The sequence below is a fragment of the Pan paniscus genome, chromosome 10 (genome assembly GCF_029289425.2).
Source record: "Pan paniscus chromosome 10, NHGRI_mPanPan1-v2.0_pri, whole genome shotgun sequence".
Taxonomy (NCBI): Eukaryota; Metazoa; Chordata; class Mammalia; order Primates; family Hominidae; genus Pan; species Pan paniscus.
Window position 1 is genome coordinate 39303482 of NC_073259.2, and position 72089 is coordinate 39375570.

General features: G+C 38.4%; 1 protein-coding gene and 1 pseudogene across 2 annotated transcripts; one reads left to right on the forward strand and one right to left on the reverse strand.

The window, feature by feature from the left end:
• Positions 1-10807: 10807 nt before the first annotated feature.
• Positions 10808-44081, reverse strand: MUCL1 (mucin like 1). Of its 2 annotated transcripts, XM_055095570.2 has the most exons (5): positions 43659-44081; positions 18600-18778; positions 18083-18124; positions 16325-16471; positions 10808-15026 (listed from the first exon to the last, which is right to left on the reverse strand). In XM_055095570.2, exons 2-5 carry the CDS (start codon positions 18655-18657, stop codon positions 15013-15015), a joined length of 261 nt encoding a protein of 86 aa, XP_054951545.1. In that variant the 5' UTR covers positions 18658-18778; positions 43659-44081; the 3' UTR covers positions 10808-15012. The 2 variants fall into 2 exon arrangements, with proteins under 2 accessions (XP_054951545.1, XP_034791596.1); XM_034935705.2 differs by lacking the exon at positions 43659-44081 and having other exon boundaries at positions 18600-19029.
• A 26831-nt stretch (positions 44082-70912) lies between these two features.
• On the forward strand, positions 70913-71967 carry LOC100980221 (voltage-dependent anion-selective channel protein 1-like; annotated as a pseudogene).
• Positions 71968-72089: the final 122 nt, after the last annotated feature.

Sequence of the window (72089 nt, forward strand, 5' to 3'; positions counted from 1 at the left end):
TGCCTTTTCAGTGAGGAGATTAGATTAATTCATTTACATTTAAGGTAATAAATAAATTAGCCATGGTAGAAGCATTGTACCCTAGAAACCAAAAAATGCTATAAATAGAAGACTTTATGTTTTAAAAAATGTTTTAAAAATATTTATCAGCAAATTACTAGAAATTACTAGAAATATTTATATGTTTGTGTTCCTGATTGTATTTTAAGTTCTTAGAGTCACATTTTTTGTTCTTCTGACTTCTTACTCTTCTACTACCATCATCACCAGTATTTGTGAAAATCCTTAATGTAACAGACAAAACAGACAAAACCAATATTAATTTTATTAATAGTAATAATAAATTAACCCAATTAAATAAAGCAACCTTCCTCTTGGGGCTATTGACTATCCTTCAAGAAAATGGATCAGAATAGAGTAGGAAGTGAAAATGAGATGTAGGTTCCAGAACTCAAAGACTTACAAAGATAAAGACAAAACAAAGTTTACAGATGCATCAGAAAATATTTGTTCTCTATAAGTAAGTCAAGAATGTGGAATTTTAGGGACAGTGTAAAGTGTTTCATGCCCTCACAACTCCATGAGCACAAAGTTTCCTAAGACCAAGGAGAGCTTGAGCATTATGCACACATACACCTTGAGAACTCATATTGCCATTTCTTAACTTTTATGGAACTTTGAAGACAGCTGAATGCAATGGTATAGGACCAAAAAGAGTACAAGGTATCTGAATTTGATTTTTGTCTCCATGATAACTTGTGTCTTTCTCTCTGAATCTTTCAATTTTCAAAATAATCAAAAGATTTCCCAAATATATTTAAATCTAAAGTAAAAATAATATAACAGGATAAGTAGTTGGATTAAAACCAAGCTTTGATTCCTAGTAGCTGTTGCGATCTTGGCATGACATAACTTTATTGAGTCATAGTGTTCTTTTCTATAAAATAAGAATGATAATACTTGTAAGTCATACAGTCTGAGAGGAAAACAATGAGATAACCTATGGAAAGGATTTAGCATATGCCTATGATGTTATTAAATGTTACTATTGTTAGCATTATTAACAGTTTAAGAATTGCCCTCAATATCCCCTCTTTTATGCTTAAATTTCTTTAAATAATGCAATGATGTGTTTGTCCCACTCTATTCACTTTCAACGTCACTGCCACACTTTCAACAAACAGCATATGAGAAAGCAGAGCAAAGAGACCTGCATTTACAGATAGCCAAAACTCATACAACCTGAAATCTAGTGAGGGTCAAGGTGGATATTTCCAAGTAAATAATTATAAATTTATTTTAACATTCCTAATGTAATACACAGTTTCTGCATAACAAAATTAAATCATTTGCTTAAGATCATATAACAAAAGCTAAAATACAGGGTTTTCCATTTACTAACTGTGTAACTTTGTAAAATTTATTTAAGGATTAACCTTCTAGTTCCCCAGTTGTAAAATGGGAATATTAATAAAATAGCACATTTTAAATAATCTATTAAAGTTAGAGTCAATCCTCATTATTCATAGGTTGCATATCTGCACATCTGTCTACTTGCTAAAGCTTATTTCTAAGCCCAAAGTCAATACTCAGTGTACTTTCATGGTCATTTATGGACATGCAGAGCTGGTGAAAACTTTGTCACCAATGTGCATGTTTCCAGCTGAGGATGAACAAGGCAATGCTCTGCCTCCTTGTTTCAGTTCTCATACTGTAAAGTTTTGTTGTGTGTGATCTACTCAGTGCCATGTTTTCACATTTTTGTTAATTTTCTTGATGATTTCACTGTTTAAAATGTCTTGCAAGCATAGTACTGAAGTGCTGTCCAGTGTTCCAAAGTACAAAAACACTGTGATGTGCCATAGGGAAAAAATATGTGGGTTAGATAAGCGTCATTGAGACATGAATTATAACGCTGTTGGACATGAGTTCAATGTTAATAAATCAGAATATATATTAAATAGAATAACTTTAAAACAGAAACACACATTATTTTAATAAAGTTTTGCTTTGATCAGTTGACAAAAATGTGCCAGAGGCTTTCAGGAATATAACCCTTTACTATGCTAAGAACAATGGTTCATTATGCACAAATTCAGAGTTTGTGGAGACTTTTTAAAACATAACTCCTGCAAATATTGATAATTGACTATACATATAAAAAGAACCTAAAATATTTCTGGATCTCCATAACTAGTAGATGTCATCATCTTCTTGACCATCATTAACGTAATTAAATAAATTCAAGAGTTTGGCCTAAGGTTAGAAAGACTGGCTTAGAGATAAACAGAAGATATACTAAACTAGCATATAGTCAAGTATTCTAAAATGGAAAACTGTTCAGCTTGAGTCTAAGGGAATCATCAAAGGATGAGTCACAGGGCTATTGGGCCACCACCTGTTTGTAAAGGAAGCTTCATTGGAACATAGTCACACCCATCTGTTTACCTATTGTCTACAGCTGCACTACAATAGCGTTGTTGAGTAGTTCCGACAGAATATATGCCCCCATAAAGCCTGTCTGCTCATTTAAAGTTTGCTGACTCCTGGTCTACAGGGCAAAAAATTATCTTTATATACAAGGTAGAGCTTTAGAATTAGAAAAATCCTTAGCACTCTTTAAAATGCCAAAGTGTAGACAAAATATCTGCTGTTTTCCTCTCTTACTGGGATAAAATTCCAAAAACCAAGCACATCTATCTCAGGATGTGTGAATGTATGTTTGTATGTGTATGTGTCTTTCCCACAGACTATCATGTCCATAACAGAGATGGGGGAAAGAGGACAAAAGAAATAGTGGCTCCAAGTTGCAATCCACACTTTGAAAATGTAGGATACATACAGTATAACTTGATTATTTTTTATTGTCCTTCATACACAAATGACTGGTTACTTTTTGGCTCATATCAATAAGGCACTGCTTAATTTCCTGAGCAGCCTGATGTTGAGTGGCATGCTGGATCAAACTTCACATGAGCACTCTTCTGTTCAAATATTTATCCTGCTGCTTTCAGGAGTTTCTATATCAGTGTTTCAGTGTTCCACAAACTGTGAGACTACAAATTCTCTGATTCAAGTCAACTCCATTAAGGTTATTGGGACAGAAATTGTTAAGGAGGATGAACTGACATTCACTCTCACTTCACCCACCAGATAATAAAACTTCCAAGACTTCTTCAATCCTTATTATAATTATTGACTGAATATTGTCAACTTAGCACATCCACACTCCTTCACCGCTGTGAAAGGTTTATTATAAATGGAAAAAGAATAAATGATTTGGTAGATAGATAAGGTGAAATGTAGAGAAAATAATTATTTTAAGAATGGAAAAATATGAGAATACTTATATGCTCAGTGAATGGTGCAAGCGAAAGGTGTCAAAGGGCTTAATTAGTATAACAAGCTTACAAAGACATGTGAGGAGAAAGAACTCAGTGGAAAAAAAGATCAAGCTCAAGTAATTTCTCCACTAGAAGTCATATCCTCAAAAAAAGGTTTAATATGACTGCTGTCACACAAATATTTTAGTTGAAGGAGTCACAGCTTGGTAGTGACTAGCCACCGAAGTTGAAGTCTGACCAGCAGGTGACAAAAAGTAGGGCTCACCGCAAATCCAAACACCTGTGTTCTAGCCTTCAGCTCTCAGGTTGAGTTGTTGGTTCTTCAAATGGCTGTTTCTCTGAAAACAATTCTTATTGGGTTGAACCATCCTATTGCACATGAGAGCTAAAGTTTCTTCCTAGTACCTGTATTTCTCTACTGTTAACAAATCTGTGAGCTGGGCCTGGAACCCAGTTTCTATCCTCTTCCTCAGCAGTAGAGCTGTCCTGCCACACTTTATCATGAAGTCCTTGCCATTCCTGATATCAATGGGCATGACAATCTCCTAGTAAATAGCCATATGTCCAAATAGTACCCCAAAATTGAATTTTAAAATTTTTAATCAAGCATATTTGAAGGAGACTTAATTAATTGAAGGAGGGTGGATTGATGTTAATTATGTCTTTCAGTTACTGGTCTCATTATTCTCTCTAACCATATACTTTGTGTTGTGCCCACCCTCAAGCCAAAGACAGATTTACAATTTAGATCCAAGTTTAGCCTTCTTATATTGAGTCTAAATGGAGAAGGATTGTTAGCCATCCAAATAATGTTCCTTTGTGAGGACTGAATTTAACTGGGCATTTGAATCCTTCCTGATGGCATAGGAAGGAAAGTATAGGTCAGACACTTGTCTACAGAGCTAGAGCAGATTAGATTGAGAGAAATAAAGTCTACACATCAGTCAGTCTGATATTAAGTCCTTTATTTCTCCATATGACTCTGCATACTGGGTAGCACAGATTCCATTGTACTCAATCTCAACATACCTTGTAAGGAAGGGAAGTAGTCATTCTTTTCTTTTTTTTTTTTTTTGTCATTATTTTCTTGATGTGAGTAAAACGCCTGTAACATTAAACATTTTAAGAACCAAAGTTTGGGTTGAGGTAAACCTACTCTTGCTCCACAACTACTGATACAAGTTATTTTTCAGCGAGGGGCTATTCATTGGGGAAGAGACCATATACTCCTAATGTTTCCCTCACTGTTTCCCAAATATGTTACACCGTAAAACTATAAATTTCTTCTTTTCTTCTTTAGAGGACCATCCTATCATCACCTCCAAAAAAGACATAAATCTGGTAAGTCTTGAATCTTCCCAACTTGAAGGATTTTAGGAAGTCCTAGCCAGAACAATCAAGCAAATGAAAAAAAAAGAAGGCATCTAAATAGGAAGAGAGGCAGTCAAACTATCTCTGCAGATGATATGATTCTATACCTAGAAAATCCAAATGTCTCTTCCCAAAGGCTCCTAGATCTGATAAACAACTCTAACAAAATTTCAGGATACAAAATCAATTTTTAAAAGCTGGTAACATTTCTATACACTAACAACATCCAAGCTGAGAGCCAAATCAAGAACACAATTCCATTCATAAAAGCCACCAAAGGAATGTTGAACAAAAATACCCAGGAACACAGGTAGCCAGGGAAGTGAAGATCTCCACAGTGAGAATTACAAAACACTGCTGAAAGAAAACAGAGATAACACAAACAAATAGAAAAACATTCCATGCTCATGAATAGGAATAATCAACATTGGCAAAATGGCCATACTACCCAAAGCAATGTACAGATTCAAGGCTATTTCTATGGAACTAATGACATTTTTCATAGAATTAGAAAAAAGCTTTTCTAAAATTAATATGAAAACCAAAAAGGAGCCCAAATAGCCAAAGTAATCATAAGCAAAAAGAACAAAACTGGATGCATCACGCTACCTGACTTCAAATTATACTACAAGGCTACAGTAACCAAATGGCATAGAACAATACAAAAAAGAGACATATAGACCTATGGAACAGGGTAGAGAAATAATGCCGCACACCTCCAACCATCTGATCTTTGACAAAGCCAACAAAATAAGCAATGGAGAAGGGATTCCCTATTCAATAAATGGTGCTGAGATAACATGCTAGCCATATGCAGAAGATTGAAACTGGACCCTTTCCTTTCACCATATACAAAAATCAACTCAAGATGAATTAGAAACTTAAATGTAAAACCTAAAACTATAAAAACCCTAGAAGAAAACCTAGGAAATACCATTCTGGACATCAGCCCTGGCAAAGATTTCATTATGAAGACTCCAAAAGCAATTGCAACAAAAACAAAAAATTAACAAGTGAGACCTAATTAAACAAAAGAGCATCTCCTCACAGTAAAAGAAACTATCAACTGAGTAAACAGACAACCTGCAGATTGAGAGAAGATATTTGCAAACTATGCATCTGACAAAGGTCCAATGTCCAAAATCTATAAGGAACTTGAACAAATCAACAAGCAGAAAACAAACAACCCCATTTAAAAAATGGACAAAGAACATGAACAGACATTTCTTAGAAGACATACATACAGCCAACAAATTTACAAAAATATACTCAGCATCTCTAATCATTAGAGCAATGCAAATCAAAACCACAATGAGATACCATCTCACAACAGTCAAAATGGCTATTATTAAAAAGTCAGGAAAATAACAGATGCTGGTAAGGTTACAGAGAAAAGAGAACACTTATACAATGTTGGCAGGAGTGTAAATTAATTCAGCCACTGCGGAAAGCAGTTTGGCAATTTCTCGAAGAACTTAAAACAGAGCTACCAGTCAACCCAGCAATCCCATTACTGCATATTTACCCAAATGAATATAAACTGTTCACCATGAAGACACATGCACGTGTATGTTCATCCCAGCACTATTAACAATAATAGCAAAGACATGGAATCAACCTAGATGCCTATCAATTGTGGACTGGATTAAGAAAATGTGGTATATATACACCATGGAATACCATGCAGCCCTAAAAAAATAAAATAAAATCATGTCGTTTGCCGCAACATGGATGGAGCTGGCGGCCATTATCCTAAATGGATTAATACAAGAACAGAAAACCAAATACCACATGTTTTCACTTATAAATGGAAGCTAAACATTTAGTACACATGGACACAAAGAATGGAACAATGGACACTGGGACCTACTCGAGGGTTGAGGGTGAGGATGAGAATCAAAAAACTACCTATCAGAAGGCAAAGGAGTCCAGGCATGGTGGCTCACACCTGTAATCTCAGCCCTTTGGGAGGCTGAGGAGAGTGGATCACTTGAGGTCAGGAGTTCAAAACCAGCCTGTCCAACATGGCAAAACCCTGTCTCTACTAAAAATACAAAAATTAGCCAGGCGTGGTGCTGCATGCCTGTAATCCCAGCTATTCAGGAAGCTAAGGCACGAGAATCGCTTGAACCCCAAGGGCGGAGGTTGCAGTGAGCTGAGATTGTGCCACTGCACTCCAGCCTGGGTGACAGAGCAAGACTTCTTCTCAAAAATAAAATAAAATAAAAAAGAAGGCAAAGGAGGAGCAAAGTCACATCTTACATGGTGGCAGGCGAGAGAGCTTGTGCAGGGGAACTCCCATTTTTATAACCATCGGATCTCATGCGACTTATTCACTACCATGAGAACAGTGTGGGTGAAACTGCTCCTGTGATTCAATTATCTTCACCTGGCCCTGCCCTTGACACATGGGAATTATTACAATTCAGTGTGGGATTTGGGTGGGAACACAGCCAAACCATATCAAATGAGGAGGGACATCTTGAGTTTAGGGCCCAATGCTCCCCTCTCTGCATCCCTAAACCCACTGTTTTTTTCCATCACAATCACCACATTCCAACCTACAAACATTGGGTTGGGTATAAACTACTGTGTTTTGCAACCTGAGATCATTTCAGGGGATGAACACTATTTATGAGGTTTCCCCAGCCATGTGGAACTGTGAGTCAGTTAAACCTCTTTCTTTTATAAACTACCCAGCCTTGGGTATGTCTTTATTAGCAGTGTGAGAACAGACTAATACACCACTCTAGCTGCCTTCCTGATTGCTGGAGATCCATTCAAAGAATAAAACAAGAAGCTTTATCCTAATTATCATGTAAGTCTTCCCCCTAAAATATCAAGAACTAAGTGGAAAATCCTTCAAATACATCTTCAAATTAAAGCATCTAAAAGTCTAAATTAAAGCGTCTAAAAGCATCATGTCAAGGCTTAAATGGAATGACATAATTGCAATTTATTGGGTTTTCTTCTTTCAGTCAAAATTCAAGGTTAATTTTAGCAGTGCTTCAGATCATTTTTGACATCTTTTATTAGCAACAAGTCAGAACTTTTAATTATGAATAAATTTGGTGCCACAAAGAAAATGATAGGACTCTTCCAGAAAGGTTTTCATTAGTTAGAGACAAAATTAATTTGAATACTTGTTTTTTTTTTTCCACGGAGGAAATACTTTTATTTAAAGATTGTTTTTGTTTGTTTCTCTGCTTGTTTTATATTTGGTAAATTCCCAGAAAACCCCTATTACTGGTATAATAATGTATATAATTGAACCAAGTAATAAAGCATGCAAATAATTGTTTGAAACAAAAAGAAAGAAAAACTACCTATTGGATACTAGGCTCATTACCTGGGTGACAAAATGATCTGTACACCAAACATCTGCAACACACAATTTACCCATGTAACAAACCTGCACATGTATCCTCAAAGCTAAAATAAAAGTCAGAAGAAAAAAAAGAAGGTTTTTATTCTCACAAGTCAATATTTTCTTATCCCTAGCCTTTGACAATCTGAGTCTTTCTAGCATTTCTAAGAAACAATCTGAACATAGCAATTTGATACAAGAAGATTACACTCGAATTTATTTCATTCCTTCACCTGCTTATTGGAACAAACAATAATTCTTACTCCTTTATGAGACTTGAAGAAAATTACTTCCCAGAAGTTTAAGGGGACTTTTCTTCTATTCATTAAATTCAGGGCTGTGGAGAAAGCAGCTTCTTAATAAATGCTGTTTAACCATGAAGTCTCTGAAAACTAGATCTTACAAAATTTGCAAATATCTATATTTTATTTCCAGTAGAAAATGGGAAATAAGAATGTGGTGTGACAAGACATCAGGGAGCACTGAATGTAAAGTAAGAATTTCCTACCTGTAGCAGAATTATTATTATTGTCTTAATGTCTTTGCACATTAGCAATGTAAATGGCTGAGTTAGCAATTCAATTAGCATATGGAAAAAGACAAGACAAAGTCACTGCAACCCAGGTTTTGGAGAGTAAAGGCAAGATGTGTGTACAATCCTAGCAGCTCATCAATAAATAAGTGCATTAAAATGAGTGGTTTTATGAAGAATGTGGTTTCATTAAGAAAATCCCCATATGTTAATTTTCTGGAGAAACTCAAAAGTTAATTTAAACAGACTCTGTCTCTCCCACTCATAAACAGCATAGGTCTCCAAGGAAGATCGTTCAACCACAACCAGTAATTGTAACTGTACGTTTATTTTGGACTTTCTTAATTACTGCTAATGCTTTTAAATATTTTATTTTCCTAGTAATGAATTATGTATGCAAATGAGGAAAACCATATTACTGTAGTCTCTGTATTTCCACTGAGTTTATTTGAAAATGACTCATATAAAGAGTTTGATTTTTAAAATATGTAAGAAAGTTAGCTGGAGATGCAGCTTCTCAGCTGTTGACAATGTTTTTGTACCTGAATTTAAATGTATGTGGTTTTTCTCACTGGGAAAAAAAAATTGCTAAGGAGTAAGTGTGATTCTGAAAGGTACTAGGAACTGTTAGTGCTTGAAAGACAGGGGCATTGGAGTTGAGAGGGGAAGAGAAGATCGCTATAAGGCATCTCTCAGACCTTGAACTTTGAAATCCTAAGGTAGAATTCTAAGATAGGAGAAAAGGACAGATCCAATATCAACTGCTTTTGAGAAATGTCTATTGAGGTCTTTTTCTCATTTTAAAATTGGGTTACTTGGTTTTCTTTGCTGTTAAGTTCCTTATATGTTCTGGATCTTAACCCCTTGTCAGATGCATAGTTTGCAAATATTTTTTCTCATTCTATGAGTTGTCTCTGTTAATTTTTTCTTCTGCTTTGCAAATATTTTTTAATGTAATCCCATTTATTTATTCCTGCTTTGTTGCCTGTGTTTTTGAGTTCTTGTTTAAAACATACTTGCCCAGCTCAGTTTTGAGGGACTTCTCTTCTGTTTTCATTTAGTATTTTTATAGTTTCAGGTTTTATATTTCAGTCTTTAAGCCATTTTTAGCTTACTTCTGTATATGGTGAGAAGTAGGGGTCTAGTCTCATTCATCTACATGTGGCCATACAATTTTCTCAGTATCACTTATTGAAGAGACTGTCTTTTCCCCAAGGTGCTGTTCTTGGCACCTTTGTTGAAAATCAGTTGGCTGTAGGTGTGAGAATAACTTGTATCTAATTCTACAGAGGACACTCTCTGGAAATTCATGGTGCACATACCTTAAAATATTCTCCCTAAAGACCACTCCTATTCTCATGTCATACCAGATACTACCATGTTTTCTGGTGAATGTCCAAACTTTGTCCTGCCATGGTCTGATTTCCTACGATTTTCTTAACTTACCACTGAAATTATAGACAGCTTGAAATGGGAACTCAGGCAATGGTCAATCCCTTACTTTTTAGGAGGGTCTCCTTGACTTCTTGTATGATCACATAAACCTTGATAGGAGTATTATGCCTAGATCAAACGGAGACAGAACTAAAGAGCCTAGTAAGCTTTTTTTCTTCTTCTTTCTACTTTTCTCCACCATACAATACCTCAGTGGAATTTCTTTGAACTGAGAAATGTCTAACTGAATCTTTCTACAGCCTATGAAAAGGTATTCCATGGCCTGAGCTTCATCCACCAACTTGGATACAGCATACAGAATTCTCTGGATTCCTTTAGCTCTGAGAAACACTAGCACAATGAGCTCAGTGTTCCCACATACTACATCCACTGTTGCCTACACCTCAAAAATGGCCAACAAATATGTTTTTTAAATGTTCAACATCACTAATCATCAGGGAAATGCAAATCAAAATCACAAGATATTATCTCACACCAACTACAATGGCTAGTATCAAAAAGACAAAAGAAAACAAGTGTTCGCAAGGATGTGAAGAAAAGGGAACTCTTGCACACTGTTGGTGAGATTGCAAATTAGCACAACCATTGTGTAAAAACAGTGTGGTGTTTCCTCAAAAAGTTAAAAATAGAACTACCATGTAATCTAGCAATCTCACTACTGAGTATGTAGCCAAAGGAAATGAAGTCAGTATGTCAAAGAAATACGTGAACTCCCATGTTTATTGTAGTAGTATTCACAGTAGCCAAGATATGGAATCAACCTAAGTGTCCAACAATGGATGAATGGATTTCAAAATTTGTGGTATATATACACAATGGAATAGTATTTATCCATAAAAAAGAATGAAATCCTGTCATCTGCAAAACATGGATGAACATGGATGACATTATGTTAAGTGAAATAAGCCAGTCACAGGAAGACAAATACCACATGAGCTCAGTCATCTGTGGAATCCAATTTTCTTAAGTTGATATCCTAGAAGTTACTAGAACAGTGGTTACTAGACTGAGGAGAGGAGGGGGAAGTACAATGAGGGAAGGGGTTGGTAAATGACTACAAAGTTGCAATTAGATAAGAATAAGTTCTGGTGTTCTATTGCTCAGAAGAGTAACTATGGTTAACAGTTAGATATTGTATATTGCAAAATAGCAGGAAGAGAGGCTTTTCAATGTTATCACCTGGGAGAAAAAATAAAGGCATGAGGTGACGAATGCACAAATTGTCCTGATTTGATCATTAGACAACATGTATATATGTATCAAAACATCAAATTGTGCCCCATAAAGATATACTATTATAATGCATTAAGAAATAAAACAGCAATTTCTTCAGGTTCATCCTAATACAATCTTTGTGGTAAGTAATTTGACAACACATATGATTATTTAAAATCTATCTATACTTTAGCAATTCTATTCCTAGGATTTTATCCTACAGCTTTATTTGTTCATGTGTAAAATCACTCTTGTACAAGAATATTCATCATATCACTGTTTATAATGGGAAATATTGGCAACTATTTACATCTATACACACAAAAAGTTTAAATAAATTGCAATACATTTCTAGTCTAAAAAAGAAATTATTAATGAATGTGTATTACCTAACTTAGCATAGCTCTTAGGTTGCTAGTCACTTAAGTTTTGAAACTCTTTTTAGGCAGACATACTGTAACACCAAATAAAACTAGTCATCATTCACAAATTAGTATCTGTTAAATTATTTTTACAACACATACATGTTAAGCATGCATTACAAAAGCAAAAACCTAAAAAGCTAAGTACATGGGATTTGTTTTCTCTTTACTACTGTCCTTGATATATTAAGTGATAGATATCAAGAACAGTTGGCCCTGGAACAACACAGGTTTGAACTGTGAAGGTCCACTTACACACAGATGTTTTTCAACCAAAGTCGGATTGAAAATACAGTATTCGCAGGTGGCGAGTGGATGGGAAGTGTCTTGGAGCCAATCCCTTGCACACACCATGAGATAATCGTATTTCATTTTTACTGCATCTTTGCTTGTACATTTGTCCTTAGATTGAATTTGTAAATGTTATAATCTTAAACATCGAGTATATATAATATTAGTTTGACTAGTAAGCTCAAGAAGAATAAAAATGTATGTTCATATACTTAATGCTAATCAGTCAGAAAATGTAGCTGTTTTTATTGAACCAACAATATTAAAATAATCTTATTTACCAAAAATGCACCTAAGTCACCTGAACTTGAAAGATATTTGAGTTAGTCCTTATATATCTGGGAGTTTGGGGAATATTTAATATATATAAGCACTGACCAATCTCTAAGCCAATTGAATACAAGTTCTTTAAGAGAGTTTCTACATTAATTTGGTAATCCAGCAATAGAAAAATGTCACATATACATAACATACATACATAAACATACATAAATATGCATAAACATGCATGCTTACTGATGAAAACAGATATTCTATAGCTTTCATTTTAAAGATTAGTTATGAGTCAGTAGTATAAAACACTGCTTTGTATAAAACAGTTGAATCTCATCTTTTTACCATTTTAAATGTTTATCCTAATTGCTTTTCTAGCAAAAATGGAACATGGTAAATTTGCCTGTTCAACATAAGGCTAAAGTTCTTACCATTATTTGTTGAAATAAGTATTATTTGTTGAAACATCTTTAAGATTTTCATTGCTCTGATGGACAATTTAATGGAGGCTGGGACTAGATTCTAGTCCAGGGACTAAGGAGACATCAAGCATCTGTTTGGAGAGCTTCAATACCCGTCTAAATGGATAATAAAATATCCAGTGCGTTTCCAATTAGCCTTTTACGTCTTAAGCCTCAGGTAGTTGCTACTGGGGGAAGCTGAGTCCCTTAAAAGCCCCCAATGGTAGCAGAAGGTTTAGAGTTCAAGTGATTATAAGAAGCTGAGGGATTGAAGTATGAAGCAAAAAGTCCAGCAGAAGAGAACAGAGGAGTAGAAACGGTAGGGTTTAAAGGGAGACATATCAAAGGATTCAAAGGTGCTGAAGGGAAGATTCAAGGTGGTAAGAAGAAGGAAGAGAGGAACTGATGGAAAAGGAGAAGTCTTAGAGAAGCCAGTTTGGGGAGATCATAAGTTTCCCAAAGAGGTCAATGAAGTTCTAAATTAACCTCAGCAAAATCATGCCAACTGAAAGGAGGTAGACAGATTCAGAGAAGCATGAAGTCTGCAGGAGTTCAAGGAGGGGATTTTAGTCAACTAAAAAGTTCCCATGAGAGAGACAGGATCAAATAGAGAAAACAAAGAGACCTCACAAAGAACCGGGGAAAAAAAATGTTCAGCCCAGGAGTCACGGAGTGCATCCTCCCTTGAAACAAATGAGCTAAGAAGAATTTTCCAGCCCATGGCCAGGGTCAGAGCCAGGAGTCAGGAAAAGAATCATCCTTACTCCAAACAAAGAAGCAGTAAGAAAGACCTCCAGCCCCACAGGTATTTGAAACAATGAAACCTGATCCTCTGACATAACTTCTGCTTTCCTGGGACTCTAACCTAGCTTCTTACAAACAGAAAGCACAGAATCCTAACGCTGCCTCCATCTGCGACTCTAACCCAGCTTCTAGAATACACACAGAATCTTAATAACAATCTGTCCTTACTGATTATCAACATCATCCAGAGTAATGCTTCAAGAGTCTGACCCACCAATGGATCCATGATCAATCAGTCAGGATTGAAGACGAAGCCTTCAAAGGTACACAATTAGAGTCCTAAGTGAGATGTCCAAGGTTCCAGTGATGAATCTGATCATAACCAAGTCAGTGAAAAAAACCAATATACCATGTCTTATTCATATACAATAGTCATCCCAATTATGCATTCAGGTGTCAAAGTCCTCTAGCCAGTGACAACCAGGAGCACATCTGGATTGAAAAAGTTGGATTTCTTACTTGTTTCAATGGGAGACAGCACACACCATGGGGAACTGAGAGAGGTGTCTTATTGTCAGGGTGTTAGAAAAGAGTATTTTAGGATTTGGGCTTGAGTCAGGAGATTTGAGGGAGTGATCAGGGAAGTGAGGCTAACCTCTGGATTGGATGCTGTCAGCAAACACAAATAATGCTAAGATTAGGTGTGTTGATAAACAGTATCTAAAAGGAGGGCAGACTACAGTGAAGCTTAACCTATAATTCATAATGAAGCAGGAACCACTGAATGAGAGAGAGGAATGTTTAGTATTCTATGGTTTGCACACTAACTCCGGTTTTGTCTGTGCTTAAAAAAATATGCATTGGTTTTTCTTTTTACTCTCAATTCATCAGTCACTGAATGGCCTTGTCTGATGCTGGTATTTTGTGAGATTGTGTCCAACAGGAAAACACCATTGCCTAACTGTGAGCATCCAGTCACCTTCTAACAACTCTGAAACTTGGCTGTGTCAAACCAGTACCCAGATGCCAGGAGTTCCTTTCTTCTTTCTTACCACACATGCTAAGTCATTACAGGTAAGAAAAAAATTCTGTCAGTTGATAGGAGAGTTTGGCAGAATCAAACTGAACATTTGTACCTAGTAAGTATTGATTAGTCTATCCATATTAGAGAAATCTCTAGTCTTTAGTATTATGCCCAAAACTAGTGTCTTATTTAAAAAAGAAACTGAAATAAATAGGAAGTCTAGTTATTAGTAGGAGCACAAGGAAGTATTAGGTAAAATCTGAAGTGTCTGTCACTTGGATTGTCTAAACACTGGACAACCATCCCATAGCCCCTAAGAAATACCATTTTTATGTTGCTCATAGTTATTTTTTATTTGAAAGAAAATAAACTGATTAGAGATAAAGGGGATATCGTAGGCAAGGTAAGTAGTTGGATGAAATCACAGGAAGCATGAATAGTTGTGACCAATTGCAGAAGACTCAAGCTGATTCCATCTCAGGGACACACTCTACCATTCAGGAGATCCCCAACCTATTTGGGTAAAACTGCAAGAGAAAAAAATATTGTCAAGGGGCTTCGACAAAGGATGAAGGATGTGGCTTTATTCTTCAGAATCTGAGGGAACTAACAAGTGTCAAATGTCAACTAAACTCAGGGGATTCGAAAGGAACATGGGATTGTAATTACGGGAAGATAAACAACCAATTTCTGTCCTTAAAGATTTTGGAAATATAGCCCTAGACGGAAGCCCAGGTAGGTTGGAACTTTAGAGAGAACTAGAAGAAAGTCAATACGTATGAGTTTTCCTATAATATGGCACAGAGATCCAGCCTTCTTCTGGTAAGAGAGAAAAGCCATTTTCTCACTCACAGTCTACTTTACAGATTATTGACAGAGTTCCAAGCACTGATTCAGACATGAAAAAGTATAAAGCAATATCTGAAGAAAATTTCTTAGGGACTTTGATTGCATGGGTGTAATTTGAATCCTTTTTCTTTCTGCCTGTGTGCTCAAAGAAAAGTTTCTCATTGTAACTCTCCATTTGTTTGAGTGCAATTTCCTTTTTCTTTCTGCCTGTGTGCTCAAAGGAAAGTTTCTCATTGCAACTCTTCCATTTCCTCATCTTTAAAATGTTTACTTCATAGAATGACTGTGATATTTAAATTATAATACATATGTAAATTTTATGACACAGTTCCTGGCATATGTTCCGATTGAATAAATGTTGTAATCAATACTATGTGAAAGTTAAAGGTCAAGAAAAAGTGAACCCAGAATAGGAGGAATGTACATTGATCCTCAGTGAATGTCCAAAACCCCAGAAATACCCTGAATGGCACTCAAAATAATCTGCCTCAAGAAAGATTATAAAATCATTCATTGTTAAGCTATTTTCTACTTTGGGAAAATTCTCTAAAGGAAACAAAGATTTTACTTGATTACCTGATTTTTAAATTGCCTGATTTAAACACACACACACACACACACACACACACACACACACTACCTGATTTAAAAAAATAATAATAATAAGCAGTTACCTAGCTTCATGGAGACACTTATTTTGGTCTTTCCAATGATGTTTCTACTAAGGAAGAGTTTTCCTTAATAAATGTCAATATTTCAAGATCCATTCAGGTAATATTGGTAACCTAGGAGTCAGGTAACCTCCTGACTCCTCTGATATTTATCTGTTGACTTGACTTAGAAACTACAAGGATTTAGAGAACAATGTAAAGAAGAGGTCTCCCTGACCTCAAAAATAGAGTCTCTGTGAGAATAGAGAACCCAAGGAATCAAGGAGCCACATAAAGGAAGCACACAGATGGAGGAGTCTTGCTACCTGGAATGTCTTTACGAGCAGTGGTAGAAGCAGCGGTGGTTGCAGTGGTAGGAGCAGCAGTGGTCGCAGTGGTTGCAGCAGTGGTGGTCGCAGTGGTTGCAGCAACAGTGGTTTCAGCATCAGGGGCTTCATCATCAGCAGGACCAGCTGAAATTAGAAGGAAAAGCTCTAGGTGAGACTGACTCCTTCTGGAACAAAATTTATCCCACCCAGGGGTAGACATACATTCCTCATCCTGAATTCATCTCTGCAAATCTGTCATCAGTTCTGTCTTACCTTTAGCCTACCTGCCTACTTTCCTTGTGCTTCATCCTTCCCTGTCTTGTCTTTGCTGGGACAGAAAGAATTTGGGGTTTCCCTCCAAGGGCAATGACACTGATTAAAGAGACAAGCAAGTACTTTGTCCCAGGTATGAGCACAAAAGACCAAGGCCACGAGTGTTCCTATTCACAGGGACTACTGCTCAGAAGCAATAAGGAAATCTCTAGTAGCCTGACATTCTGATGCCGTCCCACAGAATAACCTAAGACAGCATACATTCCAATGTAGCATGAATGAGGATGAGTAAAGGGATGAACTCTAGAGGGAAGGAGGAGGCAGACTAAGAAGATGTATCTCATCTTAGAGTCATATTTCCTGTCTTAGAGTGCAGTAAGATATCTTCTATCAGGTTCTAGAATGAAAAGAGCCATATTTGTCTCACCCTCTGTGGCAGCTTGGACTCTGTTTATTAGAGAGGTAATTGTGAGAGCCACATTAGATATAACAGGAGAAATTAGTACACTTCTAATAGTAAAAAATTCCCCATTAATTACTATATGTACAAAGGGGACTGGGTAAGAGTTTTGAAAATTATCTCTCTCTCTCTAGACCTTACACCAGAGCTATTGATAAGGATCAAGAGTCAGGCCCCACATTTGTGAGTTAGACTCACCTCAGCAAATAAGTAGCTCCACCTCCAAACCCACACTCTATCCATGCTGTCTCAGGCTTTATTTAAGAGAGAAAATATTTTTTAAATGGGGCCTCACATGGCAGGAAAAATATATGTGAGGTCTGACTAAAGCTAATGCCCTTGTGACCAAAGGATGCAAATTCCCAAGATGTGAAGGATAAAGACAGACCCCCTTAACTTGTGCATGGGCACAACACACACACAGTACAGAATGTGAAGAACACTTTGGGAGAAGCCCAAGAATGACTAAAGGCTTTGGTCTACCACCTTCGTTTTCAGGTTAGAGAAGGGAAACAAACATCAGCCTGGGAATAAGGAATATAGACCATTACAAAGAGTAAAGCTTAGACCTGACCCCTGCACTCCACATCCCACACACCACCCTCACTTGTGATCCAAATGGACTTATTTTCATATCACTTCAAATTCTGAGACCCACTGGTCTCTTTTTGACACTGGCTATATATTCAGTCCTTCCATTTATTAGAGGCATCTCTCAAAAATTCTCAGGCTACAACATCAGACCTCATGCTCTTGTGCCTTATGCTGGAAAACAATGAATAATAAGCCCACATTTGTATAAGTCTATGGCCTATATTTCATATATTCTAAGAATGTATAAGAAATACACAGATTCACTATGTTTGTGGTGAATTTGAAAATCAGGAATATAGCTTTCACAGACTTTTGCTTAGGATTCCTTATAACAAAGACTATCCACATGGAAACTGGCTGTTTGACATGAGGCTGGAAGTGGAAAATGGTTATTGCAGGAAAGAGATGACATTCAAGTGCAGACTCACTAGCTGGATACGTGTCAGCTGGAGCAGCTGTTGTTGGATTCTCTGAAAGAGAAGAAGGAAAAATTAAGATGTTAGCTGAATACCAGTTTGGAGGATGGAGGTAAGAGAGAATATGGACAATATTCCAGACTTTACAGTGGAAGACCCTCAGTCCTTGGTGTACCAGTTGAGGAAGAACAAGTGCACAGATAAGATAAAACCCATGAAAACCAATAAAAACCTAATATGTGGTCATTTTTCCTTTCCTGAAATAAACCTCTGATTACCTTCTTGAACATATTTTACTAACAGTAACAATAAACTTGGGTTCCAAGGTATTATTGAAGTAAGATCTGACTGAACTAAGAAGAGCCTAAGGATAACCATCTCCATCTTGAACGGTCAGTCAAAATGGTGATAGAACAAGTTAGGAGAGGTAAAAAAGCACATTCTAAGCAACCATAAGCCCGCATCTTTAGAGGAGATATTTTATATATATTCCCACAAAACTTATGTTCAGGTAAGAATCTTTACTTACGGGCAGAGACCAGAAAGATGGAAACTCCCAAGAGTACCAGGACTGCTAAGAACTTCATGGTGGTGACCTGAAGATCAGGGAGCACAGACAAAAATGCTTCAAAGCCCAAGAGAAGGCAAGGCGCTGACTTCAGGATTCCACATCCTGACAATATATATGCAGAGGGCACCAATCAGGAGCTGTCAACCAGAATCCAGGTTAGGTAATGCCAGGAAACGTTGGGACACAAACCACTGGAGAATCAACAACACAGCCAGGGGCCCTTTGGAAAGGTTGTGAATTCAAATCATTGGTTCTGGCTAAACAGGTTTCAATTCGAGTCTCTCATATTAAATATGCTCCAGGCAACTTCTCTTCCAGGCATCCTCTTACATGTAGGTATAGTGTCTCCATAATTACCAGCTCCTCTGACAGATTGGAGATGCCCCATAACCAGCCTTCCTGAAATCTGCAGTGCTCTTTTCATAGATTCTAGGAGTCATACACTTACAGAGTGCTTAGACCTCTGTCTCCCCCTAGGGGAATAATCAGGGTAGAGCAGCCTGATCCAAAGACCATCCTGTGTAACTCAGGCTGTGCATTCTTCGAGTCGTGGTCTCCCTCCTGAACATGTAATTAGGTCATCTGACACTGGTGCAGAGTGAGTCCAACACTGAATGATCTAAAGAACGAACTATGACCTTACTGGATTTAGCAACCATTGTGTAAAAATTCTAAATCAAGGAGTAAGTATACAGAATAAACTAACATTTGTTAATTCATGCATCCATGTAATCAATTTTTTCATTCAAAAAACATTCATTCAGGATTATTGTGTGCCAGACACAATGCTAGATGTTAGAAAAATAACAGCGAACAAAGTACACAAAAATTTTATTTAATACATGGTTTTGCAGGAATTCATACACTAAAAAAGTAAAGAAAGAGAAAACACAATGTATTATGTGTGAGGTGAAAAGGCCTAATAAAGAAAGAAGGCAGGAAAGAAGAAAGGAGAGTTTAGAGATGGAAAATGGGGAGCAATTTTATATAAGGTGACCAAAAAAGGCATTACTGAATAGGTGATATTTGAACAGAATCTTAAGGAGCTGAGGAATCAGCAACGTGGTATATTTGGATAATGCAACGGAAAGGAAATGGTCAGTCTGAAGGAAAGCAATGGTGAGTGCATGTAGAATATGGTCATCCAGACTTCTCTGCAGTTGTTGAGTAGGGCCCAGCACTGCCCCAAGTTCCATCAATCTACTTGCCCTTTGTCATAATGGAGCCAAGCTGCTAAGTAAAGACAGCAAGGGAGGAAAACAATCCACATTTACAGCACAATCAAGTGCTGGACCCAACTGAGGCCTCAAAGAGGGGTGATGAACATTTGGAATACCCAGAATCATAGGGAATTCTCTACATTTTAAAGATTTCCCTTGCTTTAAAGTTCTTCTTGTTCATACAAAGTATGCCTTTTTGGGTCATACCCTCATTGGAAGGATCTCTGTAATCTGGAACAGCACTGAACATCTATTTCTCCTTTTACTGGAGAGTCTGTCTGATAACAGCAACCAGTCTACTCCCCAAAACATGCTAAGGGGTCCCCATCAGGTGAATGAAGAAAGGCAGAGGAAATTCCTGAGGGAGTGGTCTTCAACCTCGGAAAGACAAGTCAGTGTCCTTGTCCTGGGTAAACTCATATCTTCCATGAGGCACAGAGTTGTCATAATATGGTGAGAGATTAGCATAAATAACGCTAAGAAAAAAACACATATTCTGAAGGAAAAGTGAAAGAGAGAAATATTTAAAAGAGACAAAGAAGGAAGGAAGACTTAAAAGACAGATACTATCTGATTATACCCCGCAGGGAATAAGCCCTACAGTCACCCTTGTAAGGCCTCCCAACAACACTGACACAAATTGAAGGGTCTTCTAGGAGATGGTTACTTATTGAGAGCCCACTGTGTCCCTCCACAGAGGCAGAGACCCACCACACAGACTTAAGACAATGACTGGCTTGCTAAGAAAAAAATATTAAACATATGTATCAGTTAGGGTCCCCTTAAGAGATCAAAACCGCACAGTGGATTAAACAGGAAAAGTGTGATACGAAGAATTTCTAAAGTTTGATAAATGAGTAGTTTTTCATCTTGAATGAATTTTTGTATAAGGTGTAAGGAAGGAATCCAGTTTCAGCTTTCTACATATGGCTAGCCAGATTTCCCAGCACCATTTATTAAATAGGGAATCCTTTCCCCATTGCTTGCTTTTGTCAGGTTTCTCAAAGATCAGATGGTTGTAGATGTGTGGCATTATTTCTGAGGGCTCTGTTCTGTTCCATTGGTCTATAACTCTGTTTTGGTACCAGTACCATGCTGTTTTGGTTATTGTAGCCTTGTAGTATAGTTTGAAGTCAGGTAGCGTGATGCCTCCAGCTTTGTTCTTTTGGCTTAGGATTGACTTGGCAATGTGGGCTCTTTTTTGCTTCCATATGAAGTTTAAAGTAGTTTTTTCCAATTCTGTGAAGAAAGTCATTGGTAGCTTGATGGGGATGGCATTGAATCTCTAAATTACCTTGGGCAGTATGGCCATTTTCACGATATTGATTCTTCCTACCCATGAGGATGGAATGTTCTTCCATTTGCTTGTATCCTCTTTTATTTCATTGAGCAGTGGTTTGTAGTTCTCTTTGGAGAGGTCCTTCACATCCCTTGTAAGTTGGATTCCTAGATATTTTATTCTCTTTGAAGCAATTGTGAATGGGAGTTCACTCATGATTTGGCTCTCTGTCTGTTATTGGTGTATAAGAATGGTTGTGATTTTTGCACATTGATTTTTGTATCCTGAGACTTTGCTGAAGTTGCTTATCAGCTTAAGGAGATTTGGGGCTGAGACGATGGGGTTTTCTAGATATACAATCATGTCATCTGCAAAAAGGACAATTTAACTTCCTCTTTTCCTAATTGAATACCCTTTATTTCCTTCTCCTGCCTAATTGCCCTGGCCAGAACTTCCAACACTATGTTGAATAGGAGTGATGAGAGAGGGCATCCCTGTCTTGTGCCAGTTTTCAAAGGGAATGCTTCCAGTTTTTGCCCATTCAGTATGATATTGGCTGTGGGTTTGTCATAGATAGCTCTAATTATTTTGAGATATGTCCCATCAATACCTAATTTATTGAGAGTTTTTAGCATGAAGCGTTGTTGAATTTTGTCAAAGGTCTTTTCTGCACCTATTGAGATAATCATGTGGTTTTTGTCTTTGGTTCTGTTTATATGCTGGATTACATGTATTGATTTGCATATGTTAACCAGCCTTGCATCCCAGAGATTAATTCAAGATGATTTAAAGACTTACATGTTAGACCTAAAACCATAAAAATTCAGGACATAGGCATGGGCAAGGACTTCATGTCTAAAACACCAAAAGCAATGGCAACAAAACCAAAATTGACAAATGGGATGTAATTAAACTAAAGAGCTTCTGCACAGCAAAAGAAACTACCATCAGAGTGAACAGGCAACCTACAGAATGGGAGAAAATTTTTGCAATCTATCCATCTGACAAAGGGCTAATATCCAGAATCTACAATGAACTCAAACAAATTTACAAGAAAAAAACAAACAACCCCATCAACAAGTGGGTGAAGGATATGAACAGACACTTCTCAAAAGAAGACATTTATGCAGCCAACAGACACATGAAAAAAATGCTCATCATCACTGGCCATCAGAGAAATGCAAATCAAAACCACAGTGAGATACCATCTCACACCAGTTAGAATGGCAATCATTAAAAAGTCAGGAAACAACAAGCACTGGAGAGAATGTGGAGAAATAGGAACACGTTTACACTGTTGGTGGGACTGTAAACTAGTTCAACCCTTGTGGAAGTCAGTGTGGCGATTCCTCAAGGGTCTAGAACTAGAAATACCATTTGACCCAGCCATCCCATTACTGGGCATATACCCAAAGGATTATAAATCATGCTGCTAAAAAGACACATGCATACGTATGTTTATTGTGGCACTATTCACAATAGCAAAGACTTGGAACCAACCCAAATGTCCAACAATGATAGACTGGATTAAGAAAATGTGGCACATATACACCATGGAATACTATGCAGCCATAGAAAAGGATGAGTTCATGTCCTTTGTAGGGACATGGATGAAGCTGGAAACCATCATTCTCAGCAAACCATCGCAAGGACGAAAAACCAAACACCGCGTGTTCTCACTCATAGGTGGCAACTGAACAATGAGAACACATGGACACAGGAAGGGAAACATCACACACTGGGGCCTGTGGTGGGGTGGGGGGAGGGATAGCATTAGGAGATATACCTAATGTTAAATGACGAGTTACTGGGTGCAGCACACCAACATGGCACATGTATACATATGTAACAAACCTGCATGTTGTGCACATGTACCCAAAACTTAAAGTATAATAATAAAAAAAAATGAGTATTTATAAGGAAGTTCTATGAAACCCTAGGATTGAGGGAGAATATCCAAGGAAGGACAACAATAAAGAGCCCTCCTCCCTGAAGCTGATATTCAGAACTCATTGGAGAAGCAGCCCTCTGGGTGGCAGAGAACAGTGCTGGTTTGCCCAAGCTGAAGCTGGTCTGCAGTTGCTGGGGAAGCAGACAATCTGCAACCAGTGGCCTGAGTGTGCAGAGGACATGAAGGCTCAGGGTGTAGGGGAGCCCCGTGGGGCCTACAACAGTTTTGAGGCTTTATTTTTCTGAAGTTATTGGATTTTGATAATATTATAATGCTTCAAATTGTAGGTTTTTAATATTATCATTTTAAGAGGGATCTAAAATTCAAGCATAAAGTATCATATGTGAGTATATAAAATATACTCAGATCTAACACCAAATTTGTTCATTAAAATGAACAGCATTATATATAGGGCATGTTATATTAAAATTAAACAGATCTTTCTAATATCTACATTTTGTAACATCTGTCAAATATTATGCAATATATTCTATATAAAATCATATATTGTATGTATAACCAAACTTTATCTCTCTATATATGTATACACTATATACTAGTTGATATGTAATTTTAAGAGTGAAATTCAATGGATGACATAGCTCCAAAACTTTTTACTACTGCTCTTTCCCATTACAAGATTATTTTTGCATTTTTTATAAAAATTAAAATAGAAGTATATATAAGAAAGTAAAAGTCTCTAGATGGGCCAAAACAATGAGATAACTGCCATTTTTACTTGGTAATTATATATTTGTGAAAATTTTATGCATATATGAACTTATATGTAGTTATTTATTCCTACTCCTTTATGGCTAACATTTCATACACTGCTATCATCAATACCAAAAAGCAAATGTTAAATAAATTTCCCCATATTCCTATTATAATAGGCAAATATATGTAGATGCAAGTGACCATATATTTGTGTTTGTACACAAATTCTTTTAAAATGCTGTACAAAATGGCCTTAAATTATAAACCATTCTTTCTTCTTTTTGCACTCAACACTACTTCTTAGAACTCTAACTCAGTCCCGATATATCTGTATCTTTCCTTTCAGTAGCTTGATTATATCACAATTTACTCTAGCATTATCTGCTTACAGGAATTCAGGTCATTTGTATTCTTTTGCTATTATCAAATCATGAAGCCACTGATATACTTTTTAATGTACCCTTATGTACAAAGTCTCTATTTGATAAATGTTCAGAGGTTTTTGACTCACAATATATGTATACACTTAATTTAATATGTATTACCAACAGCTTTCTCAAAGAGTTCTAAAAATTAAAATAACAAGAACAAATATCAGAGCATATTTTTATGACCATTTCTGCAAGTAGTGAAGGTTATCTCAGTTGAATTTTGCTGGACTGTTGTGCCAGAAGAAATATTTGTTATGTTAACTTGCATTTCCCTGAATGCAGTAAGTTTGGGCTTACTGACAACTTGAATTTCCTCTTCCATGATTTACATATTCTAATCTTTTTATCTATTGCTTTTCCTGTGTTTATCCCTTTAAGGATTCTGAGTATATACAAAATATTAACTTATTATCTTTTATAAAAATAAAAAAGTTTTCCAATCTAATACATTTTAATTTTATTCACAATATACGATTAGAGCTTTTAAATTAAGTGGAACTGCCGTTTTCATTATAATTTCTACATTAAACAATTTGAAAAACACACAGCTGGTTCATCTTATAACTGTGATAACTTAATATTCCTCCACACAAAAATCATATCTATTATTAATCCCCAGATTTACTCAAGGATCACAAACCTGCCCTAATCATTACTGCACACTCCAATGTAGAGCATATCACAAAGGGAGACAGGCTTTTAGAGAAAGCAGCACAGAAGCCCCAACCTGAAGAGAGGTCTTCAGGGAGCATCAGGAACTTGGTCCAAAACCAGACTCCTCACTGCTCACCATATACCACAGAGAAATTGGAAGAACCTGCAGCAGCCGTGGCCTGGGATCATCAAGGGCACACAGCTGAGTTTCAACAAAACAAGAATTAACTAGACACAGACTAACAATGGGTTCAGATACTGCATTTATTAAAAAAAAAAAAAAAGAATTGAGATGAAGGGAAGTCCTAGGATGATGGGAGATGAAATAGGATTTGCTGTTAGTACCAAAGGTAAGATCTCATCCTGTGATCATGCCAAGGGAGCTGGGGCATACACAGGGCTGTGCAGTGACTGTCTAGCATTAGAAATCTGAATGTGTGCCCCAAGCATGATCTATAGACACAGCATGTTTCTTCAATGCATGACCCGTAACTTCTATCGTACTTTATTGCCATTCAATCTCAAATTAAATACATCTTCAGGCAACCTTCGATGGCTTCCAAACTAAAGTAATCCCCAAAATTATCACTACATAATTTGATTCTATTCTTATCATAATACCCATTTTTGCCTGATATTTGCTTGTCTCTTTCTTTCTTTGCTTTTTGTGTTTTGTTTTGTTGTTTTGTTGAGATGGATTTTCACTCTTGATGCCCATGCTGGAGTGCAATGGCGTGATCTTGGCTCACTGCAACCTCTGCCTCCTGGGTTCAAGCAATTCTCCTGCCTTAGCCTCCCAAGTAGCTGGGATTACAGGCATGCACCACCATGACCGGCTAATTTTTATCTTTAGTAGAGACGGAGTTTCACCATGTTGGTCAGGCTGGTCTTGAACTCCTGACCTCAGACGATCCACCTGCCTCATCCTCCCAAAGTGCAGGGATTACAGGCGTGAGCCACTGTGCCCGGCCTTTCTTTGCTCTTTGCTTGTCAGTTTTCTGCCTCCCTCTCAGTAAATGAACTCTAAGAGACAGAGAGAAAAATAGGTTCATTGCTCAACACTATTTCACAATACTTAGAAGAGTGCCCAGCACTTGGTTACTTCTTGATACATGAGAGTTAACTAGAGGAAAAGAAAGAAGGAAGGAAGGCAGGCAGACAGGCTGAAAGAAGCAAGACAAATTCATATGATAAGCATGAGACGAAAATGGATGGCTTTTCATAAAGTATTGAGGAGGGAACGTAGGTCTATGAAAATGACTAAGCAGGATGTGGATGACGTCTTGGAAGGCAGAACCTCAGGCTGTGAAAGGGTAGGCAGGCAGGAAAACCATAAACAGAATTAACTAAATAAAACTCAAATCGTGTTTAGGTACAGGAATGTTTTATTGCCTGGAAGATCCTATAGTCCCAGAAATCTGGAAATAAACAGTTACACAGGAAAAACAGCATACACCTAAAGCTGAAAGTACAAGTTACCCACACAAGTGAGCATAGTCATTATTCAGTTACCCTAATAAACCTCACAGGCACTTCCTATGATGAAAAGCAAGGGAAGTTCTTTCCAGAGCTCTGTGTGTCCTGATTCATTATTTTACCACCAGGAAAGATCTTTCCTAAACACAAATTCTCTCTACCACTGGCTCTTTGTAGTTAAGTAAAAGAACTTCCAGTCTTTCTCCTACTTCTCATTGTTTCCCCAGTCTTGGCTCATCCCACTCACTGCTATATACTCATTTCCTATCATTGCCCTATCTTTCTCCCACTAATGTTGAAGGGCTGCCCCAAGCTGGAAACCCGGGAACAAACCACAAAATACTCTCCCATGAAGTGAAACAATCAGAAGAATGATATTTTCAACTATTATTGAAATGGGAGAGTTCCCTGATCCCCTTCGCAGGTCATGCCACAGGGATGTGGCTCGCTCCTTCAGTTGCCCCAGTAGTCAAACCCCTAGGAGGAACATGCAGACGGGCAGGTGCAGAGGCCATGGGGAGCACTTTTGGGATCTAGCCCCATGGCAGCATCTAGGGATGGGTGTCTGTGACTCCTGAAGCCCAAGAGGGTGTGTGTTACAGTGTGCTTTTTCAGTTTTGCCATCTGCAGACGGCTTGTGTTAACCAGCTCAATGGACCCTCCGCCTATGGCAAGCGTAGAGGGCCAGTGTGACCATTTTCTGTATCCCAAGCTCTCGCCCAGTGTACCGGAAAAACTGGATCACATATGGGCTCGAACGACAGGTGTAAGGTTTTATTGAGTGGTGAAGGTGGCTCCCAGTGAGATGGATGGTGAGCCGAAGGGGAGGGTGGAGTGGGAAGGTGGTCTTCCCCTGGAGTCGGGCCGCCCAGCGGCCAGACTCTTCTCTGACTGCCTCGCCCCACCCCCGCCTAATTCCCCTCGAATTCCAGATATCCCTTCCCTCTTTCTCTGCCGCAGTTCCACCATCACTGGTCTGCCGGTCTACTGGTCTCTGCTGGTGTGTGTTGGTCTGTTCCTCTGCTCCTCTCAACATTCAGTTGATTTGTCTGTGCCCTCTAAGGTCTGGTGTTCACATGGACACAAGATGTGGGGTGTGGTGGGCCAGAGCAGTCTTGGAAAATGCAAACTTTGGGTGTGAAAACAGGAGTGCCTGTTCTCATTTAGATCTGTGGGCACAGGCCCAAGGGTGGAGCCCTCACCAGGGACACTGCTGTTCTCTACCCAGCATTTCCCTGCCCCACTCCTGTATCATCATCACTTTACTCTTCTTCTGTCTTTCTGAGAACTATCGCACTCTTTCTTCCTCCTATATTATTTGTTGCATTCTTTTCCTTTTTATGAATTCGCAGCTCTTACTCTTTCTCTCTAAATGTCTGTCTCTCTGAATGTCTTTCTCATACTCAGTTTACCTATCAGTCAGATCATCTTTTACCCCATCTTAAGCTTTGCTAACACATTGCCTTTATTTTATTTAAATAAATGTTGTAGACTGTGCAATATTTGCAGGCTTCCACAATTCCCTATATGAAAATCTGAAATAATTACAGTCTGTGAATCTTCTCCCTAACACCTTGAGGAAATACCATTTCAAATACAGTATCAGCCTCACCCTAGAATACTTAAGAGAGCCTCCTTCTTTCTCCCCTTACCTCTCTCTACCATTGCACTCACCCTATCAGTCTTTGATCATCACTTGACCCTTCTGGGCATTGACAACACTTGCAAGCCTCCTTCCTGACACTTTGGAGCACTATCATTCAAATAGAGTGCCAGACTGACCTTGATACACTTAAGGGAGACTCTTCCTCTAGCTAACCACCGTCTACCCTAACATTTGCATTGTCAGTCTTTGACCATCACACTTGCTGGATGTTTACTTTGTACACTGTGAAATATTTATTCAGAAACTTAGTCAAGTTTCTTGATCATTCTGGTAGTTTTTGCCTGGGCGGGAAAGCAAAACCTAAATCAAATTGTGAGAAATCATCCAACAAACCCCTAATGAGGAATATTTTGTTTATTTAAAAAAAAGTATTCCTGAATTTGTCAATGCCTTAAAACATAAAAAAAGCTACAAGGTTTTTTTTTTTTTTGCAGAATAAAGGAAACAAAAGAGATGAGGCAATTAAATGCAGTACATGATCTTGAACCTGATTGTGTACTGGAGAAAAACAGTTTTATAAGGAAACTCACTGGATCAAAAATAACATCAGAAACACTTTTAGAGGAGAAAGAACACATTGCACCCATGTTAAATTTACTAAAATTGAAAACTGTACTGTAGGTATGTAAGAAAATTTTGGCTAAAACATACACTAAATATTTAGCAGTACAGAAATTATAACAGCAGAACCAGTCCAGTCCAGTTCACTTTGTCAGTAACAAAATGTAACCAAATGATGAGTTGTTTTTGGGTGCAATGGCCCTCAAGTTGCAGGTCACATAACCTGAGCATGCCCAGATAAACCAAGTGTACCCTACTGGTAACCCCAGAGTCAGCTGGAACAAAAAAGTCAACCACAAGCAGAATCTAAGTACTTGGTTTGAGAATGGGGACCAAATTATGAAGTGAAGGGTGCCTTGTTTTGTTGCAGAACAGACTTAAGAGACAGGAAACCGTCGTCACCTCTTTGCATTAACCAATCAGATCACATCTTGTTGCATTTTCCTATCTCTCTCATTGTTATTCTCTGCCTGTAAAACCTGCCCCAAGACCACAGCTCGGGGAGACAAATTTGAGTGTTACCTCCTGTCTCCTTGCCAGTCAACTCACTATAAAGGCCCTCCTTTTCTCAAAAGCTGGTGCTATAGCATTGACTGCTATAGGCATTGGGCAGAGAGCTCCTTGCTCAGTAACAAAGTATACCCAATGAAAGTATCTAACTAAGAAGATGAACCATCTCCATTGTGTTAACTACCTTGAGGCCATCATACTGAGGCAGTTCAAGCTGCAAGGAAAGGCCATGTGTGGGCATTCTGGCCGACAATCCCAGCTGAGCTCAACCTTAATGTCATCTGAGACCAAGTGCAAGAAATATGTCTGAAGGATCCTCCAAATGATTTCTACCTCCAGCCATTTAATTAGTCCCAAGTATGCCCCATACATAGTCAAGAAGAGATAAGACATTCCTTCAGTGCCTTACCCAGCTTCTTCACCCACAGTGTCTGTGAGTCTATTAAAATAGTTTTTGTATAGTGTCATGATATTTTGCAGTGGTTTTTTTCTGCAGAAATAAGTGATCAAAATAAAATTTGGCACCAAAATTGGGATGCTGTAATAACAAAAACATAAAACATGTAGCTTTGGCTTTGGACAAATTGCAAGAAAGAAGATGTAAAAGATATGTGGAGAAAATAGTCCAACACCTGACAAGACTAAAGCTTGTTGTTGAGGGCTTAAAGGAAATTGAGTAAGATGTTATTAAGGGCTGGGAGAAATTGGCAAAACTCTTGCCTAAAGAAAGGTAAGACATAAAAATATACCTAATGAACTGCTAGATCTAGTTAAGGAGATTTCCTGATAAAATGTCAAAAGTGTCATCAGTTTCTCTTTTAGGTGCACATCACAAGTAGAGAGAGATGAGACTTATAAAGATGTTGTGCTAAGGTCTCAGAAATTCAGTGTCACCTTTCAGCCAGATCCTTAGGCTGTCTTAGGATTTTATAAATGTGTGTCATGGTTCATCCCTGTTAAGCATGAAGCTCCTAGGAGTCATAAGGGCATTGTTCCTCAGCAACCTCTTAGGGCATCAAAAAAAATCTATCTAACAGAAACCTTAATTTGCATTACCATAGATCTATTAAATAAATTAAATTCATAATACATTATCCCCCAATAAAAAAAATCTGGGGCCCCAGGTAGCTTCATCAAGACTTTCTACCTAAAATTTGAAAAGGAAAAAACATTCATCTTATCAAAATGCTTCCCAAATGTTGAAAAAATGATGGAAGACTTCTAATATAATTTGATGACACCAGTATATCCTTGATGCCAAAGCCTCAAAAATATAAGAAAGAAAATTTACAAAACATTCATTACCATGACCATAAAAGCAAAATTTATAAACAATAAATTACCAAATTCAGTGATAAATAAAAAGGTTAAGACATTACCTAATTCAATTTATTTCAAGAATGCAAGATAGGATCAATATTTGAAAATCAATGAATGTCAGTGTATTACTTTCGTATTTCTGCATAACAAATTACCACCAACTTAGTGCCTTCAAAAAACATAAATGTATTATCTTACAGTTCTGGAGTCCAGAAGTCTGAAATGGGTCTCACTAGGCCAAAATCAAGGGTTGCATTCTTTCTGAAGTCTCTATAGAAGAATCCATTTTCTTTCCTTCTACAGTTTCTGGAGGCTGCTCACATTACTTGCCTTGTGGGCCCTTTCTAAGCTCAGAGGCAGCAATGATTATTTGAGTTTGTCTCATTCTGTATGACCCTGACCCTGACTTTCCTGTCTCCCTCTTCCACATTTAAAAGACCCTTGCAATTACACTGTGCCTACCTGAATAATCCAGGATAACTTGCTCATTATATGTTCAGCTAATTAACAACTTTAACTTCATCTACGACCTTAATCACACCTTTCCATACCATCTAACATAAATGCAGGTTTCGGGCATTAAAATGTGGACCATCTTTGGGGCCCCAATATTCTGTCTTTCAAAGTTAGTCATCTAATTAACAGAATTTTTAAAAATCATAGGATTATCTTAACTGATGCAGAAAAACATTTGATAAAATTCAATACCCATTCATTATTTTAAAGCTCTTACAAAAATATAAATAGAAAAGTATTGTCTTAATTAACAGCAAACATCGTACTAAAGACTGAAGCATCAAAAGCATTCTCCTGGGACAACAATAGATACCATTTACAGTCCTGCATCATTTAATGATGGGAATACATCCTGAGAAATACGTCATTAGGTGATTAGGTGATTTCATCATTGCACAAACATCCCAGGGTGTACTTACACAAACGTAGATGTTATAACCTAGTACATACCTAAGCTATATAGTATAGCCTATTGCTCCTAGGCTGCAAACCTGTACAGCATGTTTCTACACTGAATACTGTAAGTTATTGTAACACAGCGGGAATATTTATGTGTCTAAACGTATCTAAACATAGAAAAGATACAGTAAAAACGTGGTATTATAATCTTATGGGGCCACCATCCTGTATGTAATCTGTTGCTGACAAAAGCACTGTTACATGGTGCATGACATATTGATAATGTGCTAGAGATTCAAACAGGGCAATCAGGCAGGAAGTAGAAAAAAAGAAAAGATGAATAGAAAGAAATTACGAAGAGATAATTACTTATAGATGAAGCAATTGTATTCATAGAACGTCTAAAACAATCTACAGAAAAACAATGAGAATTTAAAATCAACTATAAGATGTTGGTCAAAAGATATAAAGTTTCAGTTAGACAGGAAGAATAAGTACAAGGATCTACTGTACAAAATGGTGACTATAACAATGTACGTATTTGTGTATTTATGGCAACATGGATGAACCTGGAGGACATTATGCTTAGTGAAATAAACCAGGCACAGAAAGACAAGTATTATCCTTGAAAATTGCTGAGAGTATATTTTAAGGGTTCTCATTACAAAAAAAGATAAGTATGTGAGGTAATGCATATGCTAATTAACTTGATTTAGCAATCCCCCAGTATAAATTTCAAAACATGTTGTACATGATAAACATAAACAATTTTGTCTATTAAAAGTAAATAAATTTTAAAAATAAAAATAAAATTAACTGTAGCCATTTTCTATCTACAAGGTCAATATACAAAACTAAATTGTATTTATATATATATATATGCAGCAAACAACTAGAATTTTTAATGATATAATTTATAGAAACAGCAATGTAACCAAGTAAATAGTAATAAATACAGATGTTCAAAGCATCTCTGCAGGAACTATGCAAAATAAATGGAGGGATAAAATACAAATGAACAGGAAAACTCAATATTATAAAGATGTTGTTCTCTCCAAAGTAATTTATAGATTGAAGGCAATTGCATAAATTATAGGGAATTTGTTTTTGGAAACTAATTAGTTGATTCTTTTCTATATTAAAATTCAAAGCCACATAGAGTCAAGATAATCTTGAAGAAAAATTACAGAAATTGCTCTAATACTTGTATAGAATTATTAAGGCCTATAACTGTAAAACTCCAAGAAGAAAACATAAGAGAAGGCCTGCTGAATGTTGATTATGGTGATAATTTTTCGGATATGATACCAAAAGCACAGGCAACAAAAGCAAAAATAAATGGGACTACATCAAACCAAAAAGCTTCTGCACAGCAAAGGAAACAATCGACAAAATGAAATGAAACTTAAGGACTTGTAAATCATATATCTGATAAAGGGTTAATATTCAAAATCAACAACTAAAAATACTAATAGTAAGCTAATTAAAAAGTAGACAAAGGACCTGAATAGACATTTTTCCAAAGAACACATACACATAGCCAACAAGGATTTGAAAAGGTGTTCAACATCATTCATTTCAGAAAAATGCAAATCAAAACCACAATGTGATATCACCTCCCACCTAGTGGAATGGCTATTATTGAAGAGACAAAGTACAGCAGGGTTGGTGAGGATGTGGAGGAAAAGGAACATTTGTATACTGTTTGTAGGAATGAAAATTGGTACAACCATTATGGAAAACTGTATGGAGGTTTCTCAAAAACTTAAAAAAATAACTACCATATGACCCAGCAATACATCTATGTATATATTCAAAGGAAATCAGCATCTTATAGAGATATCTGTGCCCCTTCATGTGTTGATTGCAGCATCGGTCTACAATAGCCATGATATGAAAAACAATCTAAGCGTCGGTTAATAAATGAATAAAGAAATTCTGAGACAGATAGATAACTATATATATGTATAGATAACTATATATATACATATATATATGTATGTATTATTTAGGCTAAAAAAAGAAGGAAGCCCTTCCATTTTATGGCAACATGGATGAACCTGGAGGACATTACGCTTAGTGAAATAAACCAGGCACAGAAAGACAAATATTACATGATCTCACTTACATGTGGAAGCTTAAAAATAATTGAACTCATAGAGGCAGAGAGTAGAATGGTGGATATCAGGGACACAGGAGTGAGAGAAAAGGGGAGCTACTGGTCAAATTATACAGTTTCATCCCTGGGGAGGGTTTATGGCATGGGGCAGTTTTGAGTTCTGAGCACAGACTACCTGGAAGCTTGCTAGCTGCTACTAGCGGAATACTGCACGTATGAGGCCTGCTTTGCCAAATGCGTGGGAGCTGGGTGGGGTTTACTGCCACCTGCTACTCCCCACTCCCCATGTGGATTCTTTTGTGTGGCAGAGGCAGCTGTGCTCCTCCCTGGAACATTATGCCAGCAGCCAGAGAACTGCCCTCCAATCCCCACTGGAGTCACTGCTTATACCCACGTATGGATAGCCAGAGTGTGGGACTTGCCTGACCCAGCCATAACCTGGCTTTTCCCCTCCACCTGCCCTGGTAGCTTAATGCAAAGGACAGAAACTTGTGGAAACTTTACGACCCCGCTCATTGCCTGAGGCACTAGAGTACCTCCCTTGGGTAATATAAGGAAAACACCAATCCCACTGCTACCACCACAGCTGAGCTCTTTTGCAAGTGCCACCTCCTGGCTATAGGCCAACTGACACAGTCCATTACAGCATCTGCAGGCAGAATAATACAGCATTCTGGGAGGAAACTTATTCATATCATCAGCTATCACCATTGTCTGCATCACTCTGGCTGAGCAGGAGGTCCTGAGTCTGTGCACATGACCAGTTTATTACTACTGCAGCTGGTATTTGAGAAAGCCAACACACTAAGGCTATCTATAACCAAGGAATTTCACAGACTTTACATCACTCTTGTGCCATCACCATCAGAACTGGTCCTGGTACCTGCTTCTGGAAGACTTGAGGACATATCACATCACTGGATTCCTTGCAGACATTCCTTAGCACCAGCCTGGAGTGTGGCAACCCCACTGGGCAGCAAGAGCCAGAGGAGCAGTAGCATTCACAGTAGTCTGACCCTCAGGGACTCTTACTTCTAGGGGCAGGGGGAATTCACCACATCAAGGGAATACCAGGTGGGACGAAAGAATCCAGACAGCAGGCCTTGAGTCCCAGAACTTTCTGCTTGTGAAAAGCGACTCTAAGCAAAGGCACAGGTGCAGTGCAGGGCTTAGCACAGAAAGTCTGCAGCTCTGCCACAACAGTCAGGCAGCCCTGGTGCTCAAGGAGTGTTTGCCCACCACAGGTGACACAGTTGGAGCTTCTCCTATGGGAGCTGAGCATGGGTGCACCTGTACACAGCCTTTCTGGAACACTTCAGGGTGACTACATCCCTACACAAAGAGTGCCCTCCAGGTTCAGGCTTCCACAAGGAGTAGTCACAATCCCTTTCTACATGGAACATCAGCATTCCTGAAGAAGAAAAGAGGTACCTGTCTGATCTAAATAGCTGAAACACTGGTCAGCAGTGTGACTGGGAGGCAAATCATTTTCCTGCGACTTGACAGGAGGATGAGGTTGCTCCCTCCCTACCCCCATGAAAAGACCTCAGTGCATTTCACTGAGACCTCCCCCAGCTGCCTCTGTCAAGGCTGGGATCTCTGTCCACAATTGGATGTCGCATTTACCCACCTGCTTTAGTCACTGCCAGTTGATACCCATGGTCACCTCCCATACTGGCCAGAAGCCTGAACTGTTCAATCCAGTAAATAAAATACTGAGGGAGAAAATTAATAAATAAATAAGTGCATGCCACTGGAGAATGAGATAAGCTTCAAGACACCCCCACCATTCCAATCCCACTTGCTCACACACCAAGCATATTGTATTACAACCAGTAGCTGAGTAAGCCACTATACAAAGACTCTCTATAACCAAGGAATTCCTACAGAGTCTTCATATCTGAAAGCACCCAGAGCCAAATTAAGTTCTAATAAACTATAATGATAAGGTCACATCCTCAATGAGAAAAAAATTTAAGAAAACATACTAAAATTAAAAATAAATTTAAAAATAATTAGGAGAAATAGTCCACCCAAGTGAGAAGGAACTAGAAAAATAATTCTGGCAATATGACAAAACAGTGTTCTATAACCCATCCAGAAGATCACATTACCTCTCCAGCAATGAATCCAAACCAATATGAAATCTTTGAGATGCCAGATAAAGAATTCAAAATGTTGATTATGAAGCCACTCGAGTTACAAGAGAAAGGTGAAACCCAACATAAAGAAATTTAAAAAACAATTCAGGATAATAATGAAAAATTTTCTAAAGAGATAGATATCTTAAAGAAAAACAAATCAGAACTTCTGGAAATGAAAGACACATTTAGGGAATTACAAAGTGCAATGGAAAGTTTTAACAATAGACTAGACCAAGAAGAATTTTGGAACTCAAAGACAAGCCTTTTGAATTAACTCAATCAGAAAAAAATAAAGAAAAAAAATATAAAGAAATGAACAAGAGCTCCAAGAAATATGGGATTATGTAAAACAGCCAAACCTAAGAATCATTTGTGCTCCTGAGGGAGCAGAAAAAGCAAAAAGTTTCAAAAACTTATTTGAGAGAATAATTGAGGAAAACTTCCCTGGCCTTGCTAAAGATTTAGACATACAAATATAAGAAGCTCAAAGAACACCCGTGGGATTCATGACAAAAAGACATTACCAAGACATATAGTCATCAGGCCATCTAAAGTCAATGTGAAGGAAGATATTCTAAGAGCAGTGAGACAAAAGCATCAGATAACCCATAAAGGAAAACATATCAAACTAACAGCAGACTTCTCAGCAGAATCCTTACAAACCAGAAAGGATTAGGGTCCTATCTCTAGCCTCCTTAAATGATATAACTGTTAGCAAAGAATTCTGTATCAAGCAAAACTAAGTTTTATAAATGGAGAGAAATAGTCTTTTTCAGACAAGCAAATGCTGAGGGAGTTTGTCACTACCAGACCAGTCCTACAAGAAATGCTAAAAGGAGTTCCCAATCCTGAAACAAAAGATGGATATGCACCAGAATAGAACCACTTGAAACATAAAACTCACAGAGCCTATAAAACAATAATGCAATGAAGATAGCAAAGTATCAAGGTAACAATCAATATGATGACTGAAACTACTACTTCATGTCTCAACGTTAAATATGTATATGAATGTAACTGAATGTAAATGGTCTAAATGCTCCACTTAAAAGATACAAATTGGCAGAACGTATTAAAAAATCACAAACCAAATATCTTCTGTTTTCAAGAGATTCACCTAAAATATAAGCATTGATTTTTTTGTTTTTGTTTTTGTTTTTTTTGAGACAGAGTCTCGCTCTGTCACCCAGGCTGGAGTGCAGTGGCATGATCTCAGCTCACTGCAAGCTCTGCCTCCTGGGTTCCTGCCATTCTCCTGCATCAGCCTCCCGAGTAGCTGGGACTACAGGCACCCACCACCACGCCCGGCTAATTTTTTGTATTTTTTTTTTAGTAGAGACGGGTTTTCTCTATGTTAGTCAGGATGGTCTCAATCTCCTGACCTTGTGGTCTGCCTGCCTTGGCCTCCCAAAGTACTGGGATTACAGGCGTGAGCCACCACACCCAGCCCATAAGGATTCTTATAGACTTGAGGTAAAGGGGTGGAAAACTATATTCCACACAAATGGAAACCGAAAGCAAGCAGGAGTAGCTATTCTTATATCAGATAAAACAGGTTTTAAAGCAACAACAGTAAAAACATAAAAACCCAAAAAAAAGTCATTATATAATGGTAAAAGGATCAATCCAACAAGAAAACATTACAATCCTCAATATATTGCACCTAACTCTGGAGCTCCTAGATTCATAAAACAATTACTACTAAACCTAATAAAAGAAATAGACAGCAGCACAATAGTAGTTGGGGACTTCAACTCTCTACTGACAGCACTAGATAGACCATTGAGGCAGAAAGTCAACAAAGAAACACTGGACTTAAACTGCACTCTAGAAAAAATGGACCTGACAAATATTTACAGAACATTCTACTCAAGAACTGCAGAATATACATTCTTCTCCTCAGTGCATGAAATATTCTCCAAGATAGACCATATAAAAAGAGATAAAACAAGTCAATATATTTTTAAAAACTGAAATCATATCAAGTGTTTTCTCAGACCACAGTGGAATTAAACTAAAAATAAACTCCAAAAAGAACTCTCAAAACTATACAAATACATGGAAATTAAATAATTTGCTCCTGAATGATTTTGAGGTTAACAATGAAATCAAGATGAAAATTGAAAAATTCTTCAAAATGAATGATAGTAGTTGCACAAGTTATCAAAACCTCTGGCATATAGCAAAAGCAGTGCTAAGAGGAAAGTTTACAATTCTAAATGCCTACATTAAAAAGTTCAAAAGATCACAAGTTGACAACCTAACATCACACTGCAAGAAACTAAAGAAACAAAGACAAACCAAACCCAAAACTAGCAGAAGAAAAGAAATAATAAAGATCAGAACAGAACTAAATGAAATTGAAACAAATACAAAAAAGATCAATGAAACAAAAAGTTGTTTCTTTGACAAGACAAACACAATTGAAAAACCATTAGCTAGATTAACCAAGAAAAGAGAGAAGATTCAAATAAGCTCAGACATGAAAATTGAGACATTACAACCAATAACACAGAAATACAAAAGATAATTCAAGATTACTATAACACCTCTATGTACACAACTAGAAAATCTAGAGGAAATGAATAAATTTCTAGAAGCATACAACCCTCCTAACTTGAATCAGGAAGAAATAGAAATCCTGAACAAACCAATAACAAACAAGCAATTAGACTGAATTAGTAATTTAAAAGTTGCCAGCAACAACTACAAAAAAGCCCACAGCCAGACAGATTCACAGCCAAAGTCTACCAGACCTTCAAAGAAAAATTGACACCAATCTTACTGAAACTATTCCAAAAGGTTGAGAAAGAGGCAATCCTCCCTAACTCATTCTGTGAAACCAGTATGCCCTGATACCAAAGCATGAAGAGGACATATCAACAAAAAAAGAAAACTACAGACCAATATTCCTGATGAACACAGATGCAAAAGTCCTCAACAAAATAATAGCAACCCAAATCCAACAGCTCGTCAAAAAGATAATTCATCATGATCAAGCAGGTTTCATCCCAGGGATGCAGGGATGATTCCACATATGCAAATTAATAAATGTGGCAGAATTTATAAATAGGCAGAATTTAAAACAAAAATCACATGATCATCTCAACGGACACAGAAAAAGCATTCCATCAAATCCATTGCCCCTTTATGGTAGAAACCCTCAACAAACTAGACATAGAAAGAACATACATCAAAATAATAAAAGCCATATATGACAAATCCACAGTCAGCATCATACTGAACGGGGAAAAGTTGAAAGCATTCCCACGAAGACCTGGAACAAGACAAGGAACTCAAACAAATCAGCCAGAAAAAAAAAAAAATCTCATCAAAAAGAGGACACATGACATGAATAGACACTTCTCAAAAGAAGATATACAAATGGCCAATAAATATATGAAAAAAATACTCAACATTGCTAATCATCAGGGAAATGCAAATTAAAACTACAATGAGACACCATCTTAACCCAGCCAAAATGGCCATTATTAAAAAGTCAAAAAAACAGTAGATGTTGGTGTAGAGGTGGTGAAAAGGGGATGCTTACACACTGCTGATGGGAATGTAAATTAGTACAACTTCTATGGAAAACAATACGGAGAGTTCTCAAAGAACAAAAAGTAGATCTACTGTTTGATCCAGCAATCCCACTACTGGCTATCTACCTAAACGAAAATAAGTCATTATATCAAAAAGACACATACGTGTTTATGTTTATCATAGCAGAATTCAACATTGCAAAGATATGGAACCAATATAAGTGCCCATCAACGAATGAGTGAATAAAGAAAAGGTGGTATATGTACACCATGGAATACTACTCAGCCATAAAAGAGAATGAAATAGTGTCTTTTGCAGCAACTAGCAACTTGGATGGAGCTGGAAGCCATTATTCTAAGTGAAGTAACTCAGGAATGGAAAACAAAATACCGTATGTTCTCACTTATAACTGGAAGCTAAACTATCTGTATGCAAAGGCATACAGAGTGGCATAATGGATATTGGAAACTCAGAATGGAGGAGAGTGGAAGGAAGGTGAGGAATAAAAACCTACATATTGGATACAATGTACACTGCTCGGGTGACAGGTGCACTAAAATCTCAGACTTCTCCACTCTACAATTCACCCATATAACCAAAAACCACTTTTACCCCCAAAATTATTGAAATAAAAATATATCTATTTATTTTTAGTGTATAAAATTTCAATCATGTAGGATGAATAAATTCTAGAGATACACAGCTAGTTCATTATGATTAATGATACTGTATTGTATACTTAAAATTTGCTAAGAGAGTGGATTTTAAGTATTCTCACCACAAAAAATAGTAACTATGTAAAGAGAATGTTATGCTAATTAGTTGGATTGTGGTAACAACTTCACTGTGTATATCAAAACATTACATTGTTTACCTTAAATATACAAAACTTTAAAGATAAATTTTAAAAATAAAATACAATAAAATTGCACCAGTGAAACAGTATGGCTTGTGATGAGGATTTACAATTAGACGATGAAAAGAAGAGAGAGACCAGAAGGTAATTCACAAATATACAGTGACTGATTGAATTTTAAAATAAAGTGAAGAAAAGATAGTTTAAAAATGCTGATAGGTAAATTCAAGATTCATATAAAAGGCAAAAAATACTCAACTTCACTCAATACACTAAAATAAATTCCATATAGTTTATTATGTAGAGAATATATCTAAATAATAAGTGTAACAGTAAACCTTCTAAAAGAGAATATAGAAAAATAAGTTCATGAAGTTCATGCAAATATGTCTTATATAGAACAAAATCAAAGCACTAACCCTGAAGAGATAGGTTGATGAATTAAACTACAATGAATATAAAAGCTCTTACATCCAAATCACTATTCAAGCCACACATTCAGAGGGTATAGTTATAATGTATGTAATTAACAAACGACTGTTAAGTAGACTTTTTTTTATTATACTTTAAGTTTTAGGGTACATGTGCACAATGTGTGGATTTGTTACATATGTATACATGTGCCATGTTGGTGTGCTGCACCCATTAACTCATCATTTAGCATTAGGTATATTTCCTAATGCTATCCCTCCCCCCTCCCCCAACCCCACAACAGTCCCCAGTGTGTGATGTTCCCCTTCCTGTGTCCATGTGTTCTCATTGTTCAATTCCCCTCTATGAGTGAGAACATGCGGTGTTTGGTTTTTTGTCCTTGCGATAGTTTGCTGAGAATGATGGTTTCCAGCTTCATCCGTGTCCCTATAAAGGACATGAACTCATCATTTTTTATGGCTGCATAGTATTCCATGGTGTATAAATTCCTTAGAAAAAGATAATCCAATATAACCATTGGGGAAAAGTTTTGAATAAGACTTCAGAAAAGGGGATATCTTTATGACCAATAAATTTATGAAAATGTGCTCTAATTTGTTTGACATAAGGAAAAAAATTAAAACAATTAGATAGCACTAGGCATCATCAGATGGGTTGAAATTTTATGAACTGAAAATACCAAGTATTGGAAAGGTGTATGTAACTGTAAAGATATGTGGATCTCATCTATACAAAAAACTAGAAAATATTATTGAAACTAAATAAAAGGAAAAATAAACTGAGAAATAAAACATTTGCATAGATTAGAAAATTCCAGTTCTCCTCATATAATTCTATATATTAGATGCAAAACTCGACAAAATTTCAAAAGGTTGGATGTGTGTGTGTAGGTAAATATGAATGCATGCACAACAGAATATGCTTTATTAAAACATACATAAAAAGCCAAGGAAAAAGGACCTAGAATGGACAGGACAGCTCTAAGGAAAGTCAAATGAGCAACTCTTATTCTTCTAGATATCAAAAATTAATATAAAGTTACAGTAACGAATAGTGCTGTACTGGTACAGGAATTTAAAAAGAAAAACATAATATAAATCCAGGTTAAAGATCTGATGATAGTTCATTTAATAAGAAAGCTTGGTTATTTTGTGACATACAAAGTTTAAAATAATAACTCAAATTATAACTGATCACTTTATACCAGGACATACAAAATTTCTAGAAATTTTATATGATTTCTTGAAAATAGCATTTTACCTATACAAATGTAACCTAGGGAAGATTAAGCATCACTTCTTATTTGACACATTTCCATGCAGCTTAACATATCAAATAATCTAAATTATTTTTACCAGATTCCTTTGCAAAATGAAAGAAAAATTCTCTTGGATATTTTCCAGGGGCCATCTGTGATGTCTCAGTCAGTTTAAGGTCAAAAAGACCTCATAAAGCATCCGATTGTTAGAGATTGTCAAAAATGTCAAAAGGTTTAAATAGACGAGTAAGTAGGATCACAGGCCACCATGAAACAACAGTTATCCGTTTAACCAAAGTGACAATAAAAGATTTTAAAGGCAAATACAGAAGCTTACATAGTTGTAAACAAAACCCTTAGCTCTTTTAATATTGTGAAGACTCTTAAGTAATCAAAGACATGATAAAGACAACATAAAACAGAGGAAATTATTCAGAAAAGACACAAAACATTGGTTTCCCAAGCAGATTATGCAAAAGTTAAAGAAAAGCCTTTCACAATCTCTTATTAAGAGCAAACCAATAATCCCCCCCACCCAAAATTTGTCTTTTTAACAGAAAGAAAGCCATATTCTAGCTTTGCATTAGTGTACTTTTGATGTTAAGGCTCATATTTTTAAATGTGTAAACAAAGGAATTCAAATCTTAGCCAGCTTGACTACACATAAATTTCATTTTCCACAAGCCTTCTGCAACTTCCTATATCCTTTAGTTTTTGCTCTATATTTTTCTTATTCCTCATTCTGGAACAACTAGTCATCTAACTTTAGGATAAAATTACTCTCTTTTTCCCTTAACAAAAACACATCCTTCATACTCGTATATTTCCTGTCAAAGATATATCCTATTTTCCCTGAAAACTTTTGATGAAGAATTGTTTTCCTAATTATTTTCACATATTAATTGTAATGTTTAACCATTAGTAAGCTTTCTTTTATAGAGAAAATTAGGAGGTAGATAATTGTGAAATGTCTTTGTTACATGGCAGCATTCTGTAGCAAGCTTGCAAATGTGGTGAATATACCATTTCACAATTTTAGAGGCATATGCTTCCTCATAGTATAATTTTTCAATGTGACAAAAATTAACAGACTCAAATATATTTAGTCTCTTTATACTGTATAAAAGCAAGATGCCAAAAATATATAAACTTAAACTTATGCTCAGTAATTGTTTCAGTATTTTATCTTATTTGGAAATAATCTAGATATTCAATGAATATGCATCATTTAACTTAGTATAACTTAAGGTTTCAAGTTACCAAAAAGAAACTATTTTTCAGGTAGACTTATTGTAACATTAAGCAAAGTTAGTCATCATCTCAAGTTATTTCCCCCTTAACTATTTTAACCTTATATGACTATTAAACCCAAGTAGAATATAAATGTATGTTTCTATTATACTTAATGCTGATTACCCAGAACACAGCTGTTTTTACTAAACTAACAATATTAAACTAATCTTATTTACCAAAGACTTACCCAAGTCACATGAACTTGAAAGACATTTGAGTTTCTAAATTTCTGTGAGTTTTAGGAATATTTAATTTATATAAGCACTCATTTATCTCTAAGTCAATTAGCATAGAATTCCTCTAAGAAATTCCATAAATTAATTTGATAATACCATTTGGGAGTAGAAAAATATCACATAAACATAACATACATGCATATACACATACAGAAATATACAGACTGTAGAGATCTTAGTGCTTTCATTTTCAAAGTTTAGCCATAAGTTAGTAATACAAAACTCTCTGGTTTATATAAAATAATTGCCTCTCACCTTTCTTCTACTTTATATTTTTATCCAAATCACGTTTCTGGCAAATAGGACAAATTAAGGATATCTGTTCACCAACATTTGTAGCAGAAATTTTTAAGACATTCTTTGTCATCTTAGGGAAGTTGTGGGCTAAAATTTTGGTGAATTATTATGAAGCTGTTTGTGTGTATCCAACACTCACCTGAGTGGACAAAACATCCAGTCTGTTTCCAAAGTTTTTTTTTCTGTTTTCAGCCTCTAATCATTGCTTTTGGGGATCCCTCAGGGATCCCTCAGTCTCTTAAGGAGAGCCCCCAATGGAGGCCAAGGGATCTATAGTTCAAGTGACTGTTGGGAGCTGAGAGGTTGAAGTGGGAAATGAAAAGCCTGGCAGAATGAACAGAGGGATGAAGGTGGTAGAGTTAAAAGGGGGATATATCAAAGGCTTCAAGGTCGCTGAAGGGAAGATCAAAAGTGGTTAAAGAACAAAGGAGGAATGGGAAGGGAGAGGCCTTACAGAAGCCAGTTTGGGGAGATCATAAGTTTCCCAAAGAGGACAATGAAGTTCCAAATTATTCTCTGCAAATTTATGCCAACAGGAAGGAGGTGGACAGATTGGTAGAGCATATAGTCAGTAGGAGTTCAAGAAGGGAGTTTCAGCCAACTGAGAATTTTCCATGAGAGAGACAGGATAAAATAGAGAGAATGGAGAGGCCTCACAAAGAGCCAAGAAAAATTTCCCACTCAAGACTGAGAGCCAGGAAGAAAAACTACCAACCCAGGAAGTCAGGGATCAATCCTCCCTCCAGACAGAGAGAGCTAGGAAGAAAGACTGCTAGTCCAGCAGGTATCTTTCAAACAAAGAAGTCTAGGGCTCTAACCCACCTCCTTTTACCTGGGACTAACCTACTTTCTTATAAACAGCTGCTTATAGCCCAACTTCTTGCAAACAAAGAAACTTGGGCCTCAAATTCAGCTTCTGTTATTCTGAGACTCTAATCCAGATTTTTTAGTATACTCAGAATCTTAAGAATCAAAATCTGTCCTTAGCTTCAGTAAACTGTCATCTAGAGCAATGGTTCAGGAATCTGACTCACCAATGGATTCCTGACCGGTCCCTGGGGATTGAAGACAAAGGGTTCAAAGGAACACATGTAAGGCCCTGGATGAGAGGTTGGGGTACAATGATGACGACTCTGACTCTACCCAAGTCACAGGCACCATAGCTGTTTAAAGAAGAAAATATTTATGGCACTTGTTAAAGTAGACTTTATTTAAGGGGGGAATATCATGATAAATGTAGGTTCCATCTCAATGGGATTTTACAACATATAAAAAGGAAAGTACTTCCCCTTCCAGCACATAACTGCTGGGGAAAAAAAAAAAAGGAAGATATACAATGACCAAATAAGACTTATCCCAGAATGCAAGACTTCTTCAACACATGAAAAAGTCAATCAATGGAGGGCACCATGTTAAAGGAATAATGAACGAAAACCACATGATCATCTCAATAACCACAGAAAAAGCATTTGAAAAAAACCTGTGCCCTTTTTTGATTAAAACACATACACACACACACACACACACACACACACACACACTGAATAAGATAGAAATAGAAGGATATTTCCTCAACCTGATAAAAGACATCTACAAAAATACCTACAAGTAACATCATAATGGTGAAAGCTGGATGCTTTCCCCTTAATATCAGGAAAAAAACAAGAATGTCTATTTTTACCCCTTCTGTTCATTGTTTTGGAAGTCTATCTAGGGCAATTACACAAGAAAAAGGTAGGCAAGATTCAATATCAAGATTGAAAAGAAATAAGTAAAACTATCTCTCTTTGCAGATGATATGACCTGGTATATATAAAATACTGAGGGGTATACTAAAAAGAAAAACTATTAAAACTTAAGAACTAGCCAGGCATGATGGCTCACACCTGTAATCCCAACACTTTGGGAGGCCAAGGCAGGAAGATCACTTGAGGCCAGGAGTTCAAGACCAGCCTGGCCAACATGGTGAAACCCTATCTGTACTAAAAATACAAAAATTAGTTAGGCGTGCTGGCACACACCTGTAACCCCAGCTACTGGGGAAGCTGAGGTAGGAGAATTGCTTGAACTCAGGAGGTGGATCACGACAGTGCACTCCAGTCTGGGCAACAGAGTGAGACCCTATCTCAAAAAGAAAAAAAAAAAAGAACTAATGAACTAGTTCAGCAATGTTTCAGGATAACAGAATAAATATTAATAAATCAACTGCATTTGTAAACATCAGCAATGTATAATCCAAAAGTGAAATTAAGAAAATAATTTCATTTGTAATAGCATCAAAAATAATGAAATACTTAAGAATAAATTTAACCGAAAAAGTGTGTGATGGTTAATTTTAGGTGTCAACTTGAATGGGTTAAGGAATACCTAAATAGCTGGCAAAGCACTATTTCTAGATGTGTTATGAGGATGCTTCCAGAGGAGATTCGTATGTAAGTCAGTGGACTGATTCGTGTGTAAGTCAGGGGAAGATCCACCTTCAATGTGGGTGAGTACCACCCAACTGGCTGGGGGACCTGACAGAACAAAAAGGCAGAGAGGAGGTCAATTCATTTTCTCTCTCATTCTCTCTCTCTGTCTCTCTCTCTGTCTCTCTTTATCTCTACTGGACCTGAGACATCTTTCTTCTCCTGCTCTTGGACATTACAACTTCATCCTCTCCAGCCTTTGGACTCCATAACTTAGACTAGCAGCCCTCCAGTTTCTCAGGCCTTTGGCCATGAACTGAAAATTACACCATTGGCTTCCCTGGTTCTAGGCTTTTGGACTTGGACTGAGCCATGCTACCAGCATCCCAGGATGTCCAGCTTGCAGACAGCCTATCATGGGTCTTCTCAGCCTCCATAATTGCATGAGAAAATTCTCCTAATAAATTCCCTCTCGTATCTATATCTATAACTATAGTTATGTCTATTTGTATCTTCTATTGGTTCATTCTCTCTGGAGAACTCTAATAGAATGTCCAAAACTTGTACATTAAAAACTAAACAACATAATTAAAAGAAATTTTAAAAGACCCAAATAATTGGAAGAACATCCTGCATTTATGGATCGAAAGACTTCATATTGTTAAGATGGCAATACTTAACTAACATTTGTTAGTTCACAACCATTTAATTCACTCTCTCAACAAATATTTATGAAGCATTATCATGTGCCAATTGTGATGCTAGGCAATAGGAAAACAATAATGAAAAAAAAAACAGAAAAATTCCTGCCCTCATGAAATGTAGATACTATTGCAGGAAATACCATAAACAACATGCATAGTGCATAGTACATTCAGTGGCAATAAGAATAAAGAGAAAAATAATATAGAAAAAAAGAGATCGGAAGAACGAGTGATGACTGCTGGGGAGTCAGAGTTACAATTGTTAGAGTTGCTAAAGGAAACCTTACTGATCAGGTGACATTTGAACAAAGACTTGAAGAACCTGGAATTTACCAGGTAGTATCTAGAGGAACTGTATCCCAGGAAGAGGAAAGAGAACATTAAAAAACCCTTCCAGTGTTTGTAGTCTTTCTACAATAGCTAAGATCGAGCTATGCACCATGATATAAGTAACATGCCCTTCACTGGAAGAGGAAAGAAAGAATCATTTCAGTTGCTACAACACATCAGGATAGCCAACCGTGAGATGGCACATGTCCTTATCATAACCATAAGCAGGCCTCACCAGGTAAAATGTCTTCTATATTGTGCTTGGCAGAGAAACGGCTGCCCTACATTTCCTGAGACACCTAAAGAGGTGGATAACTTTTTACCTGTTACAAAAAAGCATTGTCTGCAGCTGGATAACTCTGGTGGCTTAAAGGTTCTTCTTTTTCAGAAAAAAAAAAAAAACTTTATAATACTGAAAGAAATCAGATGTTGGAATTGTCTGACAAGGATACCCACTCGCTGGGTGGGTATCTGCCCTTTGGAGCAACACTGAACAAGCCTCTTCTTGTTTTCACAGAATTCATCAGGCAACTGCAGATACTGGAATTATCAAGAGGTGGTAGCAGGTCTCCATCAGATAAATTGAGCAGGGCACATGGATATCCTGAGAGAATGATCTGTAAACTCAAGAATACAGGTTGACCATCACATCTTAGATAACCTCATCTCTACCATGAGAAACAGGGCTACCATCAGAATGTAAGAGGCAGCAAGGAGTTAGAATTGACAGAAAAGGTTATATATTTCTTTTTAAATTAATGTATATCAGGGCATAATACAGTGCTCAATAAACACATTCTGAGGACAAACAAAAAAGATGGAAAGATTAAAAGATGGTGTAGAAGTTTCCAGTTCAGACAATGTGATGTACAATTGTTCTTCTCTACTCCTCCCTGCTAAATACAACTGTAACCCCTAGAAATAATAGAAGAGGCACCAAACAACAACTCTGAAATGGGAAAAAAGAGAAAGTTAGACAGGTTAGAGACCACGTGACTGGAGAAGCAATATAGTGTCAAGGCATCTTAGGACCTTCACCTGTCCTCCAACAGAAAAGGGTGACCCAGGTCTAAAGATTCCCAGTCTCAAACCTAGCAACAGATAGTGTCCAAGCCCCCAAAATACCAGTTGAGTCTGGCAATAAAAATTTGTTGGAATCCCCACTGACAATCAGTAGCCAGGAAAAGTGCTCTCCTTTTCATTCGGGCCTAAGAATCCACAGCTCAACCAAGAGACCCTTGACTTCCAGGGAACAGCAGCAAGAAACACTCCACCACAATCAGCAGCCCAACCTAAAAAAAAAAAAAAAAAAAAAAACTCTTTGTACCTCACAGTGAAGAGGGAAGAGGGAACCTGGCCCACCTGTACTTTTGTTTCTTTTGGGCCTGAGACTCCCCTCTGCTGTCAAAAGACCATGTGTTTGGGAGACAACAGCAAGGGGAATCTGTCCACAAGTGGCCTGGAAGCTTCTTTGTCCCCACAGACCAGAGACCCCCTTCTCCAACTTACAGGTACCAGGCAGACTGGCCTAAGAAAGTGCCAGCAGGAACCAGAGGGAGCCACAGCAGTAACAAATACACCAAGAAAACCAAAACAGCTCTTCAAAGGCTTTGGAAATTCAATGTAATTGGAACCACAACTCACAAAAGTAAAACAGACTCTGTGTGCTACACCTAAACACAGTGACCATCTGCTAAAATAAAAGATTTAAATAGAATCCAGAGTCTCCTAACATAATAGTAAAACTATCTAGCATACAATTAAAAACCATCATGATACCAAGAACCAGGACAATCATATCTTGAATGAGAAAAGACAATTCATTGATGCCAATACTGAAAGGAATCAGATGTTGGAATTGTCTGACAAGGATATTAAAGAAGCCATCATTAAAATGTTTCAAAAAATACTTACAAATTTTTCTGACACAAACGAAGAAAAAAAATTAGCAAAATAAAATGAGATTATAAAAATGTTGAATTTAAATTATGGAACTAGAAAATACAATAACAAATGAAAAACTCAATGTATGCGCTCAATAGTAGAGAGGAGATGACAGAGCACGAAATCAGGGAACTTCAGGACAGATAAACAGAATTTATCCAATCTGAACAATAGACAGAAATTAGACTGAAATAAAAGAACTAAGCCTTGGGAGAATAGGGCAATAACTAAAGAGCCAATATTCACATCATTGGTGTTTAAGAAGGAGAGGAGAAAGAAAGTGGATCTTAAAGCAAATTCAAATAAATAAAGACAAAACTTCCTAAAATTGGGTAAAGATATAAACCTAGAGATTGAAGAAGCTGAGTGAACCCCAGATACAATAAATCTTTTTAAAAATCCAGGTCAAGGTACATTTTAATTAAACTTTTGGAAACAAAGCAAAATTTGATAAAGAAAATTTTGAAAGCAGGTAGGGAGAAATGACACATTATCTATAAGGGAACAAGACACATACTAAATAATTATTCAACTGAAACTAAACTACGAAGGCTAAAACAGAAAGAGGCATATTTTTCAAGTGCTAAAAAAAGAACCATCAACTGTAAGCTCCATAGCCAGCAAAACAGTTCTTCAGGAATAAAGGAGAAATGAAGACATTCTCAGATAAAGAAAAACTAAAAAAATAAATAAACCAAAATTTTAAAAAGTCACTAGCAGACTTACCTATCTTCAAGGAAGTTTCTTCAAACAAAAAGCTATTGATAAAAGAAAAAATATTGGAGCATCAAGAAGGAAGGACAATGGTAAGAGTAGAAATATGGGTACATAAAATAGACCGTCCTTCTCTGCATAAATTTTATAAATCATATTAGATGACTAAAAAAATAACAACATGTGATACTCAAGAAAAGTTGTAAAGAGACCTAAATGGAAATAAGATTTCCACATTTCACTCAAAGTGTTAAAATGTTGATACCATTAGACTGTGGTAAGTCACACATGCAGATTGTAATACCCAAAGCAACCACTAAGAAACCTACAAAGAGATACACTGGAAACTGCAATAAATAAATCAAGATGAAATTCTAAAATGTATTCAAGAAACCTACAGAAAAGAAAGGAGATAAACAAAAGAACAAGAAACAGAGGAAACAAATAGAAAACAAATAATAAAATGACAGATTTTTGGAAGGCTGAGGCAGGTGGATCACAAGGTCAGGAGATCTAGACCATCCTGGCTAGCACGATGAAACCTGGTCTTTACTAAAAATACAAAAAAATTAGCTGGGCATGGTGGCAGGTGCCTGTAGTCCCAGCTACTCGGGAGGCTGAGGCAGAAGAATGGCATGAACCCAAGGGGCAGAGCTTGCAGTGAGCGGACATGATGCCACTGCAGTCCAGCCTGGGAACAGAACGAGACTCCATCTCAAAAAAAAAAAAAATGACAGATTTAATTGTAATTACCATAAACATAAATAGTCCAAATATACCAATTAAAGGGCAGAGATTTTAAGGGAGATTAAAAGTACATATACATATATGTATATAAAATACAATAAAATAGAAAATTAAAAAAAGGATAATAAGGGAATACTATGAACAGCCTTATGCTCATAAATTTGACAATTTAGAAGAATTGTTCTCACTCATAGGTGGGAATTGAACAATGAGAACACATGGACACAGGAAGGGGAACATCACACACTGGGGCCTGTTGTGGGGTCAGGGGAGGGGGAAGGGATAGCATTTGGAGATATACCTAATGTTAAATGACGAGTTACTGGGTGCAGCACACCAACATGGCACATGTATACATACGTAACTAACCTGCACATTGTGCACATGTACCCTAAAACTTAAAGTATAATAAAAAAAAGAAGAAGAAGAATTGGACCAATCTCTTAAAAAACACAAACTACCCAAACTTGATATGAAATAAGTAATATGAAAAAGGCCATAACAATTAAATAAATTGAATTCATAATATAAAATCTCCTTTAAAGATGACTCCCCTTCCAAATGGTTTCCCTGGAGAATTCTAACAAACATTTAAAGACATTACCAACAATTTTACATAATCTCTTCCAGAATATAAGAGGTGTGGGAACACTTCCCAACTCATTTTATGAAGCCAGTATTACTCCAATAGTAAATCCAGACAAAGGCAGTATAATTAAAAAAAAGTAAAAACTAAAGATCAATATTTCTCATGATGCAGTTATCAACAAAGTATTAGCAAATCAAATCCAAACCATATAAAGAGAATCATACATCATACTGAAGCAGTGTCATTTATCTGGGGTAAATACCTGAGGTTCATCATCTCATGCCAAGGAAATTGAGTACACAGACATACAAGAAGTGGGTTTAAGAGTGGTTTAATAGGCAAAAGAAAGAGAAAGGATATTAGCTCTCTCTCTTCTGCCAGAGAGAGGGGTGCCCAAGTGGGACCTCCAGCCCACAGTGGAGTGCACAGGGTTTTATAGACTGGCCTGAGGAGGTGGTGTCTGATTTATGTAGGGCCCAAAGATTGGTTGGACCAGGTGTGACATTTACGTAGCACAAGGAGAAGCTGGCCACCCCACCCTAATATTATGCAAATGGTATCTTTCCCTGGTCAGCACCATGTTGTCTGCTTCTGACTGCACACATGGTTGGCAAGGAAAAGGGAAGATGGAACCACCATTTTGAACATGCCTAACCCCCAGGTAGCCCCTTTCCTATTGACACAACTGCCAGCATTCACCTGTGCAAGTTTCCAGCTTACTTGTCTATGTCTGTAGCTCAATTTTACTGGCTGTTCTTTGTTAGAAAAGAAAATGATTTGGGGGCTGCTTTTCACTAAAAGAAAAGCCTTACCGAAGACTTCCTTACCCTCACTATCTGCCTAAATAATTTCTTTTTAATTCCTATATCAATGCCAAGTGGTATTTATTCCAGGTATGCAAGGCTAGTGCAATATTCAAAATTCAATCAATGTAATCCCTCACATGAACAGGCTAAATGATAAAAATCATATGATCACATCAATTCATGCAGCAAAAATCATTTGACAAAATTCAGTATCTAATCATGATAAAAATTCTCAGAAAACTAAGAATATAGCTATTGTCTTAGTTCATTTAATGTTGCTATAACAGAATACCACAGACTGAGTAATTTATAATGAATGGAAATTTATTTGTCTTGTGGTTCTAGAGGCTGGGAAGTCCAAGAGCATGGCACTAGCCTCTGGTAAGGGCCTTTGTGCTGCATGCTCCCAAGAACAATGACAGAAGGGCAAAAGAGGGAGCAAGTGAGAAAGCAAACTCACTTTTATGACCATTTACTCTTGTAATAATGAACTCATTCTCATGACCATGACATTAATCCATTCATGAAGGCAGAGCCCTCTTGGCCTAACAGCCCTCTTAACAGTCCCACTTTGCAGTACTATCCCAAAAGTGATTAAATTTCAACATAAGTTTTGAACTTATGTTTCTATTTGCTGAGCAAATGGAAAGTGACATTACTTATGCAGCGCCTTGAGGGAGTGGAAAGAGCTCATGGCAGCCCCTAGCTCAGGCCACTTCAGGCTCCCACCTCAGCCCTCTACCCCTGGCTCCCCAAAACTCATGTTTTCTCACATGCAAAATACATCCAGAGAGTGGGTGGAAGATGTCGTGCCAGCAGGATGCAGCCTAAGGATCCTGGAGGTGGAGTAGGCAGAGCCCCGGAGCCAGGCCAGGGCTGGCCCAGGAAAGTGCCACAGCCAGAGCAGGCCACCCACTTGCCTCAAGCTCATCAGCTGCCCCTCCTCTCCCTGTGCCCACTCCCCCACAGGGCCAGAGAGGCTGCCATCACAGCTCAGAGGGAGTCGTGGCAAAGGGAAGCCAAGAAGCAGGTCCTGGGGAGGAGCCCACAGTGCTCCTCCAGGAACTGGCAATAAGATGGCAGGTCCAATGGGGAGACAGAGGCCTAGTCACTCAGCCTATCGTGGAAGGCCAGGATGCTGCCTTTCTAATGTGACTGTCCTGCTATCAGCCCTCACCATCATGGCAACTCTCACAACTTCGGTCCTGCTGTTCACACAGACTGTGGTGTCCAGGGCAACATTATCCTGGAAGTTCCTATGGTCCGTCTTCTTGGAAATCAGACACCACCTCCTCACCACCACCACCTGGGCCAGAGCACAGGTGCACCTTGTAGATGTGCCTGTGAGGGGACAGGATTCAGTGGCAGGCACTTATCCCAGCAGTTTCAGGTTCTCGGTTGTTGTTTCTATACCTGTAACAAATGACAGGGCCAGACACACTATATTGTAGAAGAAACCTCTGTAGAGGAGCAGGATGCAGCAGTCATGATGTGGCCCAAACAGTAGCTGTCAGGCAGATAGACCCTGCATCCACTCAATTTGTCCAAAGAAGCCCCCATATTCTCTGTGAAAAAGATTTCCAGAAGGTGTTGTCAACAACAAAGTCTAAAAACACACACACACACACAAAACCACCAACTCTAAAGATCATTCTTGCGAGTGATTTGAAAATCAACGTCAAATTCAAGTGGCAAGATACCACCCTAATAGCCAGATCTGTAGAGCCTACCCATCATGCCAGGGAAAATGCTCTATTCATCATTCCTTAGCTTCTGGTTCTGTTCAGAGTTCTCTCTATGTCAGAAGGGTTTTAAAGCTAGAGGGGCCTTTACCCATTTACTCATATTCACAGATCTGCGTATGGAGGTCAAGAGGGGAAGTGACATGTCCCAAGTGAGAGCAGAGTCAAAAAGAAAACAAGACAAACAATGACTGATCCTCTAGTGTATACTGGGCATTGGCTAGCTACTGGCGATATGGAGATGAAGAAAACATAGCCCCTTCTTCAAGGAGCTCAATCTAGCAAGATAGACAGACTCTTTGTAGCCAAAAGCAGGCTTCCCTGCAGCAGAAGGAAATGTGAAATCAGGGTAATGAGCCTCACCAGGGACAGGTCACCACACTGCACCAAGAGAATCATTTGTGGACCCGGGGCTATGGCATGGCCCTTCTTTGAACCTCTAGCTGTGCTGTAGTGTGAGGTGGGAGCCTGGAGTAGCCTGAGCTAGGGGCTGCCATGAGCTCTTTCCACTCCCTCAAGGCACTGCAGCATAAGTAATGTTGCTTTCTATTTGCTCAGCAAAATCAGGGACATAGTTTTCTAGAACATGAGGTGGCTCCCCTCCTCCCAGCTCAGTAGATGGTCTACTCTGCTTTGTGGGCCCTTGTTTGTGTTAGAGAAAGAACACTCCACATGGTTCTGAGTGGTCACTTGTGGCCCACAGGCCACTGGCAAGTGGAGCCAGAGCTGTGAAGCCCTTAGGAGCCATGGTGGGCCTGCTGCCCACCACGAAATACATACTCAGCTGCTGCTGGCCCACGTGCGGGCAGTTGGGCAGTACTACTAGTAACGTACAGAATCCTGGGACTAGCGTCAGTTACCATGTATATACTCTGGGTGATCCAGGCATGCACTGCTGTGTTGGCCTCTATGAGCAGGAGATAACATATGGTGAGAAAAAAGGAAGAGCTGGCCAGAAGAGGTTCAACCCAGGGTGAGGTTCACGGAAAGGCCAAAGCCAAGATGGGGCCAGCATCCCAGGCCAGTGATGGCCTCACATCCACCATGCCAAGGCCAGTCCTCAGTTGCTCCAAACCCTCTGCTTGAGGTTTCTAAATGAAATGAACAGGTCTTCCCTTCAGGGCATAAGTGAGCTTCTGAAGACAGTACAAAAACGCAAGCCTCCTGAACTTCCAAGTGACTGATGCAGAACAATTCCCACATGCTGCACAGCACAGTGGAGATCTTCGGGGGCAAACCGCAATGATCTGAATGACAGCACTGACTGTTGGCAACCTGCAGAGATGCCTGACCAAGAAATTGCAAGATAGAAGCAAAGGCTGGAGCAGGCCAAGGCAGAAATGAAACAGGCCACAGATGTTGGAGTGAGGCAACTGACCTCTCTGGCCCACAACCTGCAGAGCATCCTGCATCTGCTGGAGGGTGGTAGAGACCATGTAGACAACAGGGACTTGGCAAAGGAGGGGAACAAGAAAGCAAGACAGGGATTGCTGGCAAGATGGCCAAATAGGAACAGCTCCAGTCTGCAGCTCCCAGTGAGATCAATGCAGACAGCAGGTGAATTCTGCATTTCCAACTGAAGCACCCAGTTCATCTCACTGGGACTGGTTGGACAGTGGGTGCAGCCCAAAAACAGTGAGCCAAAGCAGGGTGGGGCGTTGCCTCACACAGGAAGCATAAGGGGTTGGGGAACTTCCCTCTCCTAGCCAAGGGAAGCCATTAGGGACTTTGCCATGAGGAATGGTACCTTCCAGCCCAGATACTGCACTTTTCCCATGGTCTTCACAACCCACAGACCAGGAGATTCCCTCTGGTGCCTACACCAACAGGGCCCGGGGTTTCAATCACAAAACTGGGTGACCATTTGGGCAGACACTGAGCTAGCTACAGGAGATTTTTGTTTGTTTGTTTGTTTTTCATACCCCAGTGGTGCCTGGAACAGCAGAGAGACAGAATCATTTACTCCCCTGGAAAGGGGGCTGAAACCAGGGAGCCAAGTGGTCTGGTTCGGTGGGTCCCACTCCCACAGAGCCCAGAAAACTAAGATCCACTGGCTTGAAATTCTCACCACCAGCACAACAGTCTGAGGTTGATATGGGACACTTGAGCTTGGTGGGGGAAGGGGCCTCCACCATTCCTGAGGCTTAAGTAGGCGGTTTTATAATCACAGTGTAAATAAGGCTGCTCGGGAAGTTCGAAATGGGCAGAGCCCAACACAGCTCAGGAAGGCTGCTGCAGCCAGACTGCCTCTCTAGATTCCTCCCCTCTGGGCAAGGCATCTCTGGAAAAAAAAAAAAAAAAAAGGAGGGTTGCAGCCAAGATGGCCGAATAGGAACTAATCCAGTCTACAGCTCCCAGCGTGAGCAACACAGAAGATGGGTGATTTCTGCATTTCCAACTGAGGTACCCGGTTCATCTCACTGGGGAGTGTCGGAAAGTGGGTGCAGGACAGTGGGTGCAGCCCACCGAGCATGAGCTGAAGCAGGGTGAGGCATTGCCTCAACTGGGAAGTGCAACAGGTCAGGGAATTTCCTTTCTTAGTCAAAGAAAGGGGTGACAGACGGCACCTGGAAAATCGGGTCACTCCCAGCCTAATACTGCGCTTTTCCAAAGTCTTAGCAAACAGCATACCAGGAGATTATATCCTGCGCCTGGCTCAGAGGGTCATATGGCCACGGAGCCTCGCTCATTGCTAGCATAGCAGTCTGAGACCAAATCGCAAGGCGGCAGCGAGGCTGGGGAAGGGGCACAGAACATTGCCCAGTCTTGAGTAGGTAAACAAAGTGGCCTGGAAGCTAGAACTGGGTGGAGCCCACCGCAGCTCAAGGAAGCCTGCATGCCTCTCTAGAGTCCACCTCTGGGGGCAGGGCATTGCCAAACAAAAGGCAGCAGAATCCTCTGCAGACTTAAATGTCCCTGTCTGAAAGCTTTGAAGAGAGTAGTGGTTCTCCCAGCATGCAGCTGGAGATCTGAGAACGGCCAGACTGCCTCCTCAAGTGGGTCCCTGACCCCCGAGTAGCCTAACTGGGAGGCATCCCCCAGTAGGGGCAGACTGACACCTCACACGGCAAGGTACTCCTCTGAGACAAAACTTCCAGAGGAATGATCAGGCAGCAACATTTCCTGCTCACCAATATCCGCTGTTCTGCAGCCTCCACTGCTGATACCCAGGCAAACAGGGTCTGGAGTGGACCTCCAGCAAACTCCCACAGACCTGCAGCTGAGGGTCCTGATGGTTAGAAAGAAAACTAACAAACAAAAAGGACATCCACACCAAAAACCCATCTGTACATCACCATCATCAAAGACCAAAGGTAGACAAAATCACAAAGATAGGGAAAAAACAGAGCAGAAAAACTGGAAACTCTAAAAATCAGAGTGCCTCTCCTCCTCCAAAGGAACACAGCTCCTCACCAGCAATGGAACAAAGCTGGATGGAGAATGACTTTGACGAGCTGAGAGGAGAAGGCTTCAGACAATCAAACTACTCTGAGCTAAAGGAGGAAGTTTGAACCCATGGCAAAGAAGTTAAAAACCTTGAAAAAAATTAGAAGAATGGCTAACTAGAATCACCAATGCAGAGAAGTCCTTAAAGGAGCTGATGGAGCTGAAAACCAAGGCATGAGAACTACGTGAGGAATGCAGAAGCCTCTGTAGCTGATTTGATCAACTGAGAAAAAGAGTATCAGTGATGGAAGATGAAATGAATGAAATGAAGTGAGAAAAGAAGTTTAGAGAAAAAAGAATGAAAAGAAACGAGCAAAGCCTCCAAGAAATATGGGACTATGTGAAAAGACCAAATCTATGTCTGATTGGTGTACCTGAAAGTGACGGGGAGAATGGAAGCAAGTTGGAAAACACTCTGCAGGATATTATCCAGGAGAACTTCCCCAATCTAGCAAGGCAGGCCAACATTCAAATTCAGGAAATACAGAGAATGCCACAAAGATACTCCTCAAGAAGAGCAACTCCAAGACACATAATTGTCAGATTCACCAAAGTTGAAATGAAGGAAAAAATGTTAAGGGCAGCCAGAGAGAAGGGTCGGGTTACCCACAAAGGGAAGCCCATCAGACTAACAGTGGATCTCTCAGCAGAAACTCTACAAGCCAGAAGAGAGTGGGGGCCAATATTCAACATTCTTAAAGAAAAGAATTTTCAACCCAGAATTTCATATCCAGCCAAACTAAGCTTCATAAGTGAAGGAGAAATAAAATCCTTTACAGACAAGCAAATGCTGAGAGATTTTGTCACCACCAGGCCTGCCCTGAAAGAGCTCCTGAAGGAAGCGCTAAACATGGAAAGGAACAACCAGTACCAGCCACTGCAAAAACATGACAAATTGTAAAGACCATCCAGGCTAGGAAGAAAAAGCATCAACTAATGAGCAAAATAACCAGCTAACATCATAATGACAGGATCAAATTCACACATAACAATATTAACCTTAAATGCAAATGGGCTAAATGCTCCAATTAAAAGACACAGACTGGCAAATTGGATTAAGAGTCAAGACCCATCAGTGTGCTGTATTCAGGAAACCCATCTCACGTGCAGAGACACACATAGGCTCAAAATAAAGGGATGGAGGAAGATCTACCAAGCAAATGGAAAACAAAAAATGGCAGGGGTTGCAATCCTAGTCTCTGATAAAACAGACTTTCAACCAACAAAGATCAAAAGAGACAAAGAAGGCCATTACATAATGGTAAAGGGAGCAATTCAACAGGAAGCGCTAACTATCCTAAATATATATGCACCCAATACAGGAGCACCCAGATTCATAAAGGAAGTCCTTAGTGACCTACAAAGAGACTTAGACTCCCACACAATAATAATGGGAGACTTTAACACCCCACTGTCAACATTAGACAGATCAACGAGACAGAAAGTTAACAAGGATATCCAGGAATTGAACTCAGCTCTCCACCAAGTGGACCTAATAGACATCTACAGAACTCTCCAACCCAAATCAACAGAATATACATTCTTCTCAGCACCACACCACACTTATTCCAAAATTGACCACATAGTTGGAAGTAAAACATTCCTCAGCACATGGAAAAGAACAGAAATTATCACAAACTGTCTCTCAGACCACAGCACAATCAAACTAGAACTCAGGATTAAGAAACTCACTCAAAACCGCTCGGCTACTTGGAAACAGAACAACCTGCTCTTGAATGACTACTGGGTACATAAGAAAATGAAGGCAGAAATAAAGATGTTCTTTGAAACCAACGAGAACACAGACACAACATACCAGAATCTCTGGGACACATTCAAAGCAGTGTGTAGAGGGAAATTTATAGCACTAAATGCCCACAAGAGAAAGCAGGAAAGATCTAAAATTGACGCCCTAACATCACAATTAAAAGAACTAGAAAAGCAAGAGGAAACACATTCAAAAGCTAGCAGAAGGCAAGAAATAACTAACATCAGAGCAGAACAGAAGGAGATAGAGACACAAAAAAACCCTTCAAAAAATGAATGAATCCAGGATCTGGTTTTTTGAAAAGATCAACAAAATTGATAGACCACTAGCAAGACTAATAAAGAAGAAAAGAGAGAAGAATCAAATAGATGCAATAAAAAATGATAAAAGGGGATATCACCACCGATCCCACAGAAATACAAACTACCATCAGAGAATACTATAAACACCTCTACGCAAATAAACTAGAAAATCTAGAAGAAATGGATACATTCCTCGACACATACACCCTCCTAAGACTAAACCAGGAAGAAGTTGAATCTCTGAATACACCAATAACAGACTCTGAAATTGAGGCAATAATTAATAGATTACCAACCAAAAAAAGTCCAGGACCAGATGGATTCACAGCCGAATACTCACAGAGGTTCGACGAGGAGCTGGTACCATTCCTTCTGAAATTATTCCAATCAACAGAAAAAGACGGAATCCTCCCTAACTCATTTTATGAGGCCAGCATCATCCTGATACCAAAGCCTGGCAGAGACAAAACAAAAAAAGAGAATTTTAGACCAATATCCCTGGTGAACATTGATGCAAAAATTCTCAATAAAATACTGGCAAAATGAATCCAGCAGCACATCAAAAAGCTTATCCAACATGATCAAGTGGGCTTCATCCCTGGGATGCAAGGCTGGTACAGCATACGCAAATCAATAAACGTAATCCAGCATATAAACAGAACCAAAGACAAAAACCACATGATTATCTCAATAGATGCAGAAAAGGCCTTTGACAAAATTCAACAACTCTTCATGCTAAAAACTCTTAATAAATTAGGTATTGATGGGATGTATCTCAAAATAATAAGAGCTATCTATGACAACCCCACAGCCAATATCATACTGAATGGGCAAAAACTGGAAGCATTCCCTTTGAAAACTGGCACAAGACAGGGATGCCGTCTCTCACCACTCCTATTCAACATAGTGTTGGAAGTTCTGGCCAGGGCAATCAGGCAGGAGAAGGAAATAAAGGGTATTCAATTAGGAAAAGAGGAAGTCAAATTGTCCCTGTTTGCAGATGACATGATTGTATATCTAGAAAAACCATTGTCTCAGCCCAAAATCTCCTTAAGCTGGTAGGCAACTTCAGCAAAGTCTCAGGATACAAAATCAATGCGCAAAAATCACAAGCATTCTTATACACCAATAACAGACAAACAGAGAGCCAAATCATGAGTAAACTTCCATTCACAATTGCTTCAAAGAGAATAAAATATCTAGGAATCCAACTTACAAGGGACGTGAAGGACCTCTTCAAGGAGAACTACAAACCACTGCTCAATGAAATAAAAGAGGATACAAACAAATGGAAGAACATTCCATGCTCATGGGTAAGAAGAATCAGTATCTTGAAAATGGCCATAGTGCCCAAGGTAATTTACAGATTCAATGCCATCCCCATCAAGCTACCAATGACTTTCTTCACAGAATTGGAAAAAACTACTTTAAAGTTCATATGGAAGCAAAAAAGAGTCCACATTGCCAAGTCAATCCTAAGCCAAAAGAACAAAGCTGGAGGCATCATGCTACCTGACTTCAAACTATACTACAAGGCTACAGCAACCAAAACAGCGTGGTACTGGTACCAAAACAGAGATATAGACAATGGAACAGAACAGAGCCCTCAGAAATAATACCGCATATCTACAACCATCCGATCTTTGACAAACCTGACACAAACTAGAAATAGGGAAAGGATTCCCTGTTTAATAAATGGTGCTGGGAAAACTGGCTAGCCATATGTAGAAAGCTGAAACTGGATCCCTTCATTACACCTTATTCAAAAATTAATTCAAGATGGATTAAAGACTTAAATGTTAGACCTAAAACCATAAAAGCCCGAGAAGAGAACCTAGGCAATATCATTCAGGACATAGGCATGGGCAAGGACTTCATGTCTAAAACACCAAAAGCAATGGCAACAAAAGCCAAAATTGACAAATGGGATCTAATTAAACTAGAGCACTTCTGCACAGCAAAAGAAACTACCATCAGAGTGAACAGGCAACCTACAGAATGGGAGAAAATTTTTGCAATCTACTCATCTGACAAGGGGCTAATATCCAGAATCTACAATGGACTCCAACAAATTTACAAGAAAAAACAAAAAACCCCATCAAAAAGTGGGCAAAGCATATGAACAGATACTTCTCAAAGGAAGACATTTATGCAGCCAACAGACACATGAAAAAATGCTCATCATCACTGGTCATCAGAGAAATGCAAATCAAAACCACAATGAGATACCATCTCACACCAGTTAGAATGGCGATCATTAAAAAGTCAGGAAACAACAGGTGCTGGAGAGGATGTGGAGAAACAGGAACACTTTTACACTGTTGGTGGGACTGTAAACTAGTTCAACCATTGTGGAAGTCAGTGTGGCGATTCCTCAGGGATCTAGAACTAAAAATACCATTTGACCTAGTCATCCCATTACTGGGTATATATCCAAAGGATTATAAATCATGCTACTATAAAGACACATGCACACGTATGTTTATTGCGGCAGTATTCACAATAGCAAAGACTTGGAACCAACCCAAATGTCCAACAATGATAGACTAGATTATGAAAATGTGGCACATATACACCATGGAATACTATGCAGCCATAAAAAATGATGAGTTCATGTCGTTTGTAGGGACATGGATGAAGCTGGAAATCATCATTCTCAGCAAACTATCACAAGGACAAAAAAGCAAACACCGCATGTTCTCACTCACAGGTGGGAATTGAACAATGAGAACACATGGACACAGGAAGGGGAACATCACACACCAGGGCCTGTTGTGGGGTGGCGGGAGCGGGGAGGGATAGCATTTGGAGATATACCTAATGTTAAATGACGGGTTCCTTGGTGCAGCACACCAACATGGCACATGTGTACATATGTAACTAACCTGCACGGTGTGCACATGTACCCTAAAACTTAAAATATAATAATAAAAAAAAAGAAAGCAGCCCCCGTCAGGGACTTATAGATAAAACCCCCATCTTAAACATCCCTGCCTGATGGCTCTGAAGAGAGCATCAGACCTCCCAGCACAGTGTTCAAGCTCTGCTAAGGGTCAGACTGCCTCCTCTAGTGGGTCCCTGACCCCAGTGTATCCTGACTGGGAGACACCTCCCAGCAGGGGTTGACAGACACCTCATACAGAAGAGCTCTGGCTGACATCTGCCAGATGCCCCTCTGGGATGAAGCTTCCAGAGGAAAGAACAGGCAGAAATATTTGCTCTTCTGCAGCCTCTGCTGGTGGTACCCAGGCAAACAGGGTCTAGAGTGGACCTCCAGCAAACTCCAGTAGACCTGCAGCAGAGATGCCTGACTAGTAGAAGGAAAGCTAACAAACAGAAATGAATAGCATCAACATCACAAAAAGGACGTCCAATCAGAGACCCTGTCTGAAGGTCACCAACATCAAAGACCAAGGGTAGATAAATCCATGAATATGGGGAGAAACCAGTGCAAAAATGTTGAAAATTCCAAAAACCAGAAAGCCTCTTCTTCAAAGGATCACAGCTCCTCGTCAGCAAGGGAACAAAATTAAATGGAAAATGGACTTGACGAATTGACAGAAGTAGGCTTCAGAAGGTGGGTAATAACAAATTCCTCCGAGCTAAAGGAGCATGTTCCAACCCAATGCAAGGAAGCTAAGAACCTTGAAAAAAGGTTAGAAGAATTGCTAACTAGAATAACCAGTATGCAGAAGAACATAAATGACTTGATGCAGCTGCAAAGCACAGCATGAGAACTTTGTGAAGCATACACAAGTATCAATAGCCAAATCGATCAAGCAGAAGAAAGGATATTAGAGATTGAAGATCAACTTAATGAAATAAAGCAAGAAGACAACGTAAGAGAAAAAGTAATGAAAAGGACAAAGAAAGACTCCAAGAAATATGGGACAGTGTGAAAAGACCAGATCTACATTTGATTGGTGTACCTGAAAGTGATGGGGAGAATGGAACCAGGTTGGAAAACGATCTTCAGGATATTATCCAGGAGAACTTCTCCAACTTAGAAAGACAGGCCAACATTCAAATTCAGGAAATAAAGAGAACACCACAAAGATACTCCTCAAGAAGAGCAACCCAAAGACACATAATCATCAGATTCACCAGGGTTGAAATGAAGGAAAAAGTTTTAAGGGCAGCCAGAGAGAAAAGGTGGGTTACCCACAAAGGAAGCCCATCAGACTAACAGCAGATCTCTCTGCAGAAGCCCTATAAGCTAGAAGAGAGTAGGGGCCAATATTCAACATTCTTAAAGAGAAGAATTTTCAACCCAGAATTTCATATCCAGCCAAACTAAGCTTCATAAGCAAAGGAGAAATAAAATCCTTTACAGACAAGCAAATGCTGAGAGATTTTGTCACCATCAAGCCTGCCTTATAAGAGCTCCTAAAGAAAGCACTAAACGTGGAAAGGAACAACCTCTACCAGCCACTGCAAAAACATGACAAATTGTAAAGGCCATTGACACTATGAAGAAACTGCATCAACTAACAGGCAAAATAACCCACTAGCATCATAATGACAGGGTCAAATTTACACATAACGGTATTATGTGTAAGCCCTTAAATGTAAATGGGCTTAATACCCCAATTAAAAGACACAGACGGGCAAATTGGATAAACAATCAAGACCCATCGGTGTGCTGTATTCAGGAGACCAATCTCATGTGCAAAGACACACATAGACTCACAATAAAGGGAGGGAGGAAGATTTACCAAGCAATGGAAAGCAAAAAAAAGCAGGGGTTGCAATCCTAGTCTTTTATAAAACAGACTTTAAACCAACAAAGATCAAAAAAGACAAAGAAGGCCATTAATAATGGTAAAGGGATCAATGCAACAAGAAGAACTAACTATCCTAAATATATATGCACCCAATACAGGAGCACCCAGACTCATAAACCAAGTTCTTAGAGATCTACAAACAGACTTAGACTCTCACAGAATAACAGTGGGAGACTTTAATGCCCCACTGTCAATATTAGACAGATCAACGAGATAGAAAATTCACAAGGACATTCAGGACTTGAACTCAGCTCTGGACCAACCAGACCTAATAGACATCTACATAAATTTCCACCCCAAATCAACAGAATATACATTCTTCTCAGCACCACATCACACTTATTCTAAAATTGACCACATAATTGGAAGTAAAATACTCAGCAAATGCAAAAGAATGGAAATCATAACAAACAGTCTCTCAGACCACAGTGCCATCAAATTAGAACTCGGGATTAAGAAACTCATTAAAAACCGCACAACTACATGGAAACTGAACAACCTGCTCCTGAATGACTACTGGGTAAATAATAAAATTAAGGCAGAAATCAAGAAGTTCTTTGAAACCAATGAGAACAAAGACACAACATGCCAGAATCTCTGGGACACATTTAAAGCAGTGCGTAGAGGAAAATTTATAGCACTAAATGCCCACAAGAGAAAGCAGGAAATATTTAAAATCAACACCCTAACATCACAATTAAAAGAACTAGAGAAGCAAGAGCAAACAAATTCAAAAGCTAGCAGAAGGCAAGAAATAACTAAGATCAGAGCAGAACTGAAGAAGATAGAGACATGAAAAACCCTTCAAAAAAATCAATGAATCCAGGAGCTGGTTTTTTGAAGAGACCAACAAAATAGATAGACTGCTAGCAAGACTAATAAAGAAGGAAAAACAGAAGAATCAAATAGACGCAATAAAAAATGATAAACGGGATATCACCACTAATCCCACAGAAATACAAACCACCATCAGAGATTACTATAAACACCTCTATGCAAATAAACTGGAAAATCTAGAAGAAATGGATAAATTCCTGGAAACATACACCCTCCCAAGTCTAAACCAGGAAGAAGTCGAATCCCTGAATAGACCAATAACAAGTTCTGAAGTTGAGGCAGTAATTAATAGCCTACCAAGAAAAATAAGTCCAGGACCGGATGGATTTCCAGCCAAATTCTACCAGAGGTACAGAGAGGAGCTGGTGCCATTCCTTCTGAAACTATCCAAACAATAGAAAAAACAGGGAATCCTCCCTAACTCATTTTATGAAGCCAGCATCCTTCTGATACCAAAACCTGGCAGAGGCACACACACAAAAAAAGAAAATTTATGACCAATATCCCTGATGAACATCAATGCAAAAATCCTGAGTGAAATACTGGCAAACCAAATCCAGCAGCAAATCAAAAAGCTTATCCCCTATGACCAAGTCAGCTTCATCCCTGGGATGCAAGGCTGGTTCAACATACGCAAATCAATAAATGTAATCCATCAAATAAACGGAACCAATGACAAGAACCACATGATTATATCAATAGATGCAGAAAAGGCCTTTGACAAAATTCAACAGCCCTTCATGCTAAAAACTCTCAATAAACTAGCTATTGATGGAACGTATCTCAAAATTATAAGAGCTATTTATGACAAACGTAGCCCATATCCTACTGAATGGGCAAAAGCTAGAAGCATTCCTTTTGAAAACCAGCACAAGACAAGGATTCCCTCTCTCATCACTCTTGTTCAACGTAGTATTGGAAGTTCTTGCCAGGGCAATCAGGCAAGAGAAAAAAATATAGGATATTCAAATAGGAAGAGAGGAAGTCAAATTGCCTCTGTTTGCAGATGACATGATTGTATATTTAGAAAACCCCATTGTCTCAGCCCAAAATCTCCTTAAGCTGATAAGAAACTACAGCAAAGTCTCAGGATATAAAATCAATGTGCAAAAATCAAAAGCATTTCTATACACCAATAATAGACAAACATAGAGCCAAATCATGAGTGAACTCCCATTCACAATTGCTACAAAGAGAATAAAATACCCAAGAAAACAACTTACAAGGAATGTGAAGGACCTCTTCAAGGAGAACTACAAACCACTGCTCAAGGAAATAAGAGAGAACACAAACAAAAGGAAAAACATTCCATCCTCATGGATAGGAAGAATCAATATCATGAAAATGGCCACACTTTTCAAAGTAATTTATAGATTCAATGCTATCCTCATCAAGCTACCATTGACTTTCTTCACAGAATTAGAAAAAAACTATTTTAAATTTCATATGGAACCAAGAAAGAGACCACATAGCCAAGACAATCCTATGCAAAAAGAACAAAGCTGGAGGCATCAGCTACCTGACTTCAAACTATACTATCAAAAGAAACTATCAAGCCTACAGAAACCAAGACAGCATGGTACTGGTACCAAAACAGACATATAGACCAATGGAACAGAACAGAGGCCTCAGAAATAACACCACACATCTACAGCCATCCGATCTTTGACAAACCTGTCAAAAACAAGCAATGGTGGGCCGAGCACGGTGGCTCATGCCTGTAATCCCAGCACTTTGGGAGGCCAAGGTGGGCAGATCACAATGTCAGGAGACTGAGACCATCCTGGCTAACATGGTGAAACCCTGTCTCTACTAAAAATACAAAAAATTAGCCAGGCATGGTGGCAGGCACCTGTAGTCCCAGCTACTCGGGAGGTTGAGGCAGGAGAATGGCATGAACCAAGGAGGCAGAACTTGCAGTAAGCTGAGATCGCACCACTGCACTCCAGCCTGGGGGATAGAGTGAGACTCCATCTCAAAACAAACAAACAAACAAGCAATGGGGAAAGGATTCCCTATTTAATAAATGGTGTTGAGAAAACTAGCTAGCCATATGCAGAAAATTGAAACTGGACCCCTTCCTTACACCTTATACAAAAATTAACTCAAGATGGATTAAAGACTTAAATGTAAAACCCCAAACCATAAAAACCCTAGAAGAAAACCTTGGCAATACCATTCAGGATATAGGCATGGGCAAAGACTTCATGACTAAAACACCAAAAGCAATGGCAACAAAAGCCCAAATTGACAAATGGGATCTAATTAAACTAAAGAGCTTCTGCACAGCAAAAGAAACTATCATCACAGTGAACAGGTAACCTACAAAATGGGAGAAAATTTCTGCAATCTATCCATCTGACAAAGGGCTAATATCCAGGATCTACAAAGAACTTAAATAAATTTACAAGAAAAAAACAACCCCATCAAAAAGTGGGCAAAGGATATAAACAGACACTTTTCAAAAGAAGACATTTATGTGGCCAACAAACATATGAAAAAAGCTCATCATCATTGGTCATTAGAGAAATGGAAATAAAAACCACAATGAGATAGCATCTCACACCAGTTAGAATGGCAATTATTAAAAAGACAGGAAACAACAGATGCTGGAGAGAATGTGGAGAAATAGGAACACTTTTACACTCTTGATGGGAGTGTAAATTAGTTCAACCATTGTGGAATACAGTGTGGCAATTCCTCAAGGATCTAAAACCAGAAATACCATTTGACCCAGCAATCCCATTACTGGGTATATACCCAAAGGATTGTAAATCATTCTACTATAAAGACACATGCACAACGTATGTTTATTGCAACACTATTCACAATAGCAAAGACTTGGAACCAACCCAAATCCCCATCAATGATAGACTGGATAAAGAAAATGTGGCACATATACACCATGGAATACTATGCAGCCATAAAAAAGGATGAGGTCAAGTTCTTTGCAGGGACATGGATGAGACTGGAAACCATCATTCTCAGCAAATTAACACAAGAACAGAAAACAAAACACTGCATGTTCTCACTCATAAGTGGGAGTTGAACAAAGAGAACACACAGGCACAGGGAGGGGAATATCACACACCGAGACCTGTCGGGGGCTGGGGTGCTAGGGGAGGGATAGCCTTAAGAGAAATACCTAATGTAGGTGACGGTTTGATGGGTGCAGCAAACCACCATGGCACGTGTATACCTATGTAACAAACCTGCGCATTCTGCACTTGTATCCCAGAACGTAAAGTATAATTTAAAAACTAAATTAATTAATTAAAATTAAAATTAGAATAAACAAATAATAAAATAAAGAGCATGATTATCTCAATAGATGCAAAAAAAAGTCTTTTGATAAAATTCAATATCCCTTCATGTTAAAAACCCTCAATAAACTAGACATTGAAGGAAAATACTTCAAAATATAAGAGCCTTTTCTGACAAAGCCACAACCAACATCATACTGAATGGGTAAAAGCTGGAAGCCTTTCCTTTGAAAACTGGCACAAGAGAAGGATGTCCTCTCTCACCACTCACATTCAATATAGTATTGGAAGTCCTGGTGAGAACAATCAGGCAAAAGAAAGAAAGAAAAAGCATCCAAATGGGAAGATAGAAAGTCAAACTATACCTGTTTGCAGATTACATGATTCTTCATCTGGAAAACCCCATAGTCTCTGCCCAAAAGCTCCTTGATCTGATAAACAACTTCAGCACAGTTTCAGGATACAAAATCAATGTCTAAAAATCAGTAGCATTCCTATACATCAACAACATCCAAGCCAACAGCCAAATCAGAAATGCAATCCCATTCACAATTGCCAGAAAAAGAATACAATACCTAAGAATACAGCTAACCAAGGAGATGAAAGATCTCTACAGTTAGAATTACAAAACACTGTTCAGAGAAATCAGAGATGACACAAACAAATAGAAAAACATTGCATGCTCACAGATAGGAAGAACCAATATCATTAAAATGGCCATACCGCCCAAAGCAATTTACAGATTCAAAACTATTCCTATCAAATTGCCAATGACATTCTTCACAGAACTAGAAAATACTACTTTAAAATTCATATGGAGCCAAAAAAAAGAGTCCAAATAGCCAAAGCAATCCTAACCAAACAGAACAAAGCAGGAGGCATCATGCTACCGGACTTCAAGCGATAATACAGGGCTACAGTAACCAAAACAGCACAGTACTGGTACAAAAACAGACACATAGGCCAACGCAACAGAATAAAGAACCGAGAAATGAGGTCGCACACCTATAACCATCTGATCTTTGACAAAGCTGACAAAAACAAGCAATGGATAAACAACTCCTCATTCAATAAACTGTGCTGCAGTAAATGTCTAGCCATATGCAGAAGATTGAAACTGGTCCCCTAGTTTACATCACATACAAAAATCAACTCAAGATCGATTAAAGACTTAAATGTACAACCTAAAACTATAAAAACCTTGGAAGATAACCTAGGAAATACCATTCTGGACATCAGCCCTGGCAAAGATTTCATGACGTAGACACCAAAAGCAATTGCAGCAAAAACAAAAACTGACAAATTGGATCTAATTAAATCTCAGAGCTTCTGCACATCAAAAGAAGCTATCAATTGAGTAAACAAACATCCTACAGAATGGTAGAAAATATGTTCAAACTAAGCATCCAACAAAGGTTCAATATCCAGAACTTATAAGGAACTTAAGCTTACAAGCAAAAAACAAATAAACCCATTTAAAAGTGGGCAAAGGAAGGACATAAACAGACACTTTTTAAAAGCAGACATACATATGACAAACAAGCATATGAAAACATGCTCAACATCACTAATCATTAGAGGAATGCAATCAAAACCACCATGAGATACCATCTCACACCAGCAAGAATGGCTAATATTAAAAAGTCTAAATATAACAGACACTGGTGAGGTTGCAGAGAAAAGGGAACACTTACACAGTGCTGCTGACAGTGTAAATTAGTTCAGCTACTGTGGAAAACAGTGTGGTGACTCCTCAAAGAACTTAAAACAGAATTACCATTTGACCCAGCAATCTTATTACTGGTTATATACCCAAAGGAATATAAATTGTTCTTCCATAAAGACACATGCACATGTACATTCATCACAGCACTATTCACGGTAGCAAAGACATGGAATCAACCTAAATCCCCATCAACGGTAGAGTGCATAAAGAAAATGTGGTACATATATACCAGAGAATAATATGCAGCCATAAAAAGAATGAGATCATGTCCTTTGCCAGACCATGGATGGAGCTGGAGGGCATTATCCTAAGCAAAATAACACGGGAACAAAAAACCAAATACCACATGTTCTCACTTAAAAGTGGGAGCTGAACATTGAGTACACATGGACACGAAAAAGGGAAAAATAGACACTGGGGCCTACTTGAGGGTGGAGGGTGGGAAGAGGGTGAGGATTGAAAAACTACCTATTGAGTATCATGCTTATTACCTGGGTGATGAAATAACCTGTACACCAAACCCTCATGATATGTAATTTACCTATATAACAAACATGAACATGTACCCCAGTTTAAAAGGTTCCCCCACATCTTATCAGGGCTTGATAGATTATTTCTTTTTTTAGCACTGAATAGTGTTCCATTGTTTAGATGTACCACAGTTTATCTACTTACTGAAGAACATCTTGGTTGCATCCAAGTTTTGGCAATCATGAATAAAGCTGCTATTAATATGAATATCAATGTACCAAAAAAAAAATCAGTGAGGTGTTTCGTGTGCTGGTACTCTCCCATTTAATAATCAGTTTGAACACCACAGACACACTGAGCTATAAATTTATATTCATTACACTTTTCTTTATGTGAGACACATTTCACAGTAATGGAAAGATTTAAAAGAATGAGAATACATAAAAAACAAAACACAAATTCAATCAGAAAACTAATTGAAAAACATCAATATCAGTTATTCTATATAGCATTATTGAATCTATATGGAAATAGTCATCATAATAGGTGGCCTATGCAGCATTATTAGTTTGATAATGTAATCATTTAACAGGTTTTCTGTGTTCTTTTTTCATTAACTTGCTGCTTTTCCCCTCTATGCCCTTCCATGGTAGGGATGAGCTAGTTTGGTATATTATTAATGTTTTGAGATTATACCATTAATGAATATATATATACATATTCTGATACAGATTAGAGAAAGGAAATGTATCCTTAGATGTTCCACTCTGAATAACAGAAGTATCTACAATCGGTAGCTGCTGCGGAGCCTGCCGCCACCGCCTCTGAGCAGAAGATGGCTGTGCCACTCACGTATGCCAATCTTGGCAAATCTGCCAGGGATGTCTTCACCAAAGGATATGGATTTGGCTTAATAAAGCTTGATTTGAAAACAAAATCTGAGAATGGATTGGAATATACAAGCTCAGACTCTGCCAACACTATGGCCACCAAAGTGATGGGCAGTCTGGAAACCAAGTACAGTTGGACTGAGTAAGGCCTGATGTTTACACAGAAATGGAACACCGACAATACACTAGGCACCGAGATTACCGTGGAAGATCAGCTTGCACGTGTACTGAAGCTGACCTTCGATTCATCCTTCTCACCTAACACTGGTGGAAAAAAAGCTAAAATCAAGACAGGGTACAAGTGGGAACACATCAATCTGGGCTGCGACATGGATTTCGACATTGCTGGGCCTTCCATCCAGTGTGCTCTGGTGCTGGGTTACAGCGGCTGGCTGGCCAACTACCAGATGAATTTTGAGACTGCAAAGTCCCGAGTTACTCAGAGCAACTTTGCAGTTGGCTACAAGACTGATGAATTCCAGCTTCACACTAATGTCTGACAGAACAGAGTTTGGTGGCTCCATTTACCAGAAGGTGAACAAGAAGTTGGAGACTGCTGTCAGTCTCGTCTGGACAGCAGGAAACAGTAATACGCTTCAGAATAGCAGCCAAGTATCAGATTGACCCTGACGCTTGCTTCTTGGCTAAAGTCAACAACTCCAGCCTGATAGGTTTAGGATAAACTCAGACCCTAAAGCCAGGTATCAAACTGACACTGTCAGCTCTTCTGGATCTCAAGAAGGTCAGTGCTGGTGGCCCCATGCTTGGTCTAGGACTGGAATTTCAAGCAAAAATGAATACTGTACAATTGTTCAATTTTAAACTATTTTGCAGCATAGCTACCTTCAGAATTTGGTGTATCCTTTAATGTTGTATGTCTGGGATGCAAGTATTGCTAAATATGTTAGACCTCCAGGTTAAAGATGATTCAGCTTTAAGATGTTACCCTTTCAGAGGTACAGAAGAAACCCGTTTCCAAAAAGGTCTTTTCAGTGGTAGAGTTGGGGGAAACTTGGTGGCCCCTGTGAGAGGCCAGTTTTCTTTTTTATCTAGAAATGGCTGCAAGTGGAAGCTGATAATATGTAGGCACTTTATAAA

Bases quoted from the DNA above. Each gene is read 5' to 3' on its own strand.
- MUCL1 (XM_055095570.2), bottom strand. From the start codon at position 18,657: ATGAAGTTCTTAGCAGTCCTGGTACTCTTGGGAGTTTCCATCTTTCTG. The intron at 18,125-18,599 runs GTAAGTAAAGAT...CTTCTCTTTCAG, and splicing joins CATCTTTCTGGTCTCTGCCC to AGAATCCAACAACAGCTGCT. The intron at 16,472-18,082 runs GTGAGTCTGCAC...TTCTAATTTCAG, and splicing joins AGCTGACACGTATCCAGCTA to CTGGTCCTGCTGATGATGAA.